Source organism: Leuresthes tenuis, unplaced genomic scaffold (assembly GCF_036924035.1).
Source record: "Leuresthes tenuis unplaced genomic scaffold, fLeuTen1.0.hap1 SCAF_91, whole genome shotgun sequence".
NCBI classification, from domain to species: domain Eukaryota; kingdom Metazoa; phylum Chordata; class Actinopteri; order Atheriniformes; family Atherinopsidae; genus Leuresthes; species Leuresthes tenuis.
In genome coordinates, this window is record NW_027325445.1 from 123,825 (window position 1) to 194,981 (window position 71,157).

At 43.2% G+C, this 71,157-nt stretch overlaps 12 non-coding genes and 1 pseudogene across 12 annotated transcripts; 6 read left to right on the top strand and 7 right to left on the bottom strand.

Annotated features, from left to right (window-relative positions):
- Window positions 1-3,754: 3,754 nt before the first annotated feature.
- On the top strand, window positions 3,755-3,863 carry LOC140286421 (U5 spliceosomal RNA; annotated as a pseudogene).
- Window positions 3,864-7,107: 3,244 nt separating this feature from the next.
- Window positions 7,108-7,291, bottom strand: LOC140286426 (U2 spliceosomal RNA). Its single transcript, XR_011911239.1, has one exon. It is a non-coding gene; the product is annotated as a U2 spliceosomal RNA (small nuclear RNA).
- A 308-nt stretch (window positions 7,292-7,599) lies between these two features.
- LOC140286412 (U5 spliceosomal RNA) lies at window positions 7,600-7,713 on the bottom strand. Its single transcript, XR_011911229.1, has one exon. It is a non-coding gene; the product is annotated as a U5 spliceosomal RNA (small nuclear RNA).
- Window positions 7,714-22,255: 14,542 nt separating this feature from the next.
- On the top strand, window positions 22,256-22,369 carry LOC140286407 (U5 spliceosomal RNA). Its single transcript, XR_011911225.1, has one exon. It is a non-coding gene; the product is annotated as a U5 spliceosomal RNA (small nuclear RNA).
- Window positions 22,370-22,685: 316 nt separating this feature from the next.
- LOC140286414 (U2 spliceosomal RNA) lies at window positions 22,686-22,876 on the top strand. The gene has a single exon (XR_011911231.1). It is a non-coding gene; the product is annotated as a U2 spliceosomal RNA (small nuclear RNA).
- Window positions 22,877-25,509: 2,633 nt separating this feature from the next.
- On the bottom strand, window positions 25,510-25,700 carry LOC140286424 (U2 spliceosomal RNA). The gene has a single exon (XR_011911237.1). It is a non-coding gene; the product is annotated as a U2 spliceosomal RNA (small nuclear RNA).
- A 316-nt stretch (window positions 25,701-26,016) lies between these two features.
- LOC140286418 (U5 spliceosomal RNA) lies at window positions 26,017-26,129 on the bottom strand. The gene has a single exon (XR_011911235.1). It is a non-coding gene; the product is annotated as a U5 spliceosomal RNA (small nuclear RNA).
- A 9,250-nt stretch (window positions 26,130-35,379) lies between these two features.
- Window positions 35,380-35,493, top strand: LOC140286415 (U5 spliceosomal RNA). Its single transcript, XR_011911232.1, has one exon. It is a non-coding gene; the product is annotated as a U5 spliceosomal RNA (small nuclear RNA).
- A 3,250-nt stretch (window positions 35,494-38,743) lies between these two features.
- Window positions 38,744-38,927, bottom strand: LOC140286404 (U2 spliceosomal RNA). The gene has a single exon (XR_011911222.1). It is a non-coding gene; the product is annotated as a U2 spliceosomal RNA (small nuclear RNA).
- Window positions 38,928-39,235: 308 nt separating this feature from the next.
- Window positions 39,236-39,350, bottom strand: LOC140286413 (U5 spliceosomal RNA). The gene has a single exon (XR_011911230.1). It is a non-coding gene; the product is annotated as a U5 spliceosomal RNA (small nuclear RNA).
- Window positions 39,351-48,801: 9,451 nt separating this feature from the next.
- Window positions 48,802-48,915, bottom strand: LOC140286416 (U5 spliceosomal RNA). The gene has a single exon (XR_011911233.1). It is a non-coding gene; the product is annotated as a U5 spliceosomal RNA (small nuclear RNA).
- Window positions 48,916-69,328: 20,413 nt separating this feature from the next.
- Window positions 69,329-69,442, top strand: LOC140286408 (U5 spliceosomal RNA). The gene has a single exon (XR_011911226.1). It is a non-coding gene; the product is annotated as a U5 spliceosomal RNA (small nuclear RNA).
- Window positions 69,443-69,749: 307 nt separating this feature from the next.
- Window positions 69,750-69,931, top strand: LOC140286405 (U2 spliceosomal RNA). The gene has a single exon (XR_011911223.1). It is a non-coding gene; the product is annotated as a U2 spliceosomal RNA (small nuclear RNA).
- The last annotated feature ends 1,226 nt before the right edge of the window (window positions 69,932-71,157 follow it).

Genomic DNA, 71,157 nt, shown 5'->3' on the forward strand with positions numbered 1-71,157 from the left:
TGGAAATTTTCAACCACTCTCATCCGAAGACCTCTCCTCCCGCTTTTGTTAATATATTTGAACTTTAGTCGGACATTCAAACCTTCTTGCAGCTGAACCACCTCCGCTCCATGTTTTGATAATATATGTTCTGGCAATACTACCTTTTCTTACCCGTTTGTGAGTAATTATGGCTGGACATTCACACCTACTTGCAGCCGAACACAACCTCTCTCGATTTTGATGATGTATGGACCGGCATTCTTACCTTTTCTAACACATTTTTCAGCAATTATGGTCGGAGATTCACACCTACTCACAGCCGAACAACTCCGCTCCCGCATTTGATGGTGTATAGTCGGGCATTCTCACCCTTTCTCATCAGCTTTTTGCAAATTATGATCTGACATTCACACCTACTTGCAGTCGAACAGCTCTGCTCCCGCATTTGATTATGTTTGGTTGGATATTCGAACCTTTTCTTAACTGCTTTTTACAAACTTTGGTTGGACGTTCACACCTTCTTGTAGCCGAACACATGCACTCCTGCTTTTGATGGTGTATATTCGGGCATACGAACCTTTTCTTACCCGCTTTTTACAAACCAAGGTCGGACTTTCACACCTTCTCTTAGCTGAACAACTCCGCTCCCTCTTTTGATTGTGTACAGTCGGGTAATTTAACCTTTTCTTACCCGCTTTTTACCATCTATGGTCGGACATTCACACCGTCTTACAGCGGAACACCTCCGCTCCCTCTTTTGATGATGTATGGTTAGGCATTCGCACCTTTTCTTACCCATTTTTCAGTAATTATGGGTAGACATTCACACCTTCTTGCAGCTGAACACCTCCTCTCCCGCTTATGATCATGTGCAGTTTGATATTCGAAAATTTTCTTTCATGTTTTCTAGCAATTATTGATGGACATTCAGACCGTCTTGCAGCTGAACACCTCCGCTCCCACTTTTGATGATGTATAGTCGGGCTTTCGAGCCTTTTCTTCCCCGGTTTTTACAAATTATGGTTGGACATTCAGACCTTCTTGCAGCCGAAAACCTCCACTCCCTCTTTTGATCATACATTGTCGGGCATTCGCACCTTTTCTTACCCACTTTTTACAAACCATGGTCGGACTTTCACACCTTTTAGTAGCCGAACAACTCCGCTCCCGCTATTGATTGTGTACAGTCGGGTATTTTAACCTTTTCTTACCCGCTTTTTACCAACTACGGTTGGACATTCACACGTTCTTACAGCAGAACACCTCCGCTCCCTGTTTTGATTATGTATGGTTTGACATTCGCACCTTCTCTCACCCGCCTTTTACTATGGTCGGCCATTCACAGCTTCCTCTCCACCATACTTGTATGGTGGGATATTCACACCCACTTGCATCCGAAGACCTCCGCCCCCACTTTTGTTGATATTTAGTCGGTCATTCGCACCTTAACCGCTTTTGGCAAACTATGGCCTTCTTGCAGCCAAACACCTCTGATCTCGCTTTTGATGATGTAAGGTTGGGCATTCAGACCTTGCTTCACCTGCTTTTCACCAAATATAGTCGGACATTCACATCTTATTGCAGCTGAACACTTCCGCTTTTAGTGTTCTATGAGGCATTCACATATTTTTTTTCACCGTATTTTATAGATTATGGTTGGAAATTCTCACCCACTCTCATCCGAAGACCTCTCCTCCCGCTTTTGTTAATATATAGTCGGGCATTCGAACCTTTTCTTACCCGCTTTTTACAAATTATGGTCGAAAATTCACACCTACTTGCAGCTAAATACTTCCGCTCCACCTTTTAGGTATGTATGGTTGGCATTTGCACCTCTTTTTATACTGATTGCTGAAGATTAAGTTGTTCTTTCTCAAACTACAATTTTTTTTTAATTGTTGAAACTTGATTTGAAGTGGATAAATAAGGAGAACAAACAGTTTTAAGTCAGGCTGATAGAAGGAATTAATTTTATAGCAAAATCTGTATTTCGTCATATGTCGAGAGATGCTTATTGCTGAAGAAGTTCTTTCTCATTCTACAAAGTACAACGTTGTTTATCGTTGAAACTTGATTAGACATGAATAAATATGAAGGACAAAGCAGTCTTAACTTGGTTTGAGTTAATGAATTCGTTTTATAGGAGAATCCGAATTCGTGCATAACTCATAAAATAGAGCTTATTTTCGGATTCCTGAAGAATGAGTCTGGTTCTTTCTCATAATACAAAGTTTGTTGTTTATTGTTGAAACTTCATCAGAAGTGAAGAAATAAATGAATGCCTATCAACAAATGTGGGATCTAAACTCTAGTGCTTCCTCTAAAATAATTTCCTTTCTCAATTCAGAAATGTGTGTGTGTAAGTCACAACACCCGTGACACCAAAACGGCTTTCTTTTCTCTACACTCTGCACTATGAGCACACACACCAAATCAGAAAGGCTTTTTTCTCTCTTTTCTACATTATGGACTGTGGGGACACAAAACCGCTCTCTCTCTTTTTTTTTTTTTATCGTGTGCCAGGGCGTTGTCTCACGTATTAGATTATGCTTAAGATACGAATGGGTTTATCAGTCACATCAGAATCCATACATACTGATCCTCCCGTAATAAAATGGTCGGATCTTATCAAACACACTTTGTTTCTTGTGACAATCAAGTCAGCGAAACAGCGTATACACGTCAAGACACTGAATCAAGTTTGCCACAAGAACTCATAAGTTTGGCAGTATTGCTCTGCCGTCAGCAATCATACACCCATTTTATTTTCGTGAGACATGTGCAAGCACCTGTTCATCTACTGTTCTATCACTATGAATTAGTGATCTATTATCAATAAGGATACTTCTACAACTACTATCAAAGTATGTCCGGACTTCTTATGTTGTCAGTTGCTATATATGAATAAGTGGGTAGCTACTGACAAGCATTAAGCATGTCACACAGCCCAAACATATAACATTTCAGGACACACCACACAGTTAACAACCACAGTGAAGTGTGTCAAAGCCCAAACATGTAACATTCAACAGGACACTTACACAACACATTCAAATCAAACAGTCAGACAACATACAAGAACATATACCCCAGCCGGCATTGCTCCCTGCCTATTTTCGTACAGCACACTATGTGTGCGCACACCTTTATTCACAAACTCTTCAACTTATACTCTTTTACCGAAGCTGCTACAGCTCGATTGGCCGAATACCCTTTGATCCTATTTCGGTGAATTTGACATCTGCCTTACATATAACAGATTAGCGGTTTAGCAGTTTTAATTTAGTTTGAGTGAAGGAATTCATTTTATAGCGAAATCCGAAATCGTGAAGAACTCATGAAAGTAAGCTTATTCTCGGATTCCTGAAACTTTAGATTTGCTCTTTCTTTTACTGCAAAGTACAACGTTGTTTTTTTTGTTTAAATCTTTGTAGACATGGTAAATATTAAGGACAAAGCAGTTTTCACATAGTTTGAGTGAAGGAATTCATTTTATAGATAAAATCCCAAGAGTCTGCTGAGAAAAGAGAGTGAATGCGAAGTAGACTTTAACACGGCTATGGGAGCGAGCCGAGTGTGGGCTAACCGGGAGAATTGCTTGAAAGAAACGCGACACCGAATGAGCGATCAGAACAAAGCCTCAATACGGGATTCTCGTGGTGTTTTTGTTGCTGTCTTGTCTTTTGCACAGAGTAAAAGACAAGGCAGCCATCGAATAGGGCCCGATTGTTCCTAGTTGGTCAGCCGAGGAGCAAGGGGGGGGGGAGCAAGCGTCTCAACCAAGCAAAGCTCACAAGTCTTTCGCCTTTTACTAAAGATTTCTGTGGAGAGCAGCACTAATGAGTTGTTTCTATTTTTGGCAGGCTTTACCTTTGCGGGTGAAGCCCTTTCTGTCTGTGCAAAAGAAATCTTCTTACTGTGCAGAGTGACTTCTCTGAGTAGAGTCGCCTTACTTGTTGCGACTGTGCCGATGTTCGAAGCTGGAGTGCAAAGTTGTTGCTTGAATGGTGCTTGCTGGAGCGTGCGGGAGTGCAAAGTTATACCATTTAAAAGGGCTGAAGAGTGCTCAGTGCAGCGGGTGGGCGACACTCTGGCCACCTTGAAAACCGAGGTTACATCCACTACCAGGGGCAGCCCAAGTTCTGCCGCAAGTGTGGTGAGCATGGGCACCTGGTTGAGGCTTGTACCAAGGTGTTATGTGGGAAGAGCAGAGAAATTGGGCAAACTTTTGGAGAGTGTCCAAATGGCAGGAAATGTAATCTCTGTGGAGAATTAAATCACCTCTTCAGAGATTGCCCTAAATCTACTGCCAACAAATTAAAGACGGTAAAGCCACAGTCAAGCCAACAAAGAGAAGGACCAAAGGTGGCAGTTGGTGAACAAAGTGAAGAGGTTGACCCAATAAATTCAAACTTCCCGCCAAAAGCTTGGATTGGAAGTGAGGAGCAAAAAGGGGAGGGGCCTGTAGAGGCCTCACCACTCAGTGTTGAAGTCTGTGAGAATTCACAGGCAGAGGGTGGAGCTACGCTAAATGAGGAGGAAGAGCAGACAGGTGAGTCTAGTGAAGATACTCACCTCCCCGAAGGTCAACAGCCGAAGAGGACGGCATCTGAGCCTCTGATTCCCCAGTGGTATCAGAGAAGAGGGGAAGGGTTAGGTCCCTTTCAGACAGTTCTTCAGTGGAAGAACCAAGAGTCTTCCCCTCCGACTCACCAAATGAGGTCTCCTTTTTAACTTCAGCTCTGCAATCAACCCCCAGGGACTCAAAGTTAAATGCAACATTGCGTCAGAGGCCAACACCGAGAGTCCGGAAAGGAAATATAGATCACCCTACTCACTTTTCACCTAAAGAAATGAAGGAAGAGCTAGTTTCCCAAGAAATAACCTGTGTGTAATTTGTTTTGATAACTTAGAAAAACGAAAATGACATACCTACTTTCCTTTATGCTTTTAATGGTTCTCACCTTCTCAACACTAAATGTGAGAAGTGTGAAATCAAAGACAAGAGCCCAGAGTATTTTATCCTTCTTAGACTCCATAAAATCAGATGTGTTTTTAATACAAGAATGTGGACTACCTTTTTAAAAAAACCATAGACAATGGGAGGAAATGTGGCCCCATTTATCGATATGGAGTGGCTCAAATCAAAATAAAAATGATGGTGTGGCCATTCTAATTAAAAATCCGCATGTTCTGGTGAAAGGTAGCACAGTGGTGAGAGACGGACGGGCACTTTTAGCACACTTGAATTTTATGGGGCAAGACTTTAACCTCTTAAATATTTATGGTTTCAATGGAAAAAATGAAAGGTATGACCTTTTAGAAGATATACAGCTTTACATGCTAGGGCAAGTACCTTTAGTTGTAGGAGGGGATTTTAACTGTATCTTGAGCAGGAAAGATAGAAAAAGAGCAGGGGTAGATTTTAAAGTGGATAAGACTTCGATTTTACTTCAGGGCATATGCAGGGATTTTAAGCTTACTGACTGTTTTAAAACCATGCATCCCAGAGAGGAGGGCTTCACCTGGTTTAGTCATGATGGCACCAGAGCCTCTCGCATTGATTATTTCTTTACTAGAGATTGCCCACCCACTGATGTTAGATTAACCCCTGTTTTCTTTTCAGACCACCTTATGCTCTCCTGCACCCTTTCACCCCCTTCTGGTGTGACGGTAGGAAGTGGTCTGTGGAAACTCAACTGTTCCCTGTTGGAGGATGAAATCATAGTCAGTCAGTACAGGGAATGTTATAAAGAGTGGCAGACCCTTCAAGACCTCTACGAAACACATGCACAATGGTGGGAAATGGTGAAGGAAATGACCCAGACTTTTTTTAAACAGCAAGGTAAACGTAAAAAAAGGAAAGAGAATAGATGTATGATGGGACTACATAAACGCTTACAGCGCTACTTTAAACTAAATCAGTGTGGCATAGACTTTAAAGAAGATATCAAAGATGTCAAAAAGGAAATGTCAGTTTTAGCAGAAATAAAGAGTAAAGGAATTTTTGTAAGAAGCAGGGAGCAGGAAATTGAGGAAGGTGAAAAAGAAAGAAAGTTATAAATAAAAAGGAGTGTATTCAAAATCTAAAAAGAGAAGATGGGTTTTTAACAAAATCCACACAAGAGATGATTGAAACTGTACATACCTTTTATAGTAACATGTACAAAGAGAAACCAGTGCACTTGGAAACATCGGCAGAAATCTTAAAATTCGTTGACAAAACCGTAAAAGAGAATGCACACTTGACACAGAATTTTACTGCTTTAGAGTTTAAAAAATGCCTAACAGGTTTTAAGAGAAGTCGAGCTCCGGGTTTAGACGGGCTTCCTGCAGAATTCTATCTGACCTATTGGGACCTTTTATCATCAGACATTTTAGATGTTTTTAAAGATTTTGAAAAACTCGACCGACTGCCTGACAGTTTTAGAGTGGGAATAGTGACTCTACTTTATAAAAAAAATGATAAGACTGACCTAAAGAATTGGAGGCCCATCACACTTTTAAACTTTGACTGTAAACTTTTTAGCAAGGTTTTAGCGACACGGATGTCCTCTGTTTTAGAGGAGGTAATTCACCCAGACCAAGCTTGTGCCATCTCAGGGAGACAACTCACCGACAGCCTCGTACTGATTCGAGACATCATTGATTACGCTAGAGACAGAAACACCCGGCTTGTCATCTTAAATTTAGACTTTGAAAAAGCATTTGATCGGGTCTCGCATCAATATCTCTTTCAGGTGTTGCAGCCATCGAAAAGGGCCCGATTGTTCCTACTTGGTGAGCTTTGCTTGGTTGAGACGCTTGCCCCCCCCCCCTGCTCCTCGGCTGACCAAGTAGAAACAATCTATTCGATGGCTGCCTTGTCTTTTACTCTGTGCAAAAGACAAGGCAGCCACAAACACCACGGGAACACCGTATTGAGGCTTTGTTCTGACCACTCATTCGGTGTCGCGTTTCTTTCAAGCAATTCTCCCGGTTAGCCCGCACTCGGCTCGCTCCCAGAGCCGTGTTAAAGTCCACTTCGCATTCACTCTCTTTTCTCAGCAGATTAAAATAAAGTTTCATCTTGGGCTCCCTGAAACTTCCATCCTGCACCGCTGTTTGCTTTTTCACAAGAGCAGAGGAGAGCGCACCGTTCCCAGCGGCACTGCAGTACCGGGTCGAGGCTTGGAGTGAACGGAGCAAGCTTCTTTTTCAACTCCTATTCTTAAAAATCCATTTAATATCTTGTCCTCGTATAGAGGACATATTAAACTGATAAGAACAGATACTACACTTGATCTTAGCCAAAAGGCCGAGAAGCGATAACTGTCCACTGTTTCAGGTCCGAGGGCCCTTGCTGGCACAATGCGCACTTGTAGCAGTGTTCTTTTTATGGCCATAGGTGGCCAGAGTGTCACGTTGCACCTCCGCCAACCCGCTGCACTGAGCACTCTTCAGCCCTTTTAAATGGTATAACTTTGCACTCCCGCATGCTCCAGCAAGCACCATTCAAGCAACAACTTTGCACTCCAGCTTCGAACATCGGCACAGTCGCAACAAGTAAGGCGACTCTACTCAGAGAAGTCACTCTGCAAAGTAGCAAGATTTCTTTTGCACAGACAGAAAGGGCTTCACCCGCAAAGGTAAAGCCTGCCAATAATAGAAACAACTCATTAGTGCTGCTCTCCACGGAAGTCTTTAGTAAAAGGCGAAAGACTTGTATGTTATGAAGAGAAACCAGAGTACGATTATCCGTCACTGCGGGAGCAGGGCATCAGGCTAGTTGGCATAGCCACCTTCCCCATGGTGAGCTTTGCTTGGTTGAGACGCTTGCCCCCCCCCCCCCTTGCTCCTCGGCTGACCAAGTAGGAACAATCGGGCCCTATTCGATGGCTGCCTTGTCTTTTACTCTATGCAAAAGACAAGGCAGCAATAAAAACACCACGAGAATCCCGTATTGAGGCTTTGTTCTGACCACTCATTCGGTGTCGCGTTTCTTTCAAGCAATTCTCCCGGTTAGCCGACACTCGGCTCGCTCCCATAGCCGTGTTAAAGTCTACTTCGCATTCACTCTCTTTTCTCTGCAGACTCTTGGGATTTTATCTATAAAATGAATTCCTTCACTCAAACTATGTTAAAACTGCTTTGTCGTTCATATTTACCATGTCTAGAAAGATTTAAACAAAAAAAACAACGTTGTACTTTGCAGTAAAAGAAAGAGCAAATCTAAAGTTTCAGGAATCCAAGAATAAGCTTACTTTCATGAGTGCTTCACGATTTCGGATTTTGCTATAAAATTAATTCCTTCACTCAAACTAAATTAAAACTGCTAAACCGCTAATCTGTTACATGTAAGGCAGATGTCAAATTCACCGAAATAGGATCTAAGGGTATTCGGCCAATCGAGCTGTAGCAGCTTCGGTAAAAGAGTATAAGTTGAAGAGTTTGTGAATAAAGGTGTGCGCACACATAGTGAGCTGTAGGAAAATAGGCAGGGAGCAATGCCGGCTGGGGTATATGTTCTTGTATGTTGTCTGACTGTTTGATTTGAATGTGTTGTGTAAGTGTCCTGTTGAATGTTACATGTTTGGGCTTTGACACGCTTCACTGTGGTTGTTAACTGCGTGGTGTGTCCTGAAATGTTATATGTTTGGGCTGTGTGACATGCTTAATGCTTGTCAGTAGCTACCCACTTATTCATATATAGCAACTGACAACATAAGAAGTCTGGACATACTTTGATAGTAGTTGTAGAAGTATCCTTAATGATAATAGATAAACTAATTCATAGTGATAGAACAGTAGATGAACAGGTGCCTGCACGTCTCACGAAAATAAAATGGGTGTATGATTGCTGACAGCAGAGCAATACTGCCAAACTTATGAGTTCTTGTGGCAAACTTGATTCAGTGTCTTGACGTGTATACGCTGTTTCGCTGACTTGATTGTCACAAGAAACAAAGTGTGTTTGATAAGATCCGACCATTTTATTACGGGAGGATCAGTATGTATGGATTCTGATGTGACTGATAAACCCATTCGTATCTTAAGCATAATCTAATACGTGAGACAACGCCCTGGCACACGATAAAAAAAAAAAAAGAGAGAGAGCGGTTTTGTGTCCCCACAGTCCATAATGTAGAAAAGAGAGAAAAAAGCCTTTCTGATTTGGTGTGTGTGCTCATAGTGCAGAGTGTAGAGAAAAGAGAGAAAAGAAAGCCGTTTTGGTGTCACGGGTATTGTGACTTACACACACACATTTCTGAATTGAGAAAAGAAATTATTTTAGAGGAAGCAGTAGAGTTTAGATCCCACATTTGTTGATAGGCATTCATTTATTTCTTCACTTCTGATGAAGTTTCAACAATAAACAACAAACTTTGTATTATGAGAAAGAACCAGACTCATTCTTCAGGAATCCGAAAATAAGCACGAATTCAGATTCTCCTATAAAACGAATTAATTAACTCAAACCAAGTTAAGACTGCTTTGTCCTTCATATTTATTCATGTCTAATCAAGTTTCAACGATAAACAACGTTGTACTTTGTAGAATGAGAAAGAACTTCTTCAGCAATAAGCATCTCTCGACATATGACGAAATACAGATTTTGCTATAAAATTAATTTCTTCTATCAGCGTGACTTAAAACTGTTTGTCCTCCTTATTTATCCACTTCAAATCAAGTTTCAACAATTAAAAAAAATTGTAGTTTGAGAAAGAACAACTTAATCTTCAGCAATCAGTATAAAAAGAGGGTAACAAAAGGTGCAAATGCCAACCATACATCACTAAAAGGTGGAGCGGAAGTATTCAGCTGCAAGTAGGTGTGAATGTTCTACCATAATTTGTAAAAAGTGGGTAAGAAAAGGTTCGAATGCCCGACTAAATATTAACAAAAGCGGGAGGAGAGGTCTTCGGATGAGAGTGGGTGAGAATTTCCTACCATACAAGTATGGTGGAGAGGAAGCTGTGATTGGCCGACAATAGTAAAAAGCAGGTGAGAAAAGGTGCGAATGTCAAAACATACATGATCAAAACAGGGAGCGGAGGTGTTTGGCTGCGACAAGGTGTGAATGTCCAACCATAATTAATTAAAAACGGGCAACAAGTAGGTTCGAATGCCCAACCATACATCATCAAAAGCAGGAGTGGATGTGTTTGGCTTCAAGAAGGTATGAATGTCCATCAATAATTGCTATAAAACATGAAAGAAAATTTTCGAATATCAAACCGCACATAATCATAAGCGGGAGAGGAGGTGTTCCGCTGCAAGAAGGTGTGAATATCCACCCATAATTACTGAAAAATGGGTAAGAAAAGGTGCGAATGCCCAACCATACATCATCAAAAGCAGGAGTGGATGTGTTCGGCTACAAGAAGGTTTGAATGTCCGACCATAGTTTGTAAAAAGCGGGTAAGAACAGGTTTGTATGCCCGACTGTACACAATCAAAAGAGGGAGCGGAGTTGTTCAGCTACAAGAAGGTGTGAAAGTCCGACCATGGTTTGTAAAAAGCGGGTAAGAACACGTTCGTATGCCCGAATATACACCATCAAATGCGGGAGAGGAGGTGTTCGGCTGTGAGTAGGTGTGAATCTCCAACCATAATTGCTGAAAAATGTGTTAGAAAAGGTAAGAATGCCGGTCCATACATCATCAAAAGCGGGAGAGATGGTGTTCGGCTGCAAGTAGGTGTGAATGTCCAGCCATAATTACTCACAAATGGGTAAGAAAAGGTAGTATTGCCAGACCATACATGATCAAAGCAGGGAGCGGAGGTGGTTAAGCTGCAAGAAGGTGTTAATGTCCGACTAAAGTTTGTAAAAAACGGGTAAGAAAAGGTGCGAATGCCCGACAATGTATGATCAAAAGAGGGAGCGGAGGTTTTCGGCTGAAAGAAGGTCTGAATGTCCAACCATAATTTGTAAAAACCGGGGAAGAAAAGGCTCGAAAGCCCGACTATACACCATCAAAAGCTGGAGCGGAGGTGTTCAGCTGCAAGAAGGTCTGAATGTCCATCAATAATTGCTAGAAAACATGAAAGAGAATTTTCAAATATCAAACCGCACATGATAATTAGCGGGAGAGGAGGTGTTCAGCTGCAAGAAGGTGTGAATGTCCACCCATAATTACTGAAAAATGGGTAAGAAAAGGTGCGAATTCCCAACCATACATCATCAAATGCACGAGTGGATGTGTTCGGCTACAAGAAGGTTTGAATGTCCGACCATAGTTTGTAAAAAGCGGGTAAGAAAAGGTTCGAATGCCCAAACATACACCATCAAAAGAGGGAGCGGAGGTGTTCCGCTGTAAGAAGGTGTGAATGTCCGACCATAGTTGGTAAAAAGCGGGTAAGAAAAGGTTAAAATACCTGACTGTACACAATCAATAGCGGGAGCGGAGTTGTTCGGCTACTAAAAGGTGTGAAAGTCCGACCCTGGTTTTAAAAAGTGGGTAAGAAAAGGTTCGAATGCCCGAACATACACCATCAAAAGAGGTAGCGGAGGTGTTCCGCTGTAAGACGGTGTGAATTTCCGATCATAGTTGGTAAAAAGCGGGTAAGAAAAGGTTAAAATACCCGACTGTACACAATCAAAAGAGGGAGCGGAGTTGTTCAGCTACAAGAAGGTATGAAAGTCCAACCATGGTTTGTAAAAAGCGGGTGAGAGAAGGTTCGAATACCCGAATATATACCATCAAAAGCGGAAGCGGAGGTGTTCGGCTGCAAGAAGGTGTGAACGTCCGACCAAAGTTTGTAAAAAGCAGTTAAGAAAAGGTTTGAATATCCAACCGAACATAATCAAAAGCGGGAGCAGAGCTGTTCGACTGCAAGTAGGTGTGAATGTCAGATCATAATTGCTGAAAAATGTGATAGAAAAGACTAGATTGCCGGACAATACATCATCAAAAGCGGGAGAGGTGGTTTTTCGGCTGCAAGTAGGTGTGAATGTCCAGCCATAATTACTCACAAACAGGGGAAGAAAAGGTAGTATTTCCAGACCACACATGATCAAAACAGGGAATGGAGGTGGTTCAGCTGCAATGTGTGAATGTCTGACTAAAGTTTGTAAAAACCGTGTAAGACAAGGGGCGAATGCCCGACAATGTATGATCAAAAGAGGGAGCGGAGGTTTTCGGCTGCAAGGACTGAATGTCCAACCACAATTTGTAAAAATCGGGGAAGAAAAGGCTCGAAAGCCCGACTATACACCATCAAAAGCGGGAGCAGAGGTGTTCAGGTGCAAGAAGGTCTGAATGTCCAACCAAAAATTACTGAAAAATGGGTAAGAAAAGGTGCGAATGCCAAATCATACATCATCAAAAGCAGGAGCGGATGTGTTCGGCTACAAGAAGGTTTGAATGTCCAACCATAGTAAGTAATAGGCGGGTAAGAAAAGGCTCGAATGCCCGACTATATACCATCAAAAGCGGAAGCGGAGGTGTTCGGCTGCAAGACGGTGTGAACGTCCGACCAAAGTTTGTAAAAAGCAGTTAAGAAAATGTTCGAATATCCAACCAAACATAATCAAAAGCGGGAGCAGAGCTGTTCGACTGCAAGTAGGTGTGAATATCAGATCATAATTTGCAAAAAGCTGTTGAGAAAGGGTGAGAATGCCCGACTATACACTATCAAATTTGGGAGCGGAGGTGTTCGTCTGTGAGTAGGTGTGAATGTCCGACCATAATTGCTGAAAAATGTGTTAGAAAAGGTAAGAATGCCGGACCATATATCATCAAAAGCGGGAGAGGTTGTGTTCGGCTGCAAGTAGGTGTGAATGTCCAGCCATAATTACTCACAAACGGGTAAGAAAAGGTACTATTGCCAGACCATATATGATCAAAACAGGGAGCGGAGGTTGTTCAGCTGCAAGAAGGTTTGAATGTCCGACTAAAGTTTGTAAAAAGCGGGTAAGACAAGGTGTGAATGCCCGACAATGTATGATCAAAAGAGGAGCGGAGGTTTTCGGCTGCAAGAAGGTCTGAATGTCCACCCATAATTACTGAAAAATGGGTAAGAAAAGGTGCGAAAGCCCAACCGCACATGATCATAAGTGGATGAGAAGGTGTTCGACTGCAAGTAGGTGTGAATGTAAGATCATAATTTGTAAAAAGCGGGTAAGAAAAGGTAAGAATGCCCAACCATAAATTATCAAAAGCGGCAGCAGAGTTTCGGCTGGTATTTATCAATGTCTAGATAGATTTCAACAAAAAACAACGTTGTACTTTGCAGTAAAAGAAAGAGCAAAACTGAAGGATCAGGAATCCGAGAATAAGCTTCTTTTCATGAGTTCTGCACGATTTCGGATTTTATGTATAAAATGAATTCCTTCACTCAAACTAAGTTAACACTGCTTTGTCCTTCATATGTACCCATTTCTACATATATTTCAAGCATAAACTTCCTCATACTACCCTGAATGAGAAAGAACCACACTTGTGATTAAGCCATACGCCCCTTTTGAGGAGTTCTGCATGATTTGGGATTTTATCTATAAAATCAATTCCTTCACTCAAACTATGTTAAAACGGCTTTTACCTTCATATTTATCAATGTCTCGATAGATTTAAACAAAAAACAACGTTGTACTTTGCAATAAAAGAAAGAGCAAATCAAAAGTTTTAGGAATCCGAGAATAAGCTTATTTTCATGAGTTCTGCACGATTTCGGATTTTATGTATAAAATGAATTCATTCACTCAAACCAAGTTAAAACTGCTTTTTCCTTCATATTTATCAATGTTTACATCGACTTCAACAAAGAACAACATTGTATTTTGCAATAGAAGAAAGAGCAAAACTGAAGGATCAGGAATCCGAGAATAAGCTTCTTTTCATACGTTCTGCATGATTTGGGATTTTATGTATAAAATGAATTCCTTCACTCAAACTAAGTTAACACTGCTTTGTCCTTCATATGTACCCATTTCTACATATATTTCAAGCATAAACTTCCTCATACTACCCTGAATGAGAAAGAACCACACTTGTGATTAAGCCATACGCCCCTTTTGAGGAGTTCTGCATGATTTGGGATTTTATCTATAAAATCAATTCCTTCACTCAAACTATGTAAAAACGGCTTTTACCTTCATATTTATCAATGTCTCGATAGATTTAAACAAAAAAACAACGTTGTACTTTGCAGTAAAAGAAAGAGCCAATCAAAAGTTTTAGGAATCCGAGAATAAGCTTATTTTCATGAGTTCTGCACGATTTCGGATTTTATGTATAAAATGAATTCATTCACTCAAACCAAGTTAAAACTGCTTTTTCCTTCATATTTATCAATGTCTAGATCGACTTCAACAAAGAACAACATTGTATTTTGCAGTAGAAGAAAGAGCAACACTGAAGGATCAGGAATCCGAGAATAAGCTTATTTTCTTATGGGCAAGTGGGAACTGCTTTGTCCTTCATATTTATCAATGTGTAGATGGATTTCAACTTCTTCTACTGCAAAGTCCAATGTTTTTCTTTGTTGAAGTCGATCTAGACATTGATGAATATGGAAGGACAAAGCAGTTTTAACTTGGTTTGAGCAAAGCAATTCATTTTATAGCAAAATCCGAAATCGTGCAGAACTCATGAAAGCAGGCTTATACTCGGATTCCTGAAACTTTAGATTTGCTCTTTCTTTTACTGCAAAGTACAACGTTGTTTTTTTGTTTAAATATTTCTAGACATGGTAAATATGAAGGACAAATCAGTTTTAACATAGTTTGAGTGAAGTAATGCATTTTATAAGCAAAATCCCAAATCATGCAGAACTCACGAAAAGCTTTTTCTCGGTTTTCACTGCTTTTTACAAACTTTGGTCAGACGTTCACACCTTCTTGCATCCGAAAACCTCCGCTTCCGCTTTTGATGATGTATATTCGGGCATTCGAACCTTTTTTTACCCGCTTTTTACAAACCATTGTCGGACTTTCACACCTTCTTGCAGCCGAACACCACCTCTCCCGCTTTTGATGATGTATGGTCCAGTATTCTTACCTTTTCTAACACATTTTTCAGCAATTATGGTCGGACATTCACACCTACTCACAGCTGGACACCTCCGCTCCCGCTTTTGATCATACAAATGTCGGGACATCGCTCCTTGTCTTACCAGCTTTTTACAAACTTTAGTCGAACATTCACACCTTCTTGCAGCTGAACACCTCCGCTCCCGCTTTTGATGATGTATAGTCGGGCTTTCGAGCCTTTTCTTACCCGGTTTTTACAAATTATGGTTGGACATTCAGACCTTGCAGCCGAACACCTCCGCTCTCTCTTTTGATCATACATTGTTGGGCATTCGCACCTTGTCTTACCCGCTTTTTACAAACTATAGTCAGACATTCACACCTTGAAGCTGAACCTCCGCTCCCTGTTTTGATCATGTGTGGTCTGGCAATACTACCTTTTCTTCCCCCGTTTGTGAGTAATTATGGCTGGACATTCACACCTACTTGCAGTCGAACAGCTCTGCTCCCGCTTTTGATTATGTTTGGTTGGATATTCGAACCTTTTCTTAACTGCTTTTTACAAACCATGGTCGGACTTTCACACCTTCTTGTAGCCGAACAACTCCGCTCCCGCTATTGATTGTGTACAGTCGGGTATTTTAACCTTTTCTTACCCGCTTTTTACAAACTATGGTTTGACATTCACACCGTCTTACAGCGGAACACCTCCGCTCCCGCTTTTTATGTTGTATAGTCGGGCATTCGAACCTTTTCTTACCCGCTATTTACAAACTATGGTAGGACATTCAAACCTTCGTGTATCCGAAAATCTCCGCTCTCTCTTTTGATCATACATTGTCGGACATTCGCACCTTTTCTTACCCGCTTTTTAAAAACCATGGTCGGACTGTCACACCTTCTTGTAGCCGAACACATCCGCTCCCGCTATTGATTGTGTACAGCCGGGTATTTTAACCTTTTCTTACCCGCTTTTTACCAAGTATGGTCGGACATTCACACCTTCGTACAGCGGAACACCTCCGCTCCCTCTTTTGATGGTGTATGTTCGGGCATTCAAACCTTTTTTCTTACCCGCTTTTTCCAAACTATGGTCGGCTATTCACAGCTTCCTCTCCACCATACTTGTATGGTGGGATATTCACACCCACTTGCATCCGAAAACCTCTTCAAATCCTTCTTGCAGCTGAACCACTGCGGTCCCTGTTTTGATCATATATGGACTGGCAATACTACCTTTTCTTACCCGTTTGTGAGTAATTATGGCTGGACATTCACACCTACTCACAGCCGAACAACTCCGCTCCCGCATTTGATGATGTATAGTCGGGCATTCTCACCCTTTCTCATCAGCTTTTTGCAAATTATGATCTGACATTCACACCTACTTGCAGTCGAACAGCTCTGCTCCCGCTTTTGATTATGTTTGGTTGGATATTCGAACCTTTTCTTAACTTCTTTTTACATATTTTGGTTGGACGTTCACACCTTCTTGTAGCCGAACACTTCCACTCCTGCTTTTGATGATGTATGGTTGGGCATTCACACCTTTTTTTTGCCCATTTTTCAGGAATTATGGGTGGACATTCACACCTTGCAGCTGAACACCTCCTATCCCACTTATGATCATGTGCGGTTTGATTTTCGAAAAGTTTCTTTCATGTTTTCTAGCAATTATTGATGGACATGTAGACCTTCTTGCAGCTGAACACCTCCGCTCCCGCTTTTGATCATACATTGTCAGGCATTCGCACCTTGTCTTACCCACTTTTTACAAACTTTAGTCGAACAGTCACACCTTTTTGCAGCCGAACACCACCTCTACCGCTTTTGATGATGTATGGTCCAGCATTTTTACCTTTTCTAACACATTCTTCAGCAATTATATTCAGACATTCACACCTACTCAGAGCCGAACACCTCCGCTCCCGCATTTGATGGTCTATAGTCGGGATTTCTACAGCGGAAAAGACTCATTCTTATGTTTGGTTAGATATTCGAACCTTTTCTTAACTGCTTTTTAAAAACTTTGGTCGGACGTTCACAATATCTTGCAGCCGAACACCTCCGCTTCCGCTTTTGATAGTGTATATTCGGGCATACGAACCTTTTCTTACCCGCTTTTTACAAACCAAGGTCGGACTTTCACACCTCTTAGCTGAACAACTCCGCTCCCTCTTTTGATTGTGTACAGTCGGGTAATTTAACCTTTTCTTACCCGCTTTTTACCAACTATTGTTGGACATTCACACCGTCTTACAGCGGAACACCTCCGCTCCCTCTTTTGATGGTGTATGTTCGGGCATTCGAACCTTTTCTTACCCGCATTTTACGAACTATGGTCGGACATTCAAACCTTCTTTTAGCCGAACACATCCACTCCTGCTTTTGATGATGTATGGTTGAGCATTCGCACCTTTTCTTTCCCATTTTTTACAAACTATGGTCGGACATTCACACCTTCTTGCAGCTGAACACCTCCTCTCCCGCTTATGATGATGTGTGGTTTGATATTCGAAAATTTTCTTTCATGTTTTCTAGCAATTATTGATGGACATTCAGACCTTCTTGCAGCTGAACACCTCCGCTCCCGCTTTTGATGATGTATAGTCGGGCTTTCGAGCCTTTTCTTACCCGGTTTTTACAAATTATGGTTGGACATTCAGACCTTGCAGCCGAACACCTCCGCTCTCTCTTTTGATCATACATTGTTGGGCATTCGCACCTTGTCTTACCCGCTTTTTACAAACTATAGTCAGACATTCACACCTTGAAGCTGAACCTCCGCTCCCTGTTTTGATCATGTATGGTCTGGCAATACTACCTTTTCTTCCCCCGTTTGTGAGTAATTATGGCTGGACATTCACACCTACTTGCAGTCGAACAGCTCTGCTCCCGCTTTTGATTATGTTTGGTTGGATATTCGAACCTGTTCTTACCCGCTTTTTACAAACCAAGGTCGGACTTTCACACCTCTTAGCTGAACAACTCCGCTCCCTCTTTTGATTGTGTACAGTCGGGTAATTTAACCTTTTCTTACCCGCTTTTTACCAACTATTGTTGGACATTCACACCGTCTTACAGCGGAACACCTCCGCTCCCTCTTTTGATGGTGTATGTTCGGGCATTCGAACCTTTTCTTACCCGCATTTTACGAACTATGGTCGGACATTCAAACCTTCTTTTAGCCGAACACATCCACTCCTGCTTTTGATGATGTATGGTTGAGCATTCGCACCTTTTCTTTCCCATTTTTTACAAACTATGGTCGGACATTCACACCTTCTTGCAGCTGAACACCTCCTCTCCCGCTTATGATGATGTGTGGTTTGATATTCGAAAATTTTCTTTCATGTTTTCTAGCAATTATTGATGGACATTCAGACCTTCTTGCAGCTGAACACCTCCGCTCCCGCTTTTGATGATGTATAGTCGGGCTTTCGAGCCTTTTCTTCCCCGGTTTTTACAAAATTATTGTTGGACATTCAGACCTTCTTGCAGCCGAAAACCTCCGCTCCCTCTTTTGATCATACATTGTCGGGCATTCGCACCTTCTCTTACCCGCTTTTTACAAACCAGGGTCGGACTTTCACACCTTTTAGTAGCCGAACAACTCCGCTCCCGCTATTGATTGTGTACAGTCGGGTATTTTCACCTTTTCTTAACCGCTTTTTACCAACTATGGTCAGACATTCACACCTTCTTACAGTGGAACACCTCCGCTCCCTCTTTTGATGGTGTATGTTCGGGCATTCGAACCTTTTCTTACCTGCTTTTTACAAACTATGGTCGGACATTAAAACCTTCTTGTAGCCGAACACATCCACTCCTGCTTTTCATGATGTATGGTTGGGCATTCGTACCTTTTCTTACCCATTTTGCAGTAATTATGGGTGGACATTCACACCTTTTTGCATTTTAACACCTCCTCTCCCGCTTATGATCATGTGCGGTTTGATATTCGAAAATTCTCTTCCATGTTTTCTAGCAATTATTGATGGACATTCAGACCTTCTTGCAGCTGAACACCTCCGCTCCCACTTTTGATGGTGTATAGTCGGGCTTTCGAGCCTTTTCTTCCCCAATTTTTACAAATTATGGATGGACATTCAGACCTTCTTTCAGCGAAAAACCTCCGCTCCCTCTTTTGATCATACATTGTCGGGCATTCGCACCTTTTCTTACCCGCTTTTTACAATTCATGGTCGGACTTTCACACCTTTTAGTAGCGGAACAACTCTGCTCCCGCTATTGATTGTGTACAATAGGGTATTTTAACCTTTTCTTACCTGCTTTTTGCCAATTATGGTTGGACATTCACACCTTCTTGTAGCCGAACACATCCACTCCTGCTTTTGATGATGGGTATTCAAACCTACTTGTTGCCCGCTTTTCATTAATTATGGGTGGACATACACACCTTGTCGCAGCCAAACACCTCCGCTCCCTGTTAGGATCATGTATGGTTGGGCATTCGTACCTTTTCTTACCCATTTTGCAGTAATTATGGGTGGACATTCACACCTTCTTGCATTTGAACACCTCCTCTGCCGCTTATGATCATGTGCGGTTTGATATTCGAAAATTCTCTTCCATGTTTTCTAGCAATTATTGATGGACATTCAGACCTTCTTGCAGCTGAACACCTCCGCTCCAGCTGTTGATCATACATTGTCGGGCATTCGCACCTTTTCTTACCCGCTTTTTACAATTCATGGTCGGACTTTCACACCTTTTAGTAGCGGAACAACTCTGCTCCCGCTATTGATTGTGTACAATAGGGTATTTTAACCTTTTCTTACCTGCTTTTTACCAACTATGGTCGGACATTCACACCTTCTTACAGCGGAACACCTCCGCTCCCTCCTTTGATGGTGTATGTTCGGGCATTCGAACCTTTTCTTACCCGCTTTTTACAAACTATGGTCAGACATTCACACCTTCTTGCAGCCGAACACTTCCGCTCTACCTTTTAGTGTTCTATGGGGTATTGACACCTTTTTTTTCACCGCATTTTATAGATTATGGTTGTAAATTCTCACCCACTCTTATCCGAAGACCTCTCCTCCTGCTTTGGTTAATATATAGTCGGGCATTCGAACCTTTTCTTCCCCGGTTTTTACAAATTATGGTTGGACATTCAGACCTTGCATCCGAAAACCTCCGCTCCCTCTTTTGATCATACATTGTCAGGCATTCGCACCTACTTGCAGCCGAATACTTCCGCTCCACCTTTTAGTGATGTATGGTTGGCATTTGCACCTTTTCTTACCCTTTCTTACCCTACTGATTGCTTAAGATTAAGTTGTTTTTTCTCAAACTACAACATTTTTTTAATTGTTGAAACTTGATTTGAAGTGGATAAATAAGGAGGACAAACAGTTTTAAGTCAGGCTGATAGAAGGAATTAATTTTATAGCAAAATCTGTATTTCGTCATATGTCGAGAGATGCTTATTGCTGAAGAAGTTCTTTCTCATTCTACAAAGTACAACGTTGTTTATCGTTGAAACTTGATTAGACATGAATAAATATGAAGGACAAAGCAGTCTTAACTTGGTTAGAGTTAAGGAATTCGTTTTATAGGAGAATCCGAATTCGTGCATTACTCGTAAAATAGAGCTTATTTTCGGATTCCTGAAGAATCAGTCTGGTTCTTTCTTATAATACAAAGTTTGTTGTTTATTGTTGAAACTTCATCAGAAGTGAAGAAATAAATGAATGCCTATCAACAAATGTGGGATCTAAACTCTAGTGCTTCCTCTAAAATAATTTCCTTTCTCAATTCAGAAATGTGTGTGTGTAAGTCACAACACCCGTGACACCAAAACGGCTTTCTTTTCTCTACACTCTGCACTATGAGCACACACACCAAATCAGAAAGGCTTTTTTCTCTCTTTTCTACATTATGGACTGTGGGGACACAAAACCGCTCTCTCTCTTTTTTTTTTTTTATCGTGTGCCAGGGCGTTGTCTCACGTATTAGATTGTGCTTAAGATACGAATGGGTTTATCAGTCACATCAGAATCCATACATACTGATCCTCCCGTAATAAAATGGTCGGATCTTATCAAACACACTTTGTTTCTTGTGACAATCAAGTCAGCGAAACAGCGTATACACGTCAAGACACTGAATCAAGTTTGCCACAAGAACTCATAAGTTTGGCAGTATTGCTCTGCCGTCAGCAATCATACATCCATTTTATTTTCGTGAGACATGTGCAGGCACCTGTTCATCTACTGTTCTATCACTATGAATTAGTTTATCTATTATCAATAAGGATACTTCTACAACTACTCTATCAAAGTATGTCCGGACTTCTTACGTTGTCAGTTGCTATATATGAATAAGTGGGTAGCTACTGACAAGCATTAAGCATGTCACGCAGCCCAAACATATAACATTTCAGGACACACCACACAGTTAACAACCACAGTGAAGCGTGTCAAAGCCCAAACATGTAACATTCAACAGGACACTTACACAACACATTCAAATCAAACAGTCAGACAACATACAAGAACATATACCCCAGCCGGCATTGCTCCCTGCCTATTTTCCTACAGCTCACTATGTGTGCGCACACCTTTATTCACAAACTCTTCAACTTATACTCTTTTACCGAAGCTGCTACAGCTCGATTGGCCGAATACCGAATAATCCTAATTCGGTGAATTTGACATCTGCCTTACATGTAACAGATTAGCGGTTTAGCAGTTTTAATTTAGTTTGAGTGAAGGAATTCATTTTATAGCAAAATCCGAAATCGTGAAGAACTCATGAAAGTAAGCTTATTCTCGGATTCCTGAAACTTTAGATTTGCTATTTCTTTTACTGCAAAGTACAACGTTGTTTTTTTTTGTTTAAATCTTTCAAGACATGGTAAATATGAAGGACAAAGCAGTTTTAACATAGTTTGAGTGAAGGAATTCATTTTATTGATAAAATCCCAAGAGTCTGCTGAGAAAAGAGAGTGAATGCGAAGTAGACTTTAACACGGCTCTGGGAGCGAGCCGAGTGCGGGCTAACCGGGAGAATTGCTTGAAAGAAACGCGACACCGAATGCGCGGTCAGAAAAAAGCCTCAATACGGTTATCCCGTGGTGTTTTTGTTGCTGCCTTGTCTTTTGCACAGAGTAAAAGACAAGGCAGCCATCGAATAGGGCCCGATTGTTCCTACTTGGTCAGCCGAGGAGCAAGGGGGGGTGGGGGGTGGGGGTGGGGGGGGGAGCAAGCGTCTCAACCAAGCAAAGCTCACCATGGGGCAGGTGGCTATGCCAACTAGCCTGATGCCCTGCTCCCGCAGTGACGGATAATCGTACTCTGGTTTCTCTTCATAACGTACAAGTCTTTCGCCTTTTACTAAAGACTTCTGTGGAGAGCAGCACTAATGAGTTGTTTCTATTTTTGGCAGGCTTTACCTTTGCGGGTGAAGCCCTTTCTGTCTGTGCAAAAGAAATCTTGTTACTGTGCAGAGTGACTTCTCTGAGTAGAGTCGCCTTACTTGTTGCGACTGTGCCGATGTTCGAAGCTGGAGTGCAAAGTTGTTGCTTGAATGGTGCTTGCTGGAGCGTGCGGGAGTGCAAAGTTATACCATTTAAAAGGGCTGAAGAGTGCTCAGTGCAGCAGGTGGGCGGAGGTACAAAGTGACACTCTGGCCACCTATGGCCATAAAAAGAACAGGGGTGTTAGCGGACAAGTGCGCATTGTGCCAGGAAGGGCCCTCGGACGTGAACCAGTGGACAGTTGTCGCTTCTCGGCCTTTTGGCTAAGATCAAGTGTAGTATCTGTTCTTATCAGTTTAATATCTGATATGTCCTCTATACGAGGACTACATATTAAATGGATTTTTAGCAATAGGAGTTGAAAAAGTAGCTTGCTCCGTTCACTCCAAGCATTGACCCCGTACTGCAGTGCCGCTGGGAACGGTGCGCTCTTCTCTACTCTTGTGAAAAAGCAAACAGCGGTGCAGGATGCAAGTTTCAGGGAGCCCAAGATGAAACTTTCTTTTAGTCTGCTGAGAAAAGAGAGTGAATGCGAAGTAGACACGGCTCTGGGAGCGAGCCGAGTGCGGGCTAACCGGGAGAATTGCTTGAAAGAAACGCCATACCAAATGAGCGGTCAGAACAAAGCCTCAATACGGTGTTCCCGTTGTGTTTTTGTTGCTGCCGTTGTTTGCTTTTTCACAAGAGCGCACCTGTTGAGGGGGGGCCTGGGGGGGCCTGGGTGATGGTGGGTCTCAGGCCCGGGCTGCTGCGACTGGTGTGACCGGGTGGTTTGTTTGTTTGTTTTTTGTTGTTGTTTGTTTGTTTTTTGTAGAGGTCCTCCGGAGTGGGGTTGGGTTGAGTGGGGTGGGGCGGGATGGGTACCTTCTGGGGGTACAGTAGCTCACAGAATATGGTCGCTGCAGGCCCCGAGCCTGGTGGACATCAGGCCCTCCTGTCCTGTGTTGGCTTCCTGGTAGCGGGGATGCCTATTGCAGCCAGTCCCTGGCTGCCCCCAGTGTATATCCCCATACCCCTCTCCCTTCTGGCTCCTGTACACAGCACACACTCACACATGAAGGGTTTTGGGGGCGTGTGTGTTCGGTGGGGTGTAGTGGACTCTGCAGTAGTTGCACTCTGCAGTTCCCACCCCTGTTTTAATTACACCTTAGACATTACTACTTATCAAACACACTCACACACACACATTAGGTCTTGGGGGGTGGTTACACTGAGTGGCATCTGGTGGGCGGGGCTCTTTGGGTATGTAGACTGCCCAGAGGGCCACGCTCCCAGTTCTACAAGTTTGGCTGCCCCTCAATTTTAATTGCTCACTATTAGAAAATATTGAAGAGCCAGAAGGGTGAGGGGAGGGGTCTTCTTCGCACACCCCTGCTTCCTGGTTGCTGCTCGGGGCGGGAGGGGCCAGGAGGATTAATTAATTGTTCTGCTGGTTTGGGGTCTGTGGTGGCTGGGGGGCTGCTGGCCCCCTGGTGTGCCCGCTGCACTACACCCCAGCGGAGTCGAGGGAGGGAGGACGTGTGGATGTATGGGACATGAAAGTGTGTGTGGTAATGATTGGGCCTGGATCTTGGACTTGCTGTCGCCTGGCCTGCCTGTGCTTCTCCCGATGGGGGGGGCGGCGTGGCCTCTCTCCGCTGCTCACGACTTCACCCACCTGTGGGCACGTCTTGACTCCCAGGGCACTTGGCCAGGGGTGCTGGGGCAGGCGCTGACCCACTGTGTGGCTGTCTGGGGCGCTTGGCCCTCCTGGGTATTGGGTGGGGCCTCTGCCGGGGGGTTTGGGGGCGCTCGGGCTCCTGGGGCCCGGATCCAGTGCACGGCCCATGTCTGGGCGGCTGGGGCCTGGCGACGTCGGTGGGCTGTTGCCCCTGGCTCCCGGAGGGCCTCTGCCCTATGCTTATGGGGGCTCTTTCCGGGGGCTTCCTCTGCAGTCTTCTGGGTGGATGCGTGGTTGCCCCTGCGGTGGGCTTCCTGGGTTCTGTGCTCTGTGGGGGCTGCTGGTGGCCTGGGTCTTGTGGCCCTCTCTGCCTGCTTCTGATTGCTTGGGGGGGCTGTGGATTGTGGCCCTGTACGCTTATACACTCATAACTAAGCACGGTTATCATGTAGGTCCTGTGCCATGGGTGTTGCATGTTCTCACACACACACAACCACATTCATTAGTCCAGTAGCATGGTCGCTAAGCAGTTGATGTATTATCATGTCGTCTCAGGTCATCTATATCCACAGCTGTGTTGTATGCGATGTATGTTCTGTTTTTCTCTTCTTTCCTCTTCTTCTTTCCTTGTCCCCCGGTCCGGTTCAGTTCTATTACATGTCATTTATTGTAAACAGAAATAAATAAATGGGCATCAAGGGGAGCTTTACATTTATAAAACTTCCCTTGGCAAAGCAAATCTGTTTGGCATCAAAGGTATTCAGACTACAATTCTGCTGCCATAATGCTGAACACGATAAGGGGAAAAAAAAAAAAAGTAAAGAAGACAGTTCTGCCGAAAGCCAGGGACTAGACCTGTTCTAAGTTCTGTACTTTTTAAAAGGGAGCCAACACAGGACAGGAGGGCCTGATGTCCACCAGGCTCGGGGCCTGCAGCGACCATATTCTGGGAGCTACTGTACCCCCAGAAGGTACCCATCCCGCCCCACCCCACTCAACCCAACCCCACTCCGGAGGACCTCTACAAAAAACAAACAAACAACAACAAAAAACAAACAAACAAACCACCCGGTCACACCAGTCGCAGCAGCCCGGGCCTGAGACCCACCATCACCCAGGCCCCCCCAAGCCCCCCCTCAACAGGTGCGCTCTTGTGAAAAAGCAAACAGCGGCAGCAACAAAAACACAACGGGAACACCGTATTGAGGCTTTGTTCTGACCGCTCATTTGGTATGGCGTTTCTTTAAAGCAATTCTCCCGGTTAGCCCGCACTCGGCTCGCTCCCAGAGCCGTGTTAAAGTCTACTTCGCATTCACTCTCTTTTCTCAGCAGACTAAAAGAAAGTTTCATCTTGGGCTCCCTGAAACTTGCATCCTGCACCGCTGTTTGCTTTTTCACAAGAGTAGAGAAGAGCGCACCGTTCCCAGCGGCACTGCAGTACGGGGTCAATGCTTGGAGTGAACGGAGCAAGCTACTTTTTCAACTCCTATTGCTAAAAATCCATTTAATATGTAGTCCTCGTATAGAGGACATATCAGATATTAAACTGATAAGAACAGATACTACACTTGATCTTAGCCAAAAGGCTGAGAAGCGACAACTGTCCACTGGTTCACGTCCGAGGGCCCTTCCTGGCACAATGCGCACTTGTCCGCTAACACCCCTGTTCTTTTTATGGCCATAGGTGGCCAGAGTGTCACTTTGCACCTCCGCCCACCTGCTGCACTGAGCACTCTTCAGCCCTTTTAAATGGTATAACTTTGCACTCCCGCACGCTCCAGCAAGCACCATTCAAGCAACAACTTTGCACTCCAGCTTCGAACATCGGCACAGTGGCAACAAGTAAGGCGACTCTACTCAGAGAAGTCACTCTGCACAGTAACAAGATTTCTTTTGCACAGACAGAAAGGGCTTCACCCGCAAAGGTAAAGCCTGCCAAAAATAGAAACAACTCATTAGTGCTGCTCTCCACAGAAGTCTTTATTAAAAGCGAAAGACTTGTACGTTATGAAGAGAAACCAGAGTACGATTATCCGTCACTGCGGGAGCAGGGCATCAGGCTAGTTGGCATAGCCACCTTCCCCATGGTGAGCTTTGCTTGGTTGAGATGCTTGCTCCCCCCCCCCCCCTTGCTCCTCGGCTGCCTAAGTAGGAACAATCGGGCCCTATTCGATGTCTGCCTTGTCTTTTACTCTGTGCAAAAGACAAGGCAGCAACAAAAACACCACGGGAACACCGTATTGAGGCTTTGTTCTGACCGCTCATTCGGTGTCGCGTTTCTTTCAAGCAATTCTCCCGGTTAGCCCGCACTCGGCTCGCTCCCAGAGCCGTGTTAAAGTCTACTTCGCATTCACTCTCTTTTCTCAGCAGACTCTTGGGATTTTATCAATAAAATGAATTCCTTCACTCAAACTATGTTAAAACTGCTTTGTCCTTCATATTTACCATGTCTTGAAAGATTTAAACAAAAAAACCAACGTTGTACTTTGCAGTAAAAGAAATAGCAAATCTAAAGTTTCAGGAATCCGAGAATAAGCTTACTTTCATGAGTTCTTCAAGATTTCGGATTTTGCTATAAAATGAATTCCTTCACTCAAACTAAATTAAAACTGCTAAACCGCTAATCTGTTACATGTAAGGCAGATGTCAAATTCACCGAAATAGGATCTAAGGGTATTCGGCCAATCGAGCTGTAGCAGCTTCGGTAAAAGAGTATAAGTTGAAGAGTTTGTGAATAAAGGTGTGCGCACACATAGTGAGCTGTAGGAAAATAGGCAGGGAGCAATGCCGGCTGGGGTATATGTTCTTGTATGTTGTCTGACTGTTTGATTTGAATGTGTTGTGTAAGTGTCCTGTTGAATGTTACATGTTTGGGCTTTGACACGCTTCACTGTGGTTGTTAACTGTGTGGTGTGTCCTGAAATGTTATATGTTTGGGCTGCGTGACATGCTTAATGCTTGTCAGTAGCTACCCACTTATTCATATATAGCAACTGACAACATAAGAAGTCTGGACATACTTTGATAGTAGTTGTAGAAGTATCCTTATTGATAATAGATAAACTAATTCATAGTGATAGAACAGTAGATGAACAGGTGCCTGCACATGTCTCACGAAAATAAAATGGGTGTATGATTGCTGACGGCAGAGCAATACTGCCAAACTTATGAGTTCTTGTGGCAAACTTGATTCAGTGTCTTGACGTGTATACGCTGTTTCGCTGACTTGATTGTCACCAGAAACAAAGTGTGTTTGATAAGATCCGACCATTTTATTACGGGAGGATCAGTATGTATGGATTCTGATGTGACTGATAAACCCATTCGTATCGTAAGCATAATCTAATACGTGAGACAACGCCCTGGCACACAATCAAAAAAAAAAAGAGAGAGCGGTTTTGTGTCCCCACAGTCCATAATGTAGAAAAGAGAGAAAAAAGCCTTTCTGATTTGGTGTGTGTGCTCACAGTGCAGAGTGTAGAGAAAAGAGAGAAAAGAAAGCCGTTTTGGTGTCACGGGTGTTGTGACTTACACACACACATTTCTGAATTGAGAAAGGAAATTATTTTAGAGGAAGCACTAGAGTTTAGATCCCACATTTGTTGATAGGCATTCATTTATTTCTTCACTTCTGATGAAGTTTCAACAATAAACAACAAACTTTGTATTATGAGAAAGAACCAGACTCATTCTTCAGGAATCCGAAAATAAGCTCTATTTTACGAGTTATGCACGAATTCGGATTCTCCTATAAAACGAATTCCTTAACTCTAACCAAGTTAAGACTGCTTTGTCCTTCATATTTATTCATGTCTAATCAAGTTTCAACGATAAACAACGTTGTACTTTGTAGAATGAGAAAGAACTTCTTCAGCAATAAGCATCTCTCGACATATGACGAAATACAGATTTTGCTATAAAATTAATTCCTTCTATCAGCCTGACTTAAAACTGTTTGTCCTCCTTATTTATCCACTTCAAATCAAGTTTCATCAATTAAAAAAATGTTGTAGTTTGAGAAAAAACAACTTAATCTTAAGCAATCAGTAGGGTAAGAAAGGGTAAGAAAAGTTGCAAATGCCAACCATACATCACTAAAAGGTGGAGCGGAAGTATTCGGCTGCAAGTAGGTGCGAATGCCTGACAATGTATGATCAAAAGAGGGAGCGGAGGTTTTCGGCTGCAAGGTCTGAATGTCCAACCATAATTTGTAAAAACCGGGGAAGAAAAGGCTCGAAAGCCCGACTATACACCATCAAAAGCGGGAGCGGAGGTGTTCGGCTGCAAGTAGGTGTGAATGTTCGACCATAATTTGTAAAAAGCGGGTAAGAAAAGGTTCGAATGCCCGACTATATATTAACCAAAGCAGGAGGAGAGGTCTTCGGATAAGACTGGGTGAGAATTTACAACCATAATCTATAAAATGCGGTGAAAAAAAAGGTGTGAATACCCCATAGAACACTAAAAGGTAGAGCGGAAGTGTTCGGCTGCAAGAAGGTGTGAATGTCTGACCATAGTTTGTAAAAAGCGGGTAAGAAAAGGTTCGAATGCCCGAACATACACCATCAAAGAAGGGAGTGGAGGTGTTCCGCTGTAAGAAGGTGTGAATGCCCGACCATAGTTGGCAAAAAGCAGGTAAGAAAAGGTTAAAATACCCGATTGTACACAATCAATAGCGGGAGCAGAGTTGTTCCGCTACTAAAAGGTGTGAAAGTCCGACCATGGTTTGTAAAAAGCGGGTAAGAAAAGGTGCGAATGCCCGACAATGTATGATCAAAAGAGGGAGCGGAGGTTTTCGGCTGAAACAAGGTCTGAATGTCCATCCATATTTTGTAAAAATCTGGGAAGAAAAGGCTCGAAAGCCCGACTATACACCATCAACAGCTGGAGCGGAGGTGTTCAGCTGCAAGAAGGTCTGAATGTCCATCAATAATTGCTAGAAAACATGGAAGAGAATTTTCGAATATCAAACCGCACATGATCATAAGCGGGAGAGGAGGTGTTAAAATGCAAAAAGGTGTGAATGTCCACCCATAATTACTGCAAAATGGGTAAGAAAAGGTACGAATGCGCAACCATACATCATCAAAAGCAGGAGTGGATGTGTTCGGCTACAAGAAGGTTTTAATGTCCGACCACAGTTTGTAAAAAGCGGGTAAGAAAAGGTTCAAATGCCCGAACATACACCATCAAAAGAGGGAGCGGAGGTGTTCCACTGTAAGAAGGTGTGAATGTCTGACCATAGTTGGTAAAAAGCGGGTAAGAAAAGGTGAAAATACCCGACTGTACACAATCAATAGCGGGAGCGGAGTTGTTCGGCTACTAAAAGGTGTGAAAGTCCGACCCTGGTTTGTAAAAAGCGGGTAAGAGAAGGTGCGAATGCCCGACAATGTATGATCAAAAGAAGGAGCGGAGGTTTTCGGCTGCAAGAAGGTCTGAATGTCCAACAATAATTTAGTAAAAACCGGGGAAGAAAAGGCTCGAAAGCCCGACTATACATCATCAAAAGCAGGAGCGGAGGTGTTCAGCTGCAAGAAGGTCTGAATGTCCATCAATAATTGCTAGAAAACATGAAAGAAAATTTTCGAATATCAAACCACACATCATCATAAGCGGGGGAGGAGGTGTTCAGCTGCAAGAAGGTGCGAATGTCCGACCATAGTTTGTAAAAAATGGGTAAGAAAAGGTGCGAATGCCCAACCATACATCATCAAAAGCAGGAGTGGATGTGTTCGGCTAAAAGAAGGTGTGAACGTCCGACCAAAGTTTGTACAAAGCAGTGAAGAAAAGTTTCGAATATCCAACCAAACATAATCAAAAGCGGGAGCAGAGCTGTTCGACTGCAAGTAGGTGTGAATGTCAGATCATAATTTGCAAAAAACTGATGAGAAAGGGTGAGAATGCCCGACTATACACCATCAAATGCGGGAGCGGAAGTGTTCGGCTGTGAGTAGGTGTGAATGTCAAACCATAATTGCTGAAAAATGTGTTAGAAAAGACTAGAATGCCGGACCATACATCATCAAAAGCGGGAAAAGTGGTGTTTGGATGCAAGTAGGTGTGAATGTCCAGCCATAATTATTCACAAACCGGTAAGAAAAGGTAGTATTGCCAGACCATACATTATCAAAACAGGGAGCGGAGGTGGTTCAGCTGCAAGGTGTGAATGTCTGACTAAAGTTTATAAAAAGCGGGTAAGACAAGGTGCGAATGCCTGACAATGTATGACCAAATGAGGGAGCGGAGGTTTTCGGCTGCAAGGTCTGAATGTACAACCATAATTTGTAAAAACCGGGGAAGAAAAGGCTCGAAAGCCCGACTATACACCATCAAAAGCGGGGGCGGAGGTGTTCGGCTGCAAGTAGGTGTGAATGTTCGACCATAATTTGTAAAAAGCGGGTAAGAAAAGGTTTGAATGCCCGACTATATATTAACAAAAGCAGGAGGAGAGGTCTTCGGATAAGAGTGGGTGATAATTTCCAACCATAATCAATAAAATGCGGTGAAAAAATAGGTGTGAATACCCCATAGAACACTAAAAGGTAGAGCAGAAGTGTTCGGCTGCAAGAAGGTGTGACTGTTCGACTATATTTGGTGAAAAGCAGGTGAAGCAAGGTCTGAATGCCCAACCTTACATCATCAAAAACGAGATCAGAGGTGTTTGGCTGCAAGAAGGCCATAGTTTGCCAAAAGCGGGTAAGCTGCGAATGACCGACTAAATATCAACAAAAGTGGGGGCGGAGGTCTTCGGATGCAAGTGGGTGTGAATATCCCACCATACAAGTATGGTGGAGAGGAAGCTGTGAATGGACGACCATAGTAAAAAGCGGGTGAGAAAAGTTGCGAATGTCCAATCATACATGATCAAAACAGGGATCGGAGGTGTTTGGCTGCGACAAGGTGTGTATGTCCACCCATAATTAATGAAAAGCGGGCAACAAGTAGGTTTGAATACCCATCATCAAAAGCAGGAGTGGATGTGTTCGGCTACAAGAAGGTTTGAATGTCTCACCATAGTTTGTAAAAAGCGGGTAAGAAAAGGTTCGAGTGCCCGAACATACACCATCAAAAGAGGGAGCGGAGGTGTTCCGCTGTAAGACGGTGTGAATGTCCAACAATAGTTGGTAAAAAGCAGTTAAGAAAAGGTTCGAATATCCAACCAAACATAATCAAAAGCGGGAGCAGAGCTGTTCGACTGCAAGTAGGTGTGAATGTCCAGCCATAATTACTCACAAACGGGGGAAGAAAAGGTAGTATTGCCAGACCATACATGATCAAAACAGGGAGCGGAGGTTCAGCTGCAAGGTGTGAATGTCTGACTATAGTTTGTAAAAAGTGGGTAAGACAAGGTGCGAATGCCCAACAATGTATGTTTAAAAGAGAGAGCGGAGGTGTTCGGCTGCAGGGTCTGAATGTCCAACCATAATTTGTAAAAACCGGGTAAGAAAAGGCTCGAAAGCCCGACTATACATCATCAAAAGCGGGAGCGGAGGTGTTCAGCTGCAAGAAGGTGTGAATGTCTACCCATAATTACTGAAAAATGGGTAAGAAAAGGTGCGAATGCCTAACCATACATCATCAAAAGAGGGAGCGGAGGTGTTCCGCTGTAAGAAGGTGTGAATGTCCGACCATAGATGGTAAAAAGCGGGTAAGAAAAGGTTAAATTACCCGACTGTACACAATCAAAAGAGGGAGCGGAGTTGTTCAGCTAAGAGAAGGTGTGAAAGTCCGACCTTGGTTTGTAAAAAGCGGGTAAGAAAAGGTTCGTATGCCCGAATATACACCATCAAAAGCGGAAGCGGAGGTGTTCGGCTGCAAGATATTGTGAACGTCCGACCAAAGTTTGTAAAAAGCAGTTAAGAAAAGGTTCGAATATCTAACCAAACATAATCAAAAGCGGGAGCAGAGCTGTTCGACTGGAAGTAGGTGTGAATGTCAGATCATAATTTGCAAAAAGCTGATGAGAAAGGGTGAGAATGCCCGACTATACACCATCAAATGCGGTAGCGGAGTTGTTCGGCTGTGAGTAGGTGTGAATCTCCAACCATAATTGCTGAAAAATGTGTTTAGAAAAGGTAAAAATGCCGGTCCATACGTAATCAAAATCGGGAGAGGTGGTGTTCAGCTGCAAGAAGGTCTAAATGTCCATCAATAATTGCTAGAAAACATAAAAGAAAATTTTCAAAAATCAAACCACACATGATCATAAGTGGGAGAGGAGGTGTTCAGCTGCAAGAAGGTGTGAATGTCCACCCATAATACCTGAAAAATGGGTAAAAAAAAGGTGCGAATGCCCAACCATACATCATCAAAAGCAGGAGTGCATGTGTTCGGCTACAAGAAGGTGTGAACGTCCAACCAAAGTTTGTAAAAAGCAGTTAAGAAAAGGTTCGAATATCCAACCATACATAATCAAAAGCGGGAGCAGAGCTGTTCGACTGCAAGTAGGTGTGAACGTCAGATCATAATTTGCAAAAAGCTGATGAGAAAGGGTGAGAATGCCCGACTATACACCATCATACATTGTCGGGCATTCGCACCTTTTCTTACCCGCTTTTTACAAACCATGGTCGGACTTTCACACCTTTTAGTAGCCGAACAACTCCACTCCCGCTATTGATTGTGTACAGTCGGGTATTTTAACCTTTTCTTACCCGCTTTTTACCAACTATGGTTGGACATTCACACCTTCTTACAGCAGAACACCTCCGCTCCCTGTTTTGATTATGTATGGTTTGACATTCGCACCTTCTCTCACCCGCCTTATACTATGGTCGGCCATTCACAGCTTCCTCTCCACCATACTTGTATGGTGGGATATTCACACCCACTTGCATCCGAAGACCTCCGCCCCCACTTTTGTTGATATTTAGTCGGTCATTCGCACCTTACCCGCTTTTGGCAAACTATGGCCTTCTTGCAGCCAAACACCTCTGATCTCGCTTTTGATGATGTAAGGTTGGGCATTCAGACCTTGCTTCACCTGCTTTTCACCAAATATAGTCGGACATTCACACCTTCTTGCAGCCGAACACTTCCGCTTTTAGTGTTCTATGAGGCATTCACATATTTTTTTTCACCGTATTTTATAGATTATGGTTGGAAATTCTCACCCACTCTCATCCGAAGACCTCTCCTCCCGCTTTTGTTAATATATAGTCGGGCATTCGAACCTTTTCTTACCCGCTTTTTACAAATTATGGTAGAACATTCACACCTACTTGCAGCTGAAGACTTCTGCTCCACCTTTTAGGTATGTATGGTTGGCATTTGCACCTCTTTTTATACTGATTGCTGAAGATTAAGTTGTTCTTTCTCAAACTACAAATTTTTTTTAATTGTTGAAACTTGATTTGAAGTGGATAAATAAGGAGGACAAACAGTTTTAAGTCAGGCTGATAGAAGGAATTAATTTTATAGCAAAATCTGTATTTCGTCATATGTCGAGAGATGCTTATTGCTGAAGAAGTTCTTTCTCATTCTACAAAGTACAACGTTGTTTATCGTTGAAACTTGATTAGACATGAATAAATATGAAGGACAAAGCAGTCTTAACTTGGTTTGAGTTAATGAATTCGTTTTATAGGAGAATCCGAATTCGTGCATAACTCATAAAATAGAGCTTATTTTCGGATTCCTGAAGAATGAGTCTGGTTCTTTCTCATAATACAAAGTTTGTTGTTTATTGTTGAAACTTCATCAGAAGTGAAGAAATAAATGAATGCCTATCAACAAATGTGGGATCTAAACTCTAGTGCTTCCTCTAAAATAATTTCCTTTCTCAATTTAGAAATGTGTGTGTGTGTAAGTCACAACACCCGTGACACCAAAACGGCTTTCTTTTCTCTACACTCTGCACTATGAGCACACACACCAAATCAGAAAGGCTTTTTTCTCTCTTTTCTACATTATGGACTGTGGGGACACAAAACCGCTCTCTCTCTTTTTTTTTTTTTATCGTGTGCCAGGGCTTTGTCTCACGTATTAGATTATGCTTAAGATACGAATGGGTTTATCAGTCACATCAGAATCCATACATACTGATCCTCCCGTAATAAAATGGTCGGATCTTATCAAACACACTTTGTTTCTTGTGACAATCAAGTCAGCGAAACAGCGTATACACGTCAAGACACTGAATCAAGTTTGCCACAAGAACTCATAAGTTTGGCAGTATTGCTCTGCCGTCAGCAATCATACACCCATTTTATTTTCGTGAGACATGTGCAAGCACCTGTTCATCTACTGTTCTATCACTATGAATTAGTGATCTATTATCAATAAGGATACTTCTACAACTACTATCAAAGTATGTCCGGACTTCTTATGTTGTCAGTTGCTATATATGAATAAGTGGGTAGCTACTGACAAGCATTAAGCATGTCACACAGCCCAAACATATAACATTTCAGGACACACCACACAGTTAACAACCACAGTGAAGCGTGTCAAAGCCACACATTCAAATCAAACAGTCAGACAACATACAAGAACATATACCCCAGCCGGCATTGCTCCCTGCCTATTTTCGTACAGCACACTATGTGTGCGCACACCTTTATTCACAAACTCTTCAACTTACACTCTTTTACCGAAGCTGCTACAGCTCGATTGGCCGAATACCCTTTGATCCTATTTCGGTGAATTTGACATCTGCCTTACATATAACAGATTAGCGGTTTAGCAGTTTTAATTTAGTTTGAGTGAAGGAATTCATTTTATAGCAAAATCCGAAATCGTGAAGAACTCATGAAAGTAAGCTTATTCTCGGATTCCTGAAACTTTAGATTTGCTCTTTCTTTTACTGCAAAGTACAACGTTGTTTTTTTTTTTTAAATCTTTCTAGACATGGTAAATATTAAGGACAAAGCAGTTTTCACATAGTTTGAGTGAAGGAATTCATTTTATAGATAAAATCCCAAGAGTTTGCTTAGAAAAGAGAGTGAATGCGAAGTAGACTTTAACACGGCTATGGGAGCGAGCCGAGTGTGGGCTAACCGGGAGAATTGCTTGAAAGAAACGCGACACCGAATGAGCGATCAGAACAAAGCCTCAACACGGGATTCTCGTGGTGTTTTTGTTGCTGCCTTGTCTTTTGCACAGAGTAAAAGACAAGGCAGCCATCGAATAGGGCCCGATTGCTCCTAGTTGGTCAGCCGAGGAGCAAGGGGGGGGGGGGGGGGGGGGGAGCAAGCGTCTCAACCAAGCAAAGCTCACCATGGGGAAGGTGGCTATGCCAACTAGCCTGATGCCCTGCTCCCGCAGTGACGGATAATCGTACTCTGGTTTCTCTTCATAACGTACAAGTCTTTCGCCTTTTACTAAAGATTTCTGTGGAGAGCAGCACTAATGAGTTGTTTCTATTTTTGGCAGGCTTTACCTTTGCGGGTGAAGCCCTTTCTGTCTGTGCAAAAGAAATCTTTTTACTGTGCAGAGTGACTTCTCTGAGTAGAGTCGCCTTACTTGTTGCGACTGTGCCGATGTTCGAAGCTACTGGAGTGCAAAGTTGTTGCTTGAATGGTGCTTGCTGGAGCGTGCGGGAGTGCAAAGTTATACCATTTAAAAGGGCTGAAGAGTGCTCAGTGCAGCGGGTGGGCGACACTCTGGCCACCTTGAAAACCGAGGTTACATCCACTACCAGGGGCAGCCCAAGTTCTGCCGCAAGTGTGGTGAGCATGGGCACCTGGTTGAGGCTTGTACCAAGGTGTTATGTGGGAAGAGCAGAGAAATTGGGCAAACTTTTGGAGAGTGTCCAAATGGCAGGAAATGTAATCTCTGTGGAGAATTAAATCACCTCTTCAGAGATTGCCCTAAATCTTTTGCCAACAAATTAAAGACGGTAAAGCCACAGTCAAGCCAACAAAGAGAAGGACCAAAGGTGGCAGTTGGTGAACAAAGTGAAGAGGTTGACCCAATAAATTCAAACTTCCCGCCAAAAGCTTGGATTGGAAGTGAGGAGCAAAAAGGGGAGGGGCCTGTAGAGGCCTCACCACTCAGTGTTGAAGTCTGTGAGAATTCACAGGCAGAGGGTGGAGCTACGCTAAATGAGGAGGAAGAGCAGACAGGTGAGTCTAGTGAAGATACTCACCTCCCCGAAGGTCAACAGCCGAAGAGGACGGCATCTGAGCCTCTGATTCCCCAGTGGTATCAGAGAAGAGGGGAAGGGTTAGGTCCCTTTCAGACAGTTCTTCAGTGGAAGAACCTAGAGTCTTCCCCTCCGACTCACCAAATGAGGTCTCCTTTTTAACTTCAGCTCTGCAATCAACCCCCAGGGACTCAAAGTTAAATGCAACATTGCGTCAGAGGCCAACACCGAGAGTCCGAAAAGGAAATATAGATCACCCTACTCACTTTTCACCTAAAGAAATGAAGGAAGAGCTAGTTTCCCAAGAAATAACCTGTGTGTAATTGGTTTTGATAACTTAGAAAAACGAAAATGACATACCTACTTTCCTTTATGCTTTTAATGGTTCTCACCTTCTCAACACTAAATGTGAGAAGTGTGAAATCAAAGACAAGAGCCCAGAGTATTTTATCCTTCTTAGACTCCATAAAATCAGATGTGTTTTTAATACAAGAATGTGGACTACCTTTTTTAAAAAACCATAGACAATGGGAGGAAATGTGGCCCCATTTATCGATATGGAGTGGCTCAAATCAAAATAAAAATGATGGTGTGGCCATTCTAATTAAAAATCCGCATGTTCTGGTGAAAGGTAGCACAGTGGTGAGAGACGGACGGGCACTTTTAGCACACTTGAATTTTATGGGGCAAGACTTTAACCTCTTAAATATTTATGGTTTCAATGGAAAAAATGAAAGGTATGACCTTTTAGAAGATATACAGCTTTACATGCTAGGGCAAGTACCTTTAGTTGTAGGAGGGGATTTTAACTGTATCTTGAGCAGGAAAGATAGAAAAAGAGCAGGGGTAGATTTTAAAGTGGATAAGACTTTGATTTTACTTCAGGGCATATGCAGGGATTTTAAGCTTACTGACTGTTTTAAAACCATGCATCCCAGAGAGGAGGGCTTCACCTGGTTTAGTCATGATGGCACTAGAGCCTCTCGCATTGATTATTTCTTTACTAGAGATTGCCCACCCACTGATGTTAGATTAACCCCTGTTTTCTTTTCAGACCACCTTATGCTCTCCTGCACCCTTTCACCCCCTTCTGGTGTGACGGTAGGAAGTGGTCTGTGGAAACTCAACTGTTCCCTGTTGGAGGATGAAATCATAGTCAGTCAGTACAGGGAATGTTATAAAGAGTGGCAGACCCTTCAAGACCTCTACGAAACACATGCACAATGGTGGGAAATGGTGAAGGAAACGACCCAGACTTTTTTTAAACAGCAAGGTAAACGTAAAAAAAGGAAAGAGAATAGATGTATGATGGGACTACATAAACGCTTACAGCGCTACTTTAAACTAAATCAGTGTGGCTTAGACTTTAAAGAAGAAATCAAAGATGTCAAAAAGGAAATGTCAGTTTTAGCAGAAATAAAGAGTAAAGGAATTTTTGTAAGAAGCAGGGAGCAGGAAATTGAGGAAGGTGAAAAAGAAAGAAAGTTATAAATAAAAAGGAGTGTATTCAAAATCTAAAAAGAGAAGATGGGTTTTTAACAAAATCCACACAAGAGATGATTGAAACTGTACATACCTTTTTTAGTAACATGTACAAAGAGAAACCAGTGCACTTGGAAACATCGGCAGAAATCTTAAAATTCGTTGACAAAACCGTAAAAGAGAATGCACACTTGACACAGAATTTTACTGCTTTAGAGTTAAAAAAATGCCTAACAGGTTTTAAGAGAAGTCGAGCTCCGGGTTTAGACGGGCTTCCTGCAGAATTCTATCTGACCTATTGGGACCTTTTATCATCAGACATTTTAGATGTTTTTAAAGATTTTGAAAAACTCGACCGACTGCCTGACAGTTTTAGAGTGGGAATAGTGACTCTACTTTATAAAAAAAATGATAAGACTGACCTAAAGAATTGGAGGCCCATCACACTTTTAAACTTTGACTGTAAACTTTTTAGCAAGGTTTTAGCGACACGGATGTCCTCTGTTTTAGAGGAGGTAATTCACCCAGACCAAGCTTGTGCCATCTCAGGGAGACAACTCACCGACAGCCTCGTACTGATTCGAGACATCATTGATTACGCTAGAGACAGAAACACCCGGCTTGTCATCTTAAATTTAGACTTTGAAAAAGCATTTGATCGGGTCTCGCATCAATATCTCTTTCAGGTGTTGCAGCCATCGAAAAGGGCCCGATTGTTCCTACTTGGTGAGCTTTGCTTGGTTGAGACGCTTGCCCCCCCCCCCCCCTGCTCCTCGGCTGACCAAGTAGAAACAATCTATTCGATGGCTGCCTTGTCTTTTACTCTGTGCAAAAGACAAGGCAGCCACAAACACCACGGGAACACCGTATTGAGGCTTTGTTCTGACCACTCATTCGGTGTCGCGTTTCTTTCAAGCAATTCTCCCGGTTAGCCCGCACTCGGCTCGCTCCCAGAGCCGTGTTAAAGTCCACTTCACATTCACTCTCTTTTCTCAGCAGATTAAAAGAAAGTTTCATCTTGGGCTCCCTGAAACTTCCATCCTGCACCGCTGTTTGCTTTTTCACAAGAGCAGAGGAGAGCGCACCGTTCCCAGCGGCACTGCAGTACCGGGTCGAGGCTTGGAGTGAACAGAGCAAGCTTCTTTTTCAACTCCTATTCTTAAAAATCCATTTAATATGTTGTCCTCGTATAGAGGACATATTAAACTGATAAGAACAGATACTACACTTGATCTTAGCCAAAAGGCCGAGAAGCGATAACTGTCCACTGTTTCAGGTCCGAGGGCCCTTTGCTGGCACAATGCGCACTTTTAGCAGTGTTCTTTTTATGGCCATAGGTGGCCAGAGTGTCACGTTGCACCTCCGCCCACACGCTGCACTGAGCACTCTTCAGCCCTTTTAAATGGTATAACTTTGCACTCCCGCATGCTCCAGCAAGCACCATTCAAGCAACAACTTTGCACTCCAGCTTCGAACATCGGCACAGTCGCAACAAGTAAGGCGACTCTACTCAGAGAAGTCACTCTGCAAAGTAGCAAGATTTCTTTTGCACAGACAGAAAGGGCTTAACCCGCAAAGGTAAAGCCTGCCAATAATAGAAACAACTCATTAGTGCTGCTCTCCACGGAAGTCTTTAGTAAAAGGCGAAAGACTTGTATGTTATGAAGAGAAACCAGAGTACGATTATCCGTCACTGCGGGAGCAGGGCATCAGGCTAGTTGGTATAGCCACCTTCCCCATGGTGAGCAAAGGTGCGAATGCCCAACCATACATCATCAAAAGCAGGAGTGGATGTGTTCGGCTACAAGAAGGTTTGAATGTCCGACCATAGTTTGTAAAAAGCGGGTAAGAACAGGTTTGTATGCCCGACTGTACACAATCAAAAGAGGGAGCGGAGTTGTTCAGCTACAAGAAGGTGTGAAAGTCCGACCATGGTTTGTAAAAAGCAGGTTTGAACAGGTTCGTATGCCCGAATATACACCATCAAATGCGGGAGCGGAGGTGTTCGGCTGTGAGTAGGTGTGAATCTCCAACCATAATTGCTGAAAAATGTGTTAGAAAAGGTAAGAATGCCGGTCCATACATCATCAAAAGCGGGAGAGGTGGTGTTCGGCTGCAAGTAGGTGTGAATGTCCAGCCATAATTACTCACAATTGGGTAAGAAAAGGTAGTATTGCCAGACCATACATGATCAAAACAGGGAGCGGAGGTGGTTAAGCTGCAAGAAGGTGTTAATGTCCGACTAAAGTTTGTAAAAAGCGGGTAAGAAAAGGTGCGAATGCCCGACAATGTATGATCAAAAGAGGGAGCGGAGGTTTTCGGCTGAAAGAAGGTCTGAATGTCCATCAATAATTGCTAGAAAACATGAAAGAGAATTTTCGAATATCAAACCGCACATGATAATAAGCGGGAGAGGAGGTGTTCAGCTGCAAGAAGGTGTGAATGTCCACCCATAATTACTGAAAAATGGGTAAGAAAAGATGCGAATGCCAAATCATACATCATCAAAAGCAGGAGCGGATGTGTTCGGCTACAAGAAGGTTTGAATGTCCAACCATAGTAAGTAATAGGCGGGTAAGAAAAGAGTCGAATATCCAACCAAACATAATCAAAAGCGGGAGCAGAGCTGTTCGACTGCAAGTAGGTGTGAATGTCAGATCATAATTTGCAAAAAGCTGATGAGAAAGGGTGAGAATGCCCGACTATACACCATCAAATGCGGGAGCGGAGTTGTTCGGCTGTGAGTAGGTGTGAATCTCCGACCATAATTGCTGAAAAATGTGTTAGAAAAGGTAAAAATGCCGGTCCATACATCATCAAAAGCGAGAGAGGTTGTGTTCGACTGCAAGTAGGTGTGAATGTCCAGCCATAATTACTCACAAACGGGTAAGAAAAGATAGTATTGCCAGACCATATATGATCAAAACAGGGAGCGGAGGTGGTTCAGCTGCAAGAAGGTTTGAATGTCAAACTAAAGTTCAAATATATTAACAAAAGCTGGAGGAGAGGTCTTCGGATGAGAGTGGTTGAAAATTTCCAACCATAATGTATAAAATGCGGTGAAAAAAAAGGTGTGATAGAACACTTAAAGGTGGAGCGGAAGTGTTCGGCTGCAAGAAGGTGTGAATGTCCGACTATATTTGGTGAAAAGCAGGTGAAGCAAGGTCTGAATGCCCAACCTTACATCATCAAAAGCAAGATCAGAGTTGTTTGGCTGCAAGAAGGCCATAGTTTGCCAAAAGCGGGTAAGGTGCGAATGTCCGACTAAATATCAACAAAATTTGGGGCGGAGGTCTTCGGATTTCTCCCCCCTGAGCTGTCACCTTATCGTGGTGGGGGAGTTTGCGTGCCCCAATGAGTCTGGGAGCTATGTTGCCCGGGGCTTTAAGCCCCTGGTAGGGTCACCCAAGGCAAACAGATCCTAGATGAGGGACCAGACAAAGAACAGCTCAAAAGACTCCTTATGATGAACAAAAAATTTGGACCTCGTGATCCCTTGCCCGGATATGGGACACCGGGGCCTCCCCCCGGAGCCAGGCCCGGGGGTGGGGCCCGGCAGCGGGCGCCTGGTGGCCGGGTCTGTGCCCATGGGGCTCGGTCGGGCATAGCCCGAAATGATGACGTGGGTCCCCCTTCCGACGGGCTCACCACCCTTGGGAGGGGCCAAGGGGGTCGGGTGCGATGTGAGCTGGGTAGCAGCCGAAGGCAGAGGCCTTGGCGGTCTGATCCTCGGCTACTGAAGCTAGCTCTTGGGACGTGGAATGTCACCTCTCTGTTGGGGAAGGAGCCGGAGCTGGTGCGCGAGGCTGAGCGGTTCCGGCTAGATATAGTCGGACTCACCTCGACGCACGGCTTGGGCTCTGGAACCAGTCCTCTTGAGAGGGGTTGGACTCTCTTCCACTCTGGAGTTGCCCGTGGTGAGAGGCGCAGAGCAGGTGTGGGCATACTTATTGCCCCCCGGCTGTGTGCCAGTACATTGGGGTTTACCCCAGTGAACGAGAGGGTAGCCTCCCTCCGCCTTCGGGTGGGGGGACGAGTCCTGACTGTTGTTTGTGCCTATGCGCCAAACAGCAGTTCAGAGTACCCACCCTTTTTGGAGTCTCTGGGGGAGGCACTGGTTCTGCTGGGGGACTTCAATGCTCACGTGGGCAATGACAGTGAGACCTGGAGGGGTGTGATTGGGAGGAACGGCCCCCCCGATCTGAACCAGAGTGGTGTTATGTTGTTGGACTTCTGTGCTGGTCATGGACTGTCCATAACGAACACCATGTTCAGACATAAGGGTGTCCATATGTGCACTTGGCACCAGGACACCCTTGGCCGCAGTTCGATGATCGACTTTGTGGTTGTATCATCGGACTTGCGGCCGTATGTCCTGGACACTCGGGTGAAGAGAGGGGCGGAGCTGTCAACTGATCACCACCTGGTGGTGAGTTGGCTCCGCTGGTGGGGGAGGATGCCGATCAGACCTGGCAGGCCCAAACGTATTGTGAGGGTCTGCTGGGAGCGTTTGTCAGAATCCCCCGTCAGAAGGAGCTTTAACTCCCACCTCCGGCAGAGCTTCAACCATATCCCGGGGGAGGTGGGGGACATTGAGTCCGAATGGGCCATGTTCCGTGACTCCATTGCCGAGGTAGCTGATCGGAGTTGTGGCCGTAAGGTGGTCGGTGCCTGTCGTGGCGGCAACCCTCGAACCTGCTGGTGGACACCAGTGGTGAGGGAAGCCGTCAAGCTGAAGAAGGAGTCCTATCGGGCCTTTTTGGCCAGTGGGACCCTGGAAGCAGCTGATAGGTACCGACAGGCCAGACGGGCTGCGGCTTCGGCGGTTGCTGAGGCAAAAACTCGGGCCTGGGAGGAGTTCGGTGAGACCATGGAGAACGATTTCCGGACGGCCTCGAAGAGATTCTGGTCCACCATCCGGCGTCTCAGGGGGGGGAAGCGGCTCACAGTCAACACTGTTTACAGTGGGGACGGGGCTTTGCTGACCTCAACTAGGGATGTTGTGAGTCGGTGGGGGGAGTACTTCGAGGAACTCCTCAATCCTACCAACACGTGCTCGGAAGAGGCAGAGTCGGAGAGCTCGGAGACGGGGCCTCCCATTTCTGGGGCTGAGGTTGCCGAGGTGGTCAAAAAGCTCCTCGGTGGCAAGGCCCCGGGGGTGGATGAGGTCCGTCCTGAGTTTCTCAAGGCTCTGGATGTTGTAGGGCTGTCTTGGCTGACACGCCTCTGCAGCATCGCGTGGACATCGGGGACAGTGCCTCTGGACTGGCAGATTGGGGTGGTGGTCCCCCTCTTTAAAAAGGGGGACCGGAGGGTGTGTTCCAACTATAGGGGTATCACACTCCTCAGCCTCCCTGGTAAGGTCTATTCGGGGGTATTGGAGAGGAGGATCCGTCGGATAATCGAGCCTCGGATTCAGGAGATGCAGTGTGGCTTTCGTCCTGGCCGTGGAACAGTGGACCAGCTCTATACCCTCGGCAGGATCCTGGAGGGTGCATGGGAGTTCGCCCAACCAGTCTACATGTGTTTTGTGGACTTGGAGAAAACGTTCGACCGTGTCCCTCGTGGAGTCCTGTGGGGGGTGCTCCGGGAATATGGAGTGCCGGACCCCTTGATAGGGGCCGTTCGGTCTCTGTATGACCGGTGCCAGAGTTTGGTCCGCATTGCCGGCAGTAAGTCGGATACGTTTCCGGTGAGAGTTGGACTCCGTCAGGGCTGCCCTTTGTCACCGATTCTGTTCCTAACTTTTATGGACAGAATTTCTAGGCGCAGCCAGGGCGTTGAGGGTGTCCGATTTGGCGACCTCAGAATCGGGTCTCTGCTTTTTGCAGATGATGTGGTTCTGTTAGCGTCGTCAGGCCGTGACCTTCAGCTCTCACTGGAGCGATTCGCAGCCGAGTGTGAAGCGGCTGGGATGAGAATCAGCACCTCCAAATCCGAGACTATGGTTCTCAGCCGGAAAAGGGTGGAATGCTCTCTCCGGGTCGGGAATGAGATCCTTCCCCAAGTGGAGGAGTTCAAGTATCTCGGGGTCTTGTTCACGAGTGAGGGACGAATGGAGCGGGAGATTGACGGGCGGATCGGTGCGGCGTCTGCAGTGTTGCGGGCTCTGCACCGACCCGTCGTTGTGAAGAGGGAGCTGAGCCAGAAGGCGAAGCTCTCTACTTACTCGTCAATCTAAGTTCCCATCCTCACCTATGGTCACGAGTTGTGGGTAGTGACCGAAAGAACAAGATCGCGAATACAAGCGGCCGAAATGGGTTTCCTCCGCAGGGTGTCTGGGCTCTCCCTTAGAGATAGGGTGAGAAGCTCAGTCATCCGGGAGGGGCTCGGAGTAGAACCGCTGCTCCTCCGCATTGAGAGGAGTCAGATGAGGTGGCTCGGGCATCTGGTTAGGATGCCCCCTGGGCGCCTTCCTGGGGAGGTGTTCCGGGCACGTCCCACTGGGAGGAGACCCCGGGGGAGACCCAGGACACGTTGGAGAGACTATGTCTCTCGGCTGGCCTGGGAACGCCTCGGGGTCCCCCCGGAAGAGCTGGAGGAAGTGGCCGGGGACAGAGACGTCTGGGTTTCTCTGCTCAAGCTGCTGCCCCCGCGACCCGACCCCCGGATAAGCGGCAGATGATGGATGGATGGGTCTTCGGATGCAAGTGGGTGTGAATATCCCACCATACAAGTATGGTGGAGAGGAAGCTGTGAATAGCCGACCATAGTTTGGAAAAAGCGGGTAAGAAAAGGTTTGAATGCCCGAACATACACCATCAAAATAGGGAGCGGAGGTGTTCCGCTGTACGAAGGTGTGAATGTCCAACCATACTTGGTAAAAAGCGGGTAAGAAAAGGTTAATATACCCGACTGTACACAATCAATAGCGGGAGCGGATGTGTTCGGCTACAAGAAGGTGTGACAGTCCGACCATGGTTTGTAAAAAGCGGGTAAGAAAAAGTGCGAATGTCCGACAATGTATGATCAAAAGAGAGAGCGGAGGTTTTCGGATACACGAAAGTTTGAATGTCCTACCATAGTTTGTAAATAGCGGGTAAGAAAAGGTTCGAATGCCCGACTATACACCATAAAAAGCGGGAGCGGAGGTGTTCCGCTGTAAGACGGTGTGAATGTCCGACCATAGTTGGTAAAAAGCGGGTAAGAAAAGGTTAAAATACCCGACTGTACAAAATCAATAGCGGGAGCGGAGTTGTTCGGCTACAAGAAGGTGTGAAAGTCCAACCATGGTTTGTAAAAAGCAGTTAAGAAAAGGTTCGAATATCCAACCAAACATAATCAAAAGCGGGAGCAGAGCTGTTCGACTGCAAGTAGGTGTGAATGTCCAGCCATAATTACTCACAAACGGGGGAAGAAAAGGTAGTATTGCCACACCATACATGATCATAACAGGGAGCGGAGGTTCAGCTGCAAGGTGTGAATGTCTGACTATAGTTTGTAAAAAGCGGGTAAGACAAGGTGCGAATGCCCGACAATGTATGATCAAAAGAGAGAGCGGAGGTGTTCGGCTGCAAGGTCTGAATGTCCAACCATAATTTGTAAAAACCGGGTAAGAAAAGGCTCGAAAGCCCGACTATACATCATCAAAAGCGTGAGCGGAGGTGTTCAGCTGCAAGAAGGTGTGAATGTTCGACTAAAGTTTGTAAAAAGCTGGTAAGACAAGGAGCGATGTCCCGACATTGTATGATCAAAAGCGGGAGCGGAGGTGTCCAGCTGTGAGTAGGTGTGAATGTCCGACCATAATTGCTGAAAAATGTGTTAGAAAAGGTAAGAATACTGGACCATACATCATCAAAAGCGGGAGAGGTGGTGTTCGGCTGCAAGAAGGTGTGAAAGTCCGACAATGGTTTGTAAAAAGCGGGTAATAAAAGGTTCGAATGCCCGAATATACATCATCAAAAGCGGAAGCGGAGGTGTTCGGATGCAAGAAGGTGTGAACGTCCGACCAAAGTTTGTAAAAAGCAGTGAAAAGCGAGAAAAAGCTTTTCATGAGTTCTGCATGATTTGGGATTTTGCTTATAAAATGCATTACTTCACTCAAACTATGTTAAAACTGATTTGTCCTTCATATTTACCATGTCTAGAAAGATTTAAACAAAAAAACAACGTTGTACTTTGCAGTAAAAGAAAGAGCAAATCTAAAGTTTCAGGAATCCGAGTATAAGCCTGCTTTCATGAGTTCTGCACGATTTCGGATTTTGCTATAAAATGAATTGCTTTGCTCAAACCAAGTTAAAACTGCTTTGTCCTTCCATATTCATCAATGTCTAGATCAACTTCAACAAAGAAAAACATTGGACTTTGCAGTAGAAGAAGTTGAAATCCATCTACACATTGATAAATATGAAGGACAAAGAAGTTCCCACTTGCCCATAAGAAAATAAGCTTATTCTCGGATTCCTGATCTTTCAGTTTTGCTCTTTCTTCTACTGCAAAATACAATGTTGTTCTTTGTTAAAGTCGATCTAGACATTGATAAATATGAATGAAAAAGCAGTTTTAACTTGGTTTGAATGAATTAATTCATTTTATACATAAAATCCGAAATCGTGCAGAACTCATGAAAATAAGCTTATTCTCGGATTCCTAAAACTTTTGATTGGCTCTTTCTTTTACTGCAAAGTACAACGTTGTTTTTTTGTTTAAATCTATCGAGACATTGATAAATATGAAGGTAAGAGCCGTTTTAACATAGTTTGAGTGAAGGAATTGATTTTATAGATAAAATCCCAAATCATGCAGAACTCCTCAAAAGGGGCGTATGGCTTAATCACAAGTGTGGCTCTTTCTCATTCAGGGTAGTATGAGGAAGTTTATGCTTGAAATATATGTAGAAATGGGTACATATGAAGGACAAAATAGTATTAACTTAGTTTGAGTGAAGGAATTCATTCTATACATAAAATCCCAAATCATGCAGAACGTATGAACAGAAGCTTATTCTCGGATTCCTGATCCTTCAGTTTTGCTCTTTCTTCTACTGCAAAATACAATGTTGTTCTTTGTTGAAGTCGATCTAGACATTGATAAATATGAAGGAAAAAGCAGTTTTAACTTGGTTTGAGTGAATGAATTCATTTTATACATAAAATCCGAAATCGTGCAGAACTCATGAAAATAAGCTTATTCTCGGATTCCTAAAACTTTTGATTTGCTCTTTCTTTTATTGCAAAGTACAACGTTGTTTTTTTGTTTAAATCTATCGAGACATTGATAAATATGAAGGTAAAAGCCGTTTTAACATAGTTTGAGTGAAGGAATTAATTTTATAGATAAAATCCCAAACCATGCGGAACTCCTCAAAAGGGGCGTATGGCTTAATCACAAGTGTGGCTCTTTCTCATTCAGGGTAGTATGAGGAAGTTTATGCTTGAAATATATGTAGAAATGGGTACATATGAAGGACAAAGCAGTGTTAACTTAGTTTGCGTGAAGGAATTCATTTTATACATAAAATCCGAAATCGTGCAGAACTCATGAAAATAAACTTATTCTCGGATTCCTAAAACTTTTGATTTGCACTTTCTTTTACTGCAAAGTACAACGTTGTTTTTTGTTGAAATCTATCTAGACATTGATAAATACCAGGCGAAACTGCTGCCGCTTTTGATAATTTATGGTTGGGCATTCTTACCTTTTCTTACCCGCTTTTTACAAATTATGATCTTACATTCACACCTACTTGCAGTCGAACACCTTCTCATCCACTTATGATCATGTGCGGTTGGGCTTTCGCACCCTTTCTTACCCATTTTTCAGTAATTATGGGTGGACATTCAGACCTTCTTGCAGCCGAAAACCTCCGCTCCTCTTGTGATCATACATTGTCGGGCATTCACACCTTGTCTTACCCGCTTTTTACAAACTTTAGTCGGACATTCAAACCTTCTTGCAGCTGAACCACCTCCGCTCCCTGTTTTGATCAAATATGGTCTGGCAATAGTACCTTTTCTTACCCGTTTGTGAGTAATTATGGCTGGACATTCACAGCTACTTGCAGCCGAACACCACCTCTCCCGCTTTTGATGATGTATGGACCGGCATTCTTACCTTTTCTAACACATTTTTCAGCAATTATGGTTGGAGAATCACACCTACTCACAGCCGAACAACTCCGCAACCGCATTTGATGGTGTATAGTCGGGATTTCTCACCCTTTCTTTAGGTGAAAAGTGAGTAGGGTGATCTATATTTCCTTTTCGGACTCTCGGTGTTGGCCTCTGACGCAATGTTGCATTTAACTTTGAGTCCCTGGGGGTTGATTGCAGAGCTGAAGTTAAAAAGGAGACCTCATTTGGTGAGTCGGAGGGGAAGACTCTAGGTTCTTCCACTGAAGAACTGTCTGAAAGGGACCTAACCCTTCCCCTCTTCTCTGATACCACTGGGGAATCAGAGGCTCAGATGCCGTCCTCTTCGGCTGTTGACCTTCGGGGAGGTGAGTATCTTCACTAGACTCACCTGTCTGCTCTTCCTCCTCATTTAGCGTAGCTCCACCCTCTGCCTGTGAATTCTCACAGACTTCAACACTGAGTGGTGAGGCCTCTACAGGCCCCTCCCCTTTTTGCTCCTCACTTCCAATCCAAGCTTTTGGCGGGAAGTTTGAATTTATTGGGTCAACCTCTTCACTTTGTTCACCAATTGCCACCTTTGGTCCTTCTCTTTGTTGGCTTGACTGTGGCTTTACCGTCTTTAATTTGTTGGCAAAAGATTTAGGGCAATCTCTGAAGAGGTGATTTAATTCTCCACAGAGATTACATTTCCTGCCATTTGGACACTCTCCAAAAGTTTGCCCAATTTCTCTGCTCTTCCCACATAACACCTTGGTACAAGCCTCAACCAGGTGCCCATGCTCACCACACTTGCGGCAGAACTTGGGCTGCCCCTGGTAGTGGATGTAACCTCGGTTTTCAAGGTGGCCAGAGTGTCGCCCACCCGCTGCACTGAGCACTCTTCAGCCCTTTTAAATGGTATAACTTTGCACTCCCGCACGCTCCAGCAAGCACCATTCAAGCAACAACTTTGCACTCCAGCTTCGAACATCGGCACAGTCGCAACAAGTAAGGCGACTCTACTCAGAGAAGTCACTCTGCACAGTAAGAAGATTTCTTTTGCACAGACAGAAAGGGCTTCACCCGCAAAGGTAAAGCCTGCCAAAAATAGAAACAACTCATTAGTGCTGCTCTCCACAGAAATCTTTAGTAAAAGGCGAAAGACTTGTACGTTATGAAGAGAAACCAGAGTACGATTATCCGTCACTGCGGGAGCAGGGCATCAGGCTAGTTGGCATAGTCACCTTCCCCATGGTGAGCTTTGCTTGGTTGAGACGCTTGCTCCCCCCCCCCCTTGCTCCACGGCTGACCAACTAGGAACAATCGGGCCCTATTCGATGGCTGCCTTGTCTTTTACTCTGTGCAAAAGACAAGGCAGCAACAAAAACACCACGAGAATCCCGTATTGAGGCTTTGTTCTGATCGCTCATTCAGTGTCGCGTTTCTTTCAAGCAATTCTCCCGGTTAGCCCACACTCGGCTCGCTCCCATAGCCGTGTTAAAGTCTACTTCGCATTCACTCTCTTTTCTCAGCAGACTCTTGGGATTTTATCTATAAAATGAATTCCTTCACTCAAACTATGTGAAAACTGCTTTGTCCTTAATATTTACCATGTCTAGAAAGATTTAAACAAAAAAACAACGTTGTACTTTGCAGTAAAAGAAAGAGCAAATCTAAAGTTTCAGGAATCCGAGAATAAGCTTACTTTCATGAGTTCTTCACGATTTCGGATTTTGCTATAAAATGAATTCCTTCACTCAAACTAAATTAAAACTGCTAAACCGCTAATCTGTTATATGTAAGGCAGATGTCAAATTCACCGAAATGGGATCAAAGGGTATTCGGCCAATCGAGCTGTAGCAGCTTCGGTAAAAGAGTATAAGTTGAAGAGTTTGTCAATAAAGGTGTGCGCACACATAGTGTGCTGTACGAAAATAGGCAGGGAGCAATGCCGGCTGGGGTATATGTTCTTGTATGTTGTCTGACTGTTTGATTTGAATGTGTTGTGTAAGTGTCCTGTTGAATGTTACATGTTTGGGCTTTGACACGCTTCACTGTGGTTGTTAACTGTGTGGTGTGTCCTGAAATGTTATATGTTTGGGCTGTGTGACATGCTTAATGCTTGTCAGTAGCTACCCACTTATTCATATATAGCAACTGACAACATAAGAAGTCCGGACATACTTTGATAGTAGTTGTAGAAGTATCCTTATTGATAATAGATCACTAATTCATAGTGATAGAACAGTAGATGAACAGGTGCTTGCACATGTCTCACGAAAATAAAATGGGTGTATGATTGCTGACGGCAGAGCAATACTGCCAAACTTATGAGTTCTTGTGGCAAACTTGATTCAGTGTCTTGACGTGTATACGCTGTTTCGCTGACTTGATTGTCACAAGAAACAAAGTGTGTTTGATAAGATCCGACCATTTTATTACGGGAGGATCAGTATGTATGGATTCTGATGTGACTGATAAACCCATTCGTATCTTAAGCATAATCTAATACGTGAGACAACGCCCTGGCACACGATAAAAAAAAAAAAGAGAGAGAGCGGTTTTGTGTCCCCACAGTCCATAATGTAGAAAAGAGAGAAAAAAGCCTTTCTGATTTGGTGTGTGTGCTCATAGTGCAGAGTGTAGAGAAAAGAAAGCCGTTTTGGTGTCACGGGTGTTGTGACTTACACACACACATTTCTAAATTGAGAAAGGAAATTATTTTAGAGGAAGCACTAGAGTTTAGATCCCACATTTGTTGATAGGCATTCATTTATTTCTTCACTTCTGATGAAGTTTCAACAATAAACAACAAACTTTGTATTATGAGAAAGAACCAGACTCATTCTTCAGGAATCCGAAAATAAGCTCTATTTTATGAGTTATGCACGAATTCGGATTCTCCTATAAAACGAATTCATTAACTCAAACCAAGTTAAGACTGCTTTGTCCTTCATATTTATTCATGTCTAATCAAGTTTCAACGATAAACAACGTTGTACTTTGTAGAATGAGAAAGAACTTCTTCAGCAATAAGCATCTCTCGACATATGACGAAATACAGATTTTGCTATAAAATTAATTCCTTCTATCAGCCTGACTTAAAACTGTTTGTCCTCCTTATTTATCCACTTCAAATCAAGTTTCAACAATTAAAAAAAATTTGTAGTTTGAGAAAGAACAACTTAATCTTCAGCAATCAGTATAAAAAGAGGTGCAAATGCCAACCATACATACCTAAAAGGTGGAGCGGAAGTATTCAGCTGCAAGTAGGTGTGAATGTTCGACCATAATTTGTAAAAAGCGGGTAAGAAAAGGTTCGAATGCCCGACTATATATTAACAAAAGCGGGAGGAGAGGTCTTCGGATGAGAGTGGGTGAGAATTTCCAACCATAATCTATAAAATACGGTGAAAAAAAATATGTGAATGCCTCATAGAACACTAAAAGCGGAAGTGTTCGGCTGCAAGAAGGTGTGAATGTCCGACTATATTTGGTGAAAAGCAGGTGAAGCAAGGTCTGAATGCCCAACCTTACATCATCAAAAGCGAGATCAGAGGTGTTTGGCTGCAAGAAGGCCATAGTTTGCCAAAAGCGGGTTCGGCTGTGAGTAGGTGTGAATCTCCGACCATAATTGCTGAAAAATGTGTTAGAAAAGGTAAGAATGCCGGTCCATACATCATCAAAAGCGAGAGAGGTTGTGTTCGGCTGCAAGTAGGTGTGACTGTTCGACTAAAGTTTATAAAAAGTGGGTAAGACAAGGTGCGAATGCCTGACAATGTATGATCAAAAGCGGGAGCGGAGGTGTTCAGCTGCAAGAAGGTCTACATGTCCATCAATAATTGCTAGAAAACATGAAAGAAACTTTTCGAAAATCAAACCGCACATGATCATAAGTGGGATAGGAGGTGTTCAGCTGCAAGGTGTGAATGTCCACCCATAATTCCTGAAAAATGGGCAAAAAAAAGGTGTGAATGCCCAACCATACATCATCAAAAGCAGGAGTGGAAGTGTTCGGCTACAAGAAGGTGTGAACGTCCAACCAAAATATGTAAAAAGCAGTTAAGAAAAGGTTCGAATATCCAACCAAACATAATCAAAAGCGGGAGCAGAGCTTTTCGACTGCAAGTAGGTGTGAATGTCAGATCATAATTTGCAAAAAGCTGATGAGAAAGGGTGAGAATGCCCGACTATACATCATCAAATGCGGGAGCGGAGTTGTTCAGCTGTGAGTAGGTGTGAATCTCCGACCATAATTACTGAAAAATGTGTTAGAAAAGGTAAAAATGCCGGTCCATACATCATCAAAAGCGAGAGAGGTTGTGTTCGGCTGCAAGTAGGTGTGAATGTCCAGCCATAATTACTCACAAACGGGTAAGAAAAGGTAGTATTGCCAGACCATATATGATCAAAACAGGGAGCGGAGGTGGTTCAGCTGCAAGAAGGTTTGAATGTCCGACTAAAGTTCAAATATATTAAAGAAAGCGGGAGGAGAGGTCTTCGGATTAGAGTGGTTGAAAATTTCCGACCATAATGTATAAAATGCGGTGAAAAAAAGATGTGATAGAACACTAAAAGGTGGAGCGGAAGTGTTCGGCTGCAAGAAGGTGTGAATGTCCGACTATATTTGGTGAAAAGCAGGTGAAGCAAGGTCTGAATGCCCAACCTTACATCATCAAAAGCGAGATCAGAGGTGTTTGGCTGCAAGATGGCCATAGTTTGCCAAAAGCGGGTAAGGTGCGAATGTCCGACTAAATATCAACAAAATTTGGGGCAGAGGTCTTCGGATGCAAGTGGGTGTGAATATCCAACCATACAAGTATGGTGGAGAGGAAGCTGTGAATAGCCGACCATAGTTTGGAAAAAGCGGGTAAGAAAAGGTTTGAATACCTGAACATACACCATCAAAAGAGGGAGCGGAGGTGTTCCGCTGTACGAAGGTGTGAATGTCCGACCATAGTTGGTAAAAAGCGGGTAAGAAAAGGTTAAAATACCCGACTGTACACAATCAATAGCGGGAGCGGATGTGTTCGGCTACAAGGTGTGAAAGTCCGACCATGGTTTGTAAAAAGCGGGTAAGAAAAGGTGCGAATGTCCGACAATGTATGATCAAAAGAGAGAGCGGAGGTTTTCAGATACAAGAAGGTTTGAATGTCCCACCATAGTTTGTAAAAAGCGGGTAAGAAAAGGTTCGAATGCCCGACTATACACCATCAAAAGCGGGAGCAGAGGTGTTCCGCTGTAAGACGGTGTGAATGTCCGACCATAGTTGGTAAAAAGCGGGTAAGAAAAGGTTAAAATACCCGACTGTACACAATCAATAGCGGGAGCGGAGTTGTTCGGCTACAAGAAGGTGTGAAAGTCCGACCATGCTTTGTAAAAACCGGGAAGAAAAGGCTCGAAAGCCCGACTATACATCATCAAAAAGAAGGTTTGAATGTCCATCAATAATTGCTTTAAAACAAGAAAGCAAATTTTCGAATATCAAACCGTACATGATCATAAGCGGGAGCGGAGGTGTTCCGCTGTAAGACGGTGTGAATGTCCGACCATAGTTGGTAAAAAGCGGGTAAGAAAAGGTTAAAATACCCGACTGTACACAATCAATAGCGGGAGCGGAGTTGTTCGGCTACTAAAAGGTGTGAAAGTCCGACCCTGGTTTGTAAAAAGCGGGTAAGAAAAGGTGCGAATGCCCGAACATACACCATCAAAAGAGGGAGCGGAGGTGTTCCGCTGTAAGACGGTGTGAATGTCCGATCATAGTTGGTAAAAAGCGGGTAAGAAAAGGGTAAAATACCCGACTGTACACAATCAAAAGAGGGAGCGGAGTTGTTCAGCTAAGAGAAGGTGTGAAAGTCCGACCATGGTTTGTAAAAAGCGGGTAAGAAAAGGTTCGTATGCCCGAATATACACTATCAAAACCGGAAGCGTAGGTGTTCGCCTGCAAGAAGGTGTGAACGTCCGACCAAAGTTTGTAAAAAAGCAGTTAAGAAAAGGTTCGAATATCTAACTAAACATAATCAAAAGCGGGAGCAGAGCTGTTCAACTGAAAGGAAGGTGTGAATGTCAGAGAATAATTTGCAAAAAGCTGATGAGAAAGGGTGAGAAATCCCGACTATACACCATCAAATGCGGTAGCGGAGTTGTTCGGCTGTGAGTAGGTGTGATTCTCCAACCATAATTGCTGAAAAATGTGTTAGAAAAGGTAAGAATGCCGGTCCATACATCATCAAAAGCGGGAGAGGTGGTGTTCGGCTGCAAGTCGGTGTGAATGTCCATTAATAATTGCTTTAAAACATGAAAGAAAATTTTCGAATATCAAACCTTACATGATCATTAGCGGGAGAGGAGGTGTTCAGCTGCAAGAAGAGGTGAATATCCACCCATAATTACTGAAAAATGGGTAGGAAAAGATGCGAATGTCCAACCATAAATCATCAAAAGCAGGAGTGGAGTTGTTCAGCTACAAGAAGGTATGAAAGTCCAACCAAAGTTTGTAAAAAGCGGGTAAGAGAAGGTTCGAATACCCGAATATATACCATCAAAAGCGGAAGCGAGGGTCTTCGGCTGCAAGAAGGTGTGAACGTCCGACCAAAGTTTGTAAAAAGCAGTTAAGAAAAGGTTTGAATATCCAACCGAACATAATCAAAAGCGGGAGCAGAGCTGTTCGACAGCAAGTAGGTGTGAATGTCAGATCATAATTGCTGAAAAATGTGATAGAAAAGACTAGAATGCCGGACAATACATCATCAAAAGTGGGAGAGGTGGTTTTTCGGCTGCAAGTAGGTGTGAATGTCCAGCCATAATTACTCACAAACTGGGGAAGAAAAGGTAGTATTTCCAGACCACACATGATCAAAACAGGGAATGGAGGTGGTTCAGCTGCAAGGTGTGAATGTCTGACTAAAGTTTGTAAAAACCGTGTAAGACAAGGGGCAAATGCCCGACAATGTATGATCAAAACCGGAAGCGTAGGTGTTCGGCTGCAAGAAGGTGTGAACGTCCGACCAAAGTTTGTAAAAAAGCAGTTAAGAAAAGGTTCGAATATCTAACTAAACATAATCAAAAGCGGGAGCAGAGCTGTTCAACTGCAAGTAGGTGTGAATGTCAGAGAATAATTTGCAAAAAGCTGATGAGAAAGGGTGAGAAATCCCGACTATACACCATCAAATGCGGTAGCGGAGTTGTTCGGCTGTGAGTAGGTGTGATTCTCCAACCATAATTGCTGAAAAATGTGTTAGAAAAGGTAAGAATGCCGGTCCATACATCATCAAAAGCGGGAGAGGTGGTGTTCGGCTGCAAGTCGGTGTGAATGTCCATTAATAATTGCTTTAAAACATGAAAGAAAATTTTCGAATATCAAACCTTACATGATCATTAGTGGGAGAGGAGGTGTTCAGCTGCAAGAAGATGTGAATATCCACCCATAATTACTGAAAAATGGGTAGGAAAAGATGCGAATGTCCAACCATAAATCATCAAATGCAGGAGTGGAGTTGTTCAGCTACAAGAAGGTATGAAAGTCCAACCAAAGTTTGTAAAAAGCGGGTAAGAGAAGGTTCGAATACCCGAATATATACCATCAAAAGCGGAAGCGAGGGTCTTCGGCTGCAAGAAGGTGTGAACGTCCGACCAAAGTTTGTAAAAAGCAGTTAAGAAAAGGTTTGAATATCCAACCGAACATAATCAAAAGCGGGAGCAGAGCTGTTCGACAGCAAGTAGGTGTGAATGTCAGATCATAATTGCTGAAAAATGTGATAGAAAAGACTAGAATGCCGGACAATACATCATCAAAAGCGGGAGAGGTGGTTTTTCGGCTGCAAGTAGGTGTGAATGTCCAGCCATAATTACTCACAAACTGGGGAAGAAAAGGTAGTATTTCCAGACCACACATGATCAAAACAGGGAATGGAGGTGGTTCAGCTGCAAGGTGTGAATGTCTGACTAAAGTTTGTAAAAACCGTGTAAGACAAGGGGCAAATGCCCGACAATGTATGATCAAAAGAGGGAGCGGAGGTTTTCGGCTGCAAGATCTGAATGTCCAACCATAATTTGTAAAAATCGGGGAAGAAAAGGCTCGAAAGCCCGACTATACACCATCAAAAGCGGGAGCAGAGGTGTTCAGGTGCAAGAAGGTCTGAATGTCCGACCAATAATTACTGAAAAATGGGTAAGAAAAGGTGCGAATTCCAAATCATACATCATCAAAAGCAGGATCGGATGTGTTCGGCTACAAGAAGGTTTGAATGTCCAACCATAGTAAGTAATAGGTGGGTAAGAAAAGGCTCGAATGCCCGACTATACACCATCAAAAGCGGAAGCGGAGGTGTTCGGCTGCAAGACGGTGTGAACGTCCGACCAAAGTTTGTAAAAAGCATTAAGAAAATGTTCGAATATCCAACCAAACATAATCATAAGCGGGAGCAGAGCTGTTCGACTGCAAGTAGGTGTGAATATCAGATCATAATTGCTGAAAAATGTGATAGAAAAGACTAGAATGCCGGACAATACATCATCAAAAGTGGGAGAGGTGGTTTTTCGGCTGCAAGTAGGTGTGAATGTCCAGCCATAATTACTCACAAACTGGGGAAGAAAAGGTAGTATTTCCAGACCACACATGATCAAAACAGGGAATGGAGGTGGTTCAGCTGCAAGGTGTGAATGTCTGACTAAAGTTTGTAAAAACCGTGTAAGACAAGGGGCAAATGCCCGACAATGTATGATCAAAACCGGAAGCGTAGGTGTTCGGCTGCAAGAAGGTGTGAACGTCCGACCAAAGTTTGTAAAAAAGCAGTTAAGAAAAGGTTCGAATATCTAACTAAACATAATCAAAAGCGGGAGCAGAGCTGTTCAACTGCAAGTAGGTGTGAATGTCAGAGAATAATTTGCAAAAAGCTGATGAGAAAGGGTGAGAAATCCCGACTATACACCATCAAATGCGGTAGCGGAGTTGTTCGGCTGTGAGTAGGTGTGATTCTCCAACCATAATTGCTGAAAAATGTGTTAGAAAAGGTAAGAATGCCGGTCCATACATCATCAAAAGCGGGAGAGGTGGTGTTCGGCTGCAAGTCGGTGTGAATGTCCATTAATAATTGCTTTAAAACATGAAAGAAAATTTTCGAATATCAAACCTTACATGATCATTAGTGGGAGAGGAGGTGTTCAGCTGCAAGAAGATGTGAATATCCACCCATAATTACTGAAAAATGGGTAGGAAAAGATGCGAATGTCCAACCATAAATCATCAAATGCAGGAGTGGAGTTGTTCAGCTACAAGAAGGTATGAAAGTCCAACCAAAGTTTGTAAAAAGCGGGTAAGAGAAGGTTCGAATACCCGAATATATACCATCAAAAGCGGAAGCGAGGGTCTTCGGCTGCAAGAAGGTGTGAACGTCCGACCAAAGTTTGTAAAAAGCAGTTAAGAAAAGGTTTGAATATCCAACCGAACATAATCAAAAGCGGGAGCAGAGCTGTTCGACAGCAAGTAGGTGTGAATGTCAGATCATAATTGCTGAAAAATGTGATAGAAAAGACTAGAATGCCGGACAATACATCATCAAAAGCGGGAGAGGTGGTTTTTCGGCTGCAAGTAGGTGTGAATGTCCAGCCATAATTACTCACAAACTGGGGAAGAAAAGGTAGTATTTCCAGACCACACATGATCAAAACAGGGAATGGAGGTGGTTCAGCTGCAAGGTGTGAATGTCTGACTAAAGTTTGTAAAAACCGTGTAAGACAAGGGGCAAATGCCCGACAATGTATGATCAAAAGAGGGAGCGGAGGTTTTCGGCTGCAAGATCTGAATGTCCAACCATAATTTGTAAAAATCGGGGAAGAAAAGGCTCGAAAGCCCGACTATACACCATCAAAAGCGGGAGCAGAGGTGTTCAGGTGCAAGAAGGTCTGAATGTCCGACCAATAATTACTGAAAAATGGGTAAGAAAAGGTGCGAATTCCAAATCATACATCATCAAAAGCAGGATCGGATGTGTTCGGCTACAAGAAGGTTTGAATGTCCAACCATAGTAAGTAATAGGTGGGTAAGAAAAGGCTCGAATGCCCGACTATACACCATCAAAAGCGGAAGCGGAGGTGTTCGGCTGCAAGAAGGTGTGAACGTCCGACCAAAGTTTGTAAAAAGCATTAAGAAAATGTTCGAATATCCAACCAAACATAATCATAAGCGGGAGCAGAGCTGTTCGACTGCAAGTAGGTGTGAATATCAGATCATAATTGCTGAAAAATGTGATAGAAAAGACTAGAATGCCGGACAATACATCATCAAAAGTGGGAGAGGTGGTTTTTCGGCTGCAAGTAGGTGTGAATGTCCAGCCATAATTACTCACAAACTGGGGAAGAAAAGGTAGTATTTCCAGACCACACATGATCAAAACAGGGAATGGAGGTGGTTCAGCTGCAAGGTGTGAATGTCTGACTAAAGTTTGTAAAAACCGTGTAAGACAAGGGGCAAATGCCCGACAATGTATGATCAAAACCGGAAGCGTAGGTGTTCGGCTGCAAGAAGGTGTGAACGTCCGACCAAAGTTTGTAAAAAAGCAGTTAAGAAAAGGTTCGAATATCTAACTAAACATAATCAAAAGCGGGAGCAGAGCTGTTCAACTGCAAGTAGGTGTGAATGTCAGAGAATAATTTGCAAAAAGCTGATGAGAAAGGGTGAGAAATCCCGACTATACACCATCAAATGCGGTAGCGGAGTTGTTCGGCTGTGAGTAGGTGTGATTCTCCAACCATAATTGCTGAAAAATGTGTTAGAAAAGGTAAGAATGCCGGTCCATACATCATCAAAAGCGGGAGAGGTGGTGTTCGGCTGCAAGTCGGTGTGAATGTCCATTAATAATTGCTTTAAAACATGAAAGAAAATTTTCGAATATCAAACCTTACATGATCATTAGTGGGAGAGGAGGTGTTCAGCTGCAAGAAGATGTGAATATCCACCCATAATTACTGAAAAATGGGTAGGAAAAGATGCGAATGTCCAACCATAAATCATCAAATGCAGGAGTGGAGTTGTTCAGCTACAAGAAGGTATGAAAGTCCAACCAAAGTTTGTAAAAAGCGGGTAAGAGAAGGTTCGAATACCCGAATATATACCATCAAAAGCGGAAGCGAGGGTCTTCGGCTGCAAGAAGGTGTGAACGTCCGACCAAAGTTTGTAAAAAGCAGTTAAGAAAAGGTTTGAATATCCAACCGAACATAATCAAAAGCGGGAGCAGAGCTGTTCGACAGCAAGTAGGTGTGAATGTCAGATCATAATTGCTGAAAAATGTGATAGAAAAGACTAGAATGCCGGACAATACATCATCAAAAGCGGGAGAGGTGGTTTTTCGGCTGCAAGTAGGTGTGAATGTCCAGCCATAATTACTCACAAACTGGGGAAGAAAAGGTAGTATTTCCAGACCACACATGATCAAAACAGGGAATGGAGGTGGTTCAGCTGCAAGGTGTGAATGTCTGACTAAAGTTTGTAAAAACCGTGTAAGACAAGGGGCAAATGCCCGACAATGTATGATCAAAAGAGGGAGCGGAGGTTTTCGGCTGCAAGATCTGAATGTCCAACCATAATTTGTAAAAATCGGGGAAGAAAAGGCTCGAAAGCCCGACTATACACCATCAAAAGCGGGAGCAGAGGTGTTCAGGTGCAAGAAGGTCTGAATGTCCGACCAATAATTACTGAAAAATGGGTAAGAAAAGGTGCGAATTCCAAATCATACATCATCAAAAGCAGGATCGGATGTGTTCGGCTACAAGAAGGTTTGAATGTCCAACCATAGTAAGTAATAGGTGGGTAAGAAAAGGCTCGAATGCCCGACTATACACCATCAAAAGCGGAAGCGGAGGTGTTCGGCTGCAAGAAGGTGTGAACGTCCGACCAAAGTTTGTAAAAAGCATTAAGAAAATGTTCGAATATCCAACCAAACATAATCATAAGCGGGAGCAGAGCTGTTCGACTGCAAGTAGGTGTGAATATCAGATCATAATTGCTGAAAAATGTGATAGAAAAGACTAGAATGCCGGACAATACATCATCAAAAGTGGGAGAGGTGGTTTTTCGGCTGCAAGTAGGTGTGAATGTCCAGCCATAATTACTCACAAACTGGGGAAGAAAAGGTAGTATTTCCAGACCACACATGATCAAAACAGGGAATGGAGGTGGTTCAGCTGCAAGGTGTGAATGTCTGACTAAAGTTTGTAAAAACCGTGTAAGACAAGGGGCAAATGCCCGACAATGTATGATCAAAACCGGAAGCGTAGGTGTTCGGCTGCAAGAAGGTGTGAACGTCCGACCAAAGTTTGTAAAAAAGCAGTTAAGAAAAGGTTCGAATATCTAACTAAACATAATCAAAAGCGGGAGCAGAGCTGTTCAACTGCAAGTAGGTGTGAATGTCAGAGAATAATTTGCAAAAAGCTGATGAGAAAGGGTGAGAAATCCCGACTATACACCATCAAATGCGGTAGCGGAGTTGTTCGGCTGTGAGTAGGTGTGATTCTCCAACCATAATTGCTGAAAAATGTGTTAGAAAAGGTAAGAATGCCGGTCCATACATCATCAAAAGCGGGAGAGGTGGTGTTCGGCTGCAAGTCGGTGTGAATGTCCATTAATAATTGCTTTAAAACATGAAAGAAAATTTTCGAATATCAAACCTTACATGATCATTAGTGGGAGAGGAGGTGTTCAGCTGCAAGAAGATGTGAATATCCACCCATAATTACTGAAAAATGGGTAGGAAAAGATGCGAATGTCCAACCATAAATCATCAAATGCAGGAGTGGAGTTGTTCAGCTACAAGAAGGTATGAAAGTCCAACCAAAGTTTGTAAAAAGCGGGTAAGAGAAGGTTCGAATACCCGAATATATACCATCAAAAGCGGAAGCGAGGGTCTTCGGCTGCAAGAAGGTGTGAACGTCCGACCAAAGTTTGTAAAAAGCAGTTAAGAAAAGGTTTGAATATCCAACCGAACATAATCAAAAGCGGGAGCAGAGCTGTTCGACAGCAAGTAGGTGTGAATGTCAGATCATAATTGCTGAAAAATGTGATAGAAAAGACTAGAATGCCGGACAATACATCATCAAAAGCGGGAGAGGTGGTTTTTCGGCTGCAAGTAGGTGTGAATGTCCAGCCATAATTACTCACAAACTGGGGAAGAAAAGGTAGTATTTCCAGACCACACATGATCAAAACAGGGAATGGAGGTGGTTCAGCTGCAAGGTGTGAATGTCTGACTAAAGTTTGTAAAAACCGTGTAAGACAAGGGGCAAATGCCCGACAATGTATGATCAAAAGAGGGAGCGGAGGTTTTCGGCTGCAAGATCTGAATGTCCAACCATAATTTGTAAAAATCGGGGAAGAAAAGGCTCGAAAGCCCGACTATACACCATCAAAAGCGGGAGCAGAGGTGTTCAGGTGCAAGAAGGTCTGAATGTCCGACCAATAATTACTGAAAAATGGGTAAGAAAAGGTGCGAATTCCAAATCATACATCATCAAAAGCAGGAGCGGATGTGTTCGGCTACAAGAAGGTTTGAATGTCCAACCATAGTAAGTAATAGGTGGGTAAGAAAAGGCTCGAATGCCCGACTATACACCATCAAAAGCGGAAGCGGAGGTGTTCGGCTGCAAGACGGTGTGAACGTCCGACCAAAGTTTGTAAAAAGCATTAAGAAAATGTTCGAATATCCAACCAAACATAATCATAAGCGGGAGCAGAGCTGTTCGACTGCAAGTAGGTGTGAATATCAGATCATAATTGCTGAAAAATGTGATAGAAAAGACTAGAATGCCGGACAATACATCATCAAAAGTGGGAGAGGTGGTTTTTCGGCTGCAAGTAGGTGTGAATGTCCAGCCATAATTACTCACAAACTGGGGAAGAAAAGGTAGTATTTCCAGACCACACATGATCAAAACAGGGAATGGAGGTGGTTCAGCTGCAAGGTGTGAATGTCTGACTAAAGTTTGTAAAAACCGTGTAAGACAAGGGGCAAATGTCCGACAATGTATGATCAAAACCGGAAGCGTAGGTGTTCGGCTGCAAGAAGGTGTGAACGTCCGACCAAAGTTTGTAAAAAAGCAGTTAAGAAAAGGTTCGAATATCTAACTAAACATAATCAAAAGCGGGAGCAGAGCTGTTCAACTGCAAGTAGGTGTGAATGTCAGAGAATAATTTGCAAAAAGCTGATGAGAAAGGGTGAGAAATCCCGACTATACACCATCAAATGCGGTAGCGGAGTTGTTCGGCTGTGAGTAGGTGTGATTCTCCAACCATAATTGCTGAAAAATGTGTTAGAAAAGGTAAGAATGCCGGTCCATACATCATCAAAAGCGGGAGAGGTGGTGTTCGGCTGCAAGTCGGTGTGAATGTCCATTAATAATTGCTTTAAAACATGAAAGAAAATTTTCGAATATCAAACCTTACATGATCATTAGTGGGAGAGGAGGTGTTCAGCTGCAAGAAGATGTGAATATCCACCCATAATTACTGAAAAATGGGTAGGAAAAGATGTGAATGTCCAACCATAAATCATCAAATGCAGGAGTGGAGTTGTTCAGCTACAAGAAGGTATGAAAGTCCAACCAAAGTTTGTAAAAAGCGGGTAAGAGAAGGTTCGAATACCCGAATATATACCATCAAAAGCGGAAGCGAGGGTCTTCGGCTGCAAGAAGGTGTGAACGTCCGACCAAAGTTTGTAAAAAGCAGTTAAGAAAAGGTTTGAATATCCAACCGAACATAATCAAAAGCGGGAGCAGAGCTGTTCGACAGCAAGTAGGTGTGAATGTCAGATCATAATTGCTGAAAAATGTGATAGAAAAGACTAGAATGCCGGACAATACATCATCAAAAGCGGGAGAGGTGGTTTTTCGGCTGCAAGTAGGTGTGAATGTCCAGCCATAATTACTCACAAACTGGGGAAGAAAAGGTAGTATTTCCAGACCACACATGATCAAAACAGGGAATGGAGGTGGTTCAGCTGCAAGGTGTGAATGTCTGACTAAAGTTTGTAAAAACCGTGTAAGACAAGGGGCAAATGCCCGACAATGTATGATCAAAAGAGGGAGCGGAGGTTTTCGGCTGCAAGATCTGAATGTCCAACCATAATTTGTAAAAATCGGGGAAGAAAAGGCTCGAAAGCCCGACTATACACCATCAAAAGCGGGAGCAGAGGTGTTCAGGTGCAAGAAGGTCTGAATGTCCGACCAATAATTACTGAAAAATGGGTAAGAAAAGGTGCGAATTCCAAATCATACATCATCAAAAGCAGGAGCGGATGTGTTCGGCTACAAGAAGGTTTGAATGTCCAACCATAGTAAGTAATAGGTGGGTAAGAAAAGGCTCGAATGCCCGACTATACACCATCAAAAGCGGAAGCGGAGGTGTTCGGCTGCAAGACGGTGTGAACGTCCGACCAAAGTTTGTAAAAAGCATTAAGAAAATGTTCGAATATCCAACCAAACATAATCATAAGCGGGAGCAGAGCTGTTCGACTGCAAGTAGGTGTGAATATCAGATCATAATTGCTGAAAAATGTGATAGAAAAGACTAGAATGCCGGACAATACATCATCAAAAGTGGAAGAGGTGGTTTTTCGGCTGCAAGTAGGTGTGAATGTCCAGCCATAATTACTCACAAACTGGGGAAGAAAAGGTAGTATTTCCAGACCACACATGATCAAAACAGGGAATGGAGGTGGTTCAGCTGCAAGGTGTGAATGTCTGACTAAAGTTTGTAAAAACCGTGTAAGACAAGGGGCAAATGCCCGACAATGTATGATCAAAACCGGAAGCGTAGGTGTTCGGCTGCAAGAAGGTGTGAACGTCCGACCAAAGTTTGTAAAAAAGCAGTTAAGAAAAGGTTCGAATATCTAACTAAACATAATCAAAAGCGGGAGCAGAGCTGTTCAACTGCAAGTAGGTGTGAATGTCAGAGAATAATTTGCAAAAAGCTGATGAGAAAGGGTGAGAAATCCCGACTATACACCATCAAATGCGGTAGCGGAGTTGTTCGGCTGTGAGTAGGTGTGATTCTCCAACCATAATTGCTGAAAAATGTGTTAGAAAAGGTAAGAATGCCGGTCCATACATCATCAAAAGCGGGAGAGGTGGTGTTCGGCTGCAAGTCGGTGTGAATGTCCATTAATAATTGCTTTAAAACATGAAAGAAAATTTTCGAATATCAAACCTTACATGATCATTAGTGGGAGAGGAGGTGTTCAGCTGCAAGAAGATGTGAATATCCACCCATAATTACTGAAAAATGGGTAGGAAAAGATGCGAATGTCCAACCATAAATCATCAAATGCAGGAGTGGAGTTGTTCAGCTACAAGAAGGTATGAAAGTCCAACCAAAGTTTGTAAAAAGCGGGTAAGAGAAGGTTCGAATACCCGAATATATACCATCAAAAGCGGAAGCGAGGGTCTTCGGCTGCAAGAAGGTGTGAACGTCCGACCAAAGTTTGTAAAAAGCAGTTAAGAAAAGGTTTGAATATCCAACCGAACATAATCAAAAGCGGGAGCAGAGCTGTTCGACAGCAAGTAGGTGTGAATGTCAGATCATAATTGCTGAAAAATGTGATAGAAAAGACTAGAATGCCGGACAATACATCATCAAAAGCGGGAGAGGTGGTTTTTCGGCTGCAAGTAGGTGTGAATGTCCAGCCATAATTACTCACAAACTGGGGAAGAAAAGGTAGTATTTCCAGACCACACATGATCAAAACAGGGAATGGAGGTGGTTCAGCTGCAAGGTGTGAATGTCTGACTAAAGTTTGTAAAAACCGTGTAAGACAAGGGGCAAATGCCCGACAATGTATGATCAAAAGAGGGAGCGGAGGTTTTCGGCTGCAAGATCTGAATGTCCAACCATAATTTGTAAAAATCGGGGAAGAAAAGGCTCGAAAGCCCGACTATACACCATCAAAAGCGGGAGCAGAGGTGTTCAGGTGCAAGAAGGTCTGAATGTCCGACCAATAATTACTGAAAAATGGGTAAGAAAAGGTGCGAATTCCAAATCATACATCATCAAAAGCAGGAGCGGATGTGTTCGGCTACAAGAAGGTTTGAATGTCCAACCATAGTAAGTAATAGGTGGGTAAGAAAAGGCTCGAATGCCCGACTATACACCATCAAAAGCGGAAGCGGAGGTGTTCGGCTGCAAGACGGTGTGAACGTCCGACCAAAGTTTGTAAAAAGCATTAAGAAAATGTTCGAATATCCAACCAAACATAATCATAAGCGGGAGCAGAGCTGTTCGACTGCAAGTAGGTGTGAATATCAGATCATAATTTGCAAAAAGCTGATGAGAAAGGGTGAGAATGCCCGACTATACACTATCAAATGTGGGAGCGGAGGTGTTCGTCTGTGAGTGGGTGTGAATGTCCGACCATAATTGCTGAAAAATGTGTTAGAAAAGGTAAGAATGCCGGACCATATATCATCAAAAGCGGGAGAGGTTGTGTTCGGCTGCAAGAAGGTGTGAATGTCCAGCCATAATTACTCACAAACGGGTAAGAAAAGGTACTATTGCCAGACCATATATGATCAAAACAGGGAGCGGAGGTGGTTCAGCTGCAAGAAGGTTTGAATGTCCGACTAAAGTTTGTAAAAAGCGGGTAAGACAAGGTGTGAATGCCCGACAATGTATGATCAAAAGAGGAGCGGAGGTTTTCGGCTGCAAGAAGGTCTGAATGTCCACCCATAATCACTGAAAAATGGGTAAGAAAAGGTGCGAAAGCCAACCGCACATGATCATAAGTGGATGAGAAGGTGTTCGACTGCAAGTAGGTGTGAATGTAAGATCATAATTTGTAAAAAGCGGGTAACAAAAGGTAAGAATGCCCAACCATAAATTATCAAAAGCGGCAGCAGAGTTTCGGCTGGTATTTATCAATGTCTAGATAGATTTCAACAAAAAACAACGTTGTACTTTGCAGTAAAAGAAAGTGCAAATCAAAAGTTTTAGGAATCCGAGAATAAGCTTATTTTCATGAGTTCTGCACGATTTCGGATTTTATGTATAAAATGAATTTCTTCACGCAAACTAAATTAAAACTGCTTTGTCCTTCATATGTACCCATTTCTACATATATTTCAAGCATAAACTTCCTCATATTACCCTGAATGAGAAAGAGCCACACTTGTGATTAAGCCATACCTCCCTTTTGAGGAGTTCTGCATGATTTGGGATTTTATCTATAAAATTAATTCCTTCACTCAAACTATGTTAAAACGGCTTTTACCTTCATATTTATCAATGTCTCGATAGATTTAAACAAAAAACAACGTTGTACTTTGCAATAAAAGAAAGAGCAAATCAAAAGTTTTAGGAATCCGAGAATAAGATTATTTTCATGAGTTCTGCACGATTTCGGATTTTATGTATAAAATGAATTCATTCACTCAAACCAAGTTAAAACTGCTTTTTCCTTCATATTTATCAATGTCTAGATCGACTTCAACAAAGAACAACATTGTATTTTGCAGTAGAAGAAAGAGCAACACTGAAGGATCAGGAATCCGAGAATAAGCTTATTTTCTTATGGGCAAGTGGGAACTGCTTTGTGCTTCACATTTATCAATGTGTAGATGGATTTCAACTTCTTCTACTGCAAAGTCCAATGTTTTTCTTTGTTGAAGTCGATCTAGACATTGATGAATATGGAAGGACAAAGCAGTTTTAACTTGGTTTGAGCAAAGCAATTCATTTTATAGCAAAATCCGAAATCGTGCAGAACTCATGAAAGCAGGCTTATACTCGGATTCCTGAAACTTTAGATTTGCTCTTTCTTTTACTGCAAAGTACAACGTTGTTTTTTTGTTTAAATATTTCTAGACATGGTAAATATGAAGGACAAATCAGTTTTAACATAGTTTGAGTGAAGTAATGCATTTTATAAGCAAAATCCCAAATCATGCAGAACTCACGAAATGCTTTTTCTCGCTTTTCACTGCTTTTTACAAACTTTGGTCGGACGTTCACACCTTCTTGCATCCGAACACCTCCGCTTCCGCTTTTGATGATGTATATTCGGGCATTCGAACCTTTTTTTACCCGCTTTTTACAAACCATTGTCGGACTTTCACACCTTCTTGCAGCCGAACACCTACGCTTCCGGTTTTGATAGTGTATATTCGGGCATACGAACCTTTTCTTACCCGCTTTTTACAAACCATGGTCGGACTTTCACACCTTCTCTTAGCTGAACAACTCCGCTCCCTCATTTGATTGTGTACAGTCGGGTATTTTAACCTTTTCTTACCCGCTTCTTACCAACTATGATCGGACATTCACACCGTCTTACAGCGGAACACCTCCGCTACCTCTTTTGATGGTGTATGTTCGGCATTCGAACCTTTTCTTACCCGCTTTTTAAAACCAGGGTCGGACTTTCACACCCTTTAGTAGCCGAACAACTCCGCTCCCGCTATTGATTGTGTACAGTCGGGTATTTTAACCTTTTCTTACCCGCTTTTTACCAACTATGGTCGGACATTCACACCTTCTTACAGCGGAACACCTCCGCTCCCTCTGTTGATGGTGTATGTTTGGGCATTCGAACCTTTTCTTACCCGCTTTTTACAAACTATGGTCGGACATTCAAACCTTCTTGTAGCCGAACACATCCACTCGTGCATTTGATGATGTATGGTTGGGAATTCGCACCTTTTCTTACCCACTTTTTACAAATTATGGTCGAACATTCACACCTACTTGCAGCTGAATACTTCCGCTCCACCTTTTAGTGATGTATGGTTGGCATTTGCACCTTTTGTTACCCTCTTTTTATACTGATTGCTGAAGATTAAGTTGTTCTTTCTCAAACTACAATATTTTTTTAATTGTTGAAACTTGATTTGAAGTGGATAAATAAGGAGGACAAACAGTTTTAAGTCAAGCTGATAGAAGAAATTAATTTTATAGCAAAATCTGTATTTCGTCATATGTCGAGAGATGCTTATTGCTGAAGAAGTTCTTTCTCATTCTACAAAGTACAACGTTGTTTATCATTGAAACTTGATTAGACATGAATAAATATGAAGGACAAAGCAGTCTTAACTTGGTTTGAGTTAATTAATTCGTTTTATAGGAGAATCCGAATTCGTGCTTATTTTCGGATTCCTGAAGAATGAGTCTGGTTCTTTCTCATAATACAAAGTTTGTTGTTTATTGTTGAAACTTCATCAGAAGTGAAGAAATAAATGAATGCCTATCAACAAATGTGGAATCTAAACTCTACTGCTTCCTCTAAAATAATTTCTTTTCTCAATTCAGAAATGTGTGTGTGTAAGTCACAACACCCGTGACACCAAAACGGCTTTCTTTTCTCTACACTCTGCACTATGAGCACACACACCAAATCAGAAAGGCTTTTTTCTCTCTTTTCTACATTATGGACTGTGGGGACACAAAACCGCTCTCTCTTTTTTTTTTTTGATTGTGTGCCAGGGCGTTGTCTCACGTATTAGATTATGCTTAAGATACGAATGGGTTTATCAGTCACATCAGAATCCATACATACTGATCCTCCCGTAATAAAATGGTCGGATCTTATCAAACACACTTTGTTTCTTGTGACAATCAAGTCAGCGAAACAGCGTATACACGTCAAGACACTGGATCAAGTTTGCCACAAGAACATAAGTTTGGCAGTATTGCTCTGCCGTCAGCAATCATACACCCATTTTATTTTCGTGAGACATGTGCAGGCACCTGTTCATCTACTGTTCTATCACTATGAATTAGTTTATCTATTATCAATAAGGATACTTCTACAACTACTATCAAAGCATGTCCAGACTTCTTATGTTGTCAGTTGCTATATATGAATAAGTGGGTAGCTACTGACAAGCATTAAGCATGTCACACAGCCCAAACATATAACATTTCAGGACACACCACACAGTTAACAACCACAGTGAAGTGTCAAAGCCAAACATTCAACAGGACACTTACACAACACATTCAAATCAAACAGTCAGACAACATACAAGAACATATACCCCAGCCGGCATTGCTCCCAACCTATTTTCCTACAGCTCACTATGTGTGCGCACACCTTTATTCACAAACTCTTCAACTTATACTCTTTTACCGAAGCTGCTACAGCTCGATTGGCCGAATACCCTTAGATCCTATTTCTGTGAATTTGACATCTGCCTTACATGTAACAGATTAGCGGTTTAGCAGTTTTAATTTAGTTTGAGTGAAGGAATTCATTTTATAGCAAAATCCGAAATCGTGAAGCACTCATGAAAGTAAGCTTATTCTCGGATTCCTGAAACTTTAGATTTGCTCTTTCTTTTACTGCAAAGTACAACGTTGTTTTTTTTGTTTAAATCTTTGTAGACATGGTAAATATGAACGACAAAGCAGTTTTAACATAGTTTGAGTGAAGGAATTCATTTTATAGATAAAATCCCAAGAGTCTGCAGAGAAAAGAGAGTGAATGCGAAGTAGACTTTAACACGGCTATGGGAGCGAGCCGAGTGGGGGGGGGGGGGGGGGGGGCAAGCGTCTCAACCAAGCAAAGCTCACCATGGGGAAGATGGCTATACCAACTAGCCTCATGCCCTGCTCCCGCAGTGACGGATAATCGTACTCTGGTTTCTCTTCATAACATACAAGTCTTTCGCCTTTTACTAAAGACTTCCGTGGAGAGCAGCACTAATGAGTTGTTTCTATTATTGGCAGGCTTTACCTTTGTGGGTGAAGCCCTTTCTGTCTGTGTAAAAGAAATCTTGCTACTTTGCAGAGTGACTTCTCTGAGTAGAGTCGCCTTACTTGTTGCGACTGTGCCGATGTTCGAAGCTGGAGTGCAAAGTTGTTGCTTGAATGGTGCTTGCTGGAGCATGCGGGAGTGCAAAGTTATACCATTTAAAAGGGCTGAAGAGTGCTCAGTGCAGCGGGTGGGCGGAGGTGCAACGTGACACTCTGGCCACTATGGCCATAAAAAGAACACTGCTACAAGTGCGCATTGTGCAAGCAAGGGCCCTCGGACCTGAAACAGTGGACAGTTATCGCTTCTCGGCTTTTGGCTAAGATCAAGTGTAGTATCTGTTCTTATCAGTTTAATATGTCCTTTATACGAGGACAACATATTAAATGGATTTTTAAGAATAGGAGTTGAAAAAGAAGCTTGCTCCGTTCACTCCAAGCCTCGACCCGGTACTGCAGTGCCGCTGGAACGGTGCGCTCTCCTCTGCTCTTGTGAAAAAGCAAACAGCGGTGCAGGATGGAAGTTTCAGGGAGCCCAAGATGAAACTTTCTTTTAATCTGCTGAGAAAAGAGAGTGAATGCGAAGTGGACTTTAACACGGCTCTGGGAGCGAGCCAAGTGCGGGCTAACCGGGAGAATTGCTTGAAAGAAACGCGACACAGAATGAGTGGTCAGAACAAAGCCTCAATACGGTGTTCCCGTGGTGTTTGTGGCTGCCTTGTCTTTTGCACAGAGTAAAAGACAAGGCAGCCATCGAATAGATTGTTTCTACTTGGTCAGCCGAGGAGCAGGGGGGGGGGGGGGGGGGGGGGGGCAAGCGTCTCAACCAAGCAAAGCTCACCAAGTAGGAACAATCGGGCCCTTTTCGATGGCTGCAACACCTGAAAGAGATATTGATGCGAGACCAAATCAAATGCTTTTTCAAAGTCTAAATTTAAGATGACAAGCCGGGTGTTTCTGTCTCTAGCGTAATCAATGATGTCTCGAATCAGTACGAGGCTGTCGGTGAGTTGTCTCCCTGAGATGGCACAAGCTTGGTCTGGGTGAATTACCTCCTCTAAAACAGAGGACATCCGTGTCGCTAAAACCTTGCTAAAAAGTTTACAGTCAAAGTTTAAAAGTGTGATGGGCCTCCAATTCTTTAGGTCAGTCTTATCATTTTTTTTATAAAGTAGAGTCACTATTCCCACTCTAAAACTGTCAGGCAGTCGGTCGAGTTTTTCAAAATCTTTAAAAACATCTAAAATGTCTGATGATAAAAGGTCCCAGTAGGTCAGATAGAATTCTGCAGGAAGCCCGTCTAAACCCGGAGCTCGACTTCTCTTAAAACCTGTTAGCATTTTTTTAACTCTAAAGCAGTAAAATTCTGTGTCAAGTGTGCATTCTCTTTACGGTTTTTGTCAACGAATTTTAAGATTTCTGCCGATGTTTCCAAGTGCACTGGTTTCTCTTTGTACATGTTACTATAAAAGGTATGTACAGTTTCAATCATCTCTTGTGTGGATTTTGTTAAAAACCCATCTTCTCTTTTTAGATTTTGAATACACTCCTTTTTATTTATAATTTTCTTTCTTTTTCACCTTCCTCAATTTCCTGCTCCCTGCTTCTTACAAAAATTCCTTTACTCTTTATTTCTGCTAAAACTGACATTTCCTTTTTGACATCTTTGATTTCTTCTTTAAAGTCTATGCCACACTGATTTAGTTTAA